Raw genomic sequence first — 60,948 nt, 5'->3', positions numbered from 1 at the left:
GCCGACGTATACTGTAAACGAGTTCGATAGCTCCCTCACATGAAAGAATCCAAAGTCCCTGTCGGGATTCGAACCCACATCGCTGAGGGGCAAGTGGTTCTATGACATATACAAATTTGTAAAAGTTTATAGAAATAATAATAATAAAATATTACCACAGCCGAACTTAATATGTAAAAATTGTAAGTACTGGAGTGATTAAGAAAGTATGTGAATGAAAACACCATAATCAAGCATCAATAAAGCTCAAATAAATGCATAAAATGCTGCTTACAGTAAAGAAGAAAGTTTTGAAGAAAACTAACTTTATTCCTTTTGAAGTTCATTATAGTTTGTGCTTCATTTGCGAGTCTTTATTATTATTATTATTATTAATTTATTACTATTATTTTGATAAGTCTTTAATCTAGATTCACCATTTTAAAAGCATCAAAAATAAAACAATTAGTAAGAAATGGAGACTTAAGTTGGTTTAGGATTTTACAGGAGACATTGAATAAATGTATTGTACGACTGACAAGTAAATATTGGCCTATATATCTGTTAAAATGAAACTTATCTTCCTGGTAAAAATGTAAGTACTGAATCAGTGCTTAAAAAAGTGCCAGAAATCAACAGAAAGCACTCATAAATTATAAAAAGAATGCATAAAATGCCTGTTTACAGTAAAGAAGAAAGTTTTGAAGAAAAACGCATTTGATACTTTTTGAAGTAGATATCCTAAATGACTTTTACTAGTACAACTAATTAAATGTTGCTTTTAAGCCGCACCTTGTAGTTAAACGCTTTACCCATATTGTGTAAGACATTTTTGGTTGTTTTAACATACAGGATCGTAAAGTAGATTAAAAAACGAGAGTTAAAATATATGCCGAGTGCAGAAGCAGTCTTTTCTTTTTATCATTATATTAACATTATTTTATAATTTAACTCATTCTATAGAAATTTACTGAAGCAGAACTGTGTTTGTTTTCAAATATGGTGTGCTAAAATGTAGGACTATCATGTAATTCCAAAATCAAACATCACGCAGTAATGAATCACATAGATCTATACAATTGTCGAAATCTACTTCTTAAACTTTCATGACTTCTTTAGAGGGTCAAATATTTATTTTCTTCACAAAGGAGGTCGATCTGAAATTTCCGATGGGCTAGGGCGTTGCCATCGTTGGAGGTAACCTGTATATAAGTGGTAAGGGAGAGTGTAAGCGGCACTTCATTGCAAGGAAAGCTGGAATAAAGGTAAAAACATTTTCATTAACATTTTATAATTACATGTATATTGTATTATTCGTAGTTTTTATACAATTTACTCAGTAATATTTAATACAGCATATCTTTGTTTGAAGAAAAGGAAATGATTAAATCAATAATCGCAAAAGCAATATTCTTATTTAATATAGATTGTTTTAAGATATTCTTAATGTAGAAATGCTATATTCTGAATTTTTTGTGTGTGCAGAATTCCGATATTCAATATTTTAATATTTTCAATTTTTACACTAATTTTGACTGTCATTTTTGTGGCAGAAAGGATTTTGCTAATCCAAATCAAATGCAAACGGAAAAATCTACATTTAGTGAATCTTGCAAAATTGATCAAATTAATACAATGTAGGTAACATTTGTTCAGCGAAATTCATACAATAAATTTGTCATCCAATTTAAGAAACTTCAGCTTTTTCTTTTCTTTTTTTTTTGTATGAATATTTTCATGAATGTTTGTGGTGGATGAGAATAAATCATCGCAATGATTGATAAAAAGAAAAAGAAAAAAAAATACAATTATTCATACAAAAGAATAAGCAGAAGTTCTTTATGGTTGATAAGCTAATTATAATTAATTAATTAACGTTTTATTTATATTTCGTATCATTCTTGGTTTCAATTATCCGTTTAATTTTTTTTGTGTCGACGAAAAGCTACTGGAATACTTGTTACATTTCCAGTTAACATTTTTTTCCATTGATATAACTGCGTAATTTGCAAATGCAATGTCATATTGTCATTATAAAAATAAAAAACTTTAAACTTCTTTAAAAAAAAAAAAAAAAAAAAAACAAAAAACTTTAGACAAAAGAGAACTTGATTAACCATGCATCTTTCTTCAAATCCTTCAAAAACGCTTTAATCGATCTAGAAAATATTCATTAACAAACTCTTTTCTTCTAAAAATATGCATTTGTGAATATTATGTCTTGTCTCATCTCTCGTTGCCAATGCTAATCTTCTGGAATGGACTGAGATTGGTTCCGATTATACTGTATTTGAGAATTTGATATTTTGTTTAAAAAATGGTTAAACAGAAATATGTTGCGAGATACAAAAAAAAATCAGAATAAAAAATGACATTTTTGGTGAAGAAGTTAAATAAGCATAACAAAGTGTTCCAACTTTTGCAAGGGTTTAAAAATAGGTACATGTACTACTATTTTTGAACTTTCCAATAGTCACGAACTTGTCCGAACGGGCTTCATGTTTGCTTTACTTTAGGCTTATTTGTATATGGGCTTAATATATGAATATTCTATTGGGTAGCTATAACTCAAAAGCAAACAGTATTAAAACTTTGAATAAACGGTATACTGGTAATTATCCATATTCAAATAGCATACCTTTTGACATTCATAAATTAACGTTAAAAAATACAGAAAATGAAATATTATAATAAACATAACAATATTATTTAGATTCATGCATCTTTGTTATTTAAGATGCATCGTATTATTATTGTTCTTTATATATTTATTAATAAGACTGTTGCAAGTTTGTTGGTTTTTTTGTTTTCATTTCTTCTTTAGAAAGATTAGACTTCCTGTGCGGTTTGTAATTGTTTGTTGCCATCAGCTGTTTAGTGACACTGCATTATAATCTCCCCCTCCCTAGCACCGGTAGAATCATTTGTCAAAGTTTCAAAGCTGGATAAAGGATAGTTTTGTATCATTTTAAAAGAACCATGAAATAAAATAAAACATTGAAATAAGTCGCCTTTACTGATTTTGTAAACTGTAAAAAAGGTTTATCCTTTTTCTCTCCAATTCCAGACAATACAAAATCAGAATGCTGACTGCTGCTGTTCTCGTTGGCCTGTTGGCCTATGTAAGCGCTCACGGTAATAACAACATGATGGGCAACATGGGCAACATGGGCAATATGATGAACGGCAATTTCGGATATGGCAATATGGGACAGATGGGCCAGATGGGACACATGGGCAATATGGGCAATATGGGACAAAACCAAATGAACAACAATGGAATGAATCAGCTGGTATATCATATAACTAATTATTCAAGTATCATTGCAATTGCTATAATTCATATATTTTGCTCTCCAAATTAATGTGTTAAAATATAAAGTGTTCTTATAGCAAAATAACCTAACTATCATTTAATGATATCAACTTACCAAATATTTTCTTCTTTCTCTCTATTTTACTTTATTTTTTCTGAAATTGTCCTATGTACACGTATTGACTTTACAGAGATTAATCTTCATTTTCAGTGGAACCTTATCTCTGGAAACATGGGTGGACACATGGGCGGAAACATGGGTGGACAAATGGGCGGAAACATGGGTGGAAACATGGGTATGGGTGGAAACATGGGCGGTAGAGGAGGTCAGCAACAAGGCATGATGGGTGGAATGATGCTTCTTCTTCTCCAGAATCTTCTGTAAGTACTAGTATAATATACATGCGAAGGGTATTGAAGTAGTCTTACTATAGTATGATTGTAAGTAAAAGTCATTTTCTTAAATTGTGTCTTTTAAAAAAGAAGCTTTATATGGCCCTTTAAAGCCTCATTTTGATATCTTTAACCATATAATCTTAGTTATGAAAAAGACATAGATCTACTGTAAACTTCACTTATATAACAACATCGCTTATAACGATGAAGATGCTTTTCTCGAATCTCTTTTGATCGAACAAAGAAAACAAGTTGTTCATTTTGTCTAACAGTGGAAACCAAGGTAACAGAGGCCGTCAAGGAGGAGACCATATGAATGAAGAAGAAATGGAAGCTGTTGAAGAGATGATGAAGAAAAAGATGATGATGGAGATGGCTGAGATGATGATGGTACACATGGAATACAAGGTGGGCTTAAATACCAACATTATGTACCTGTAGCATATACTCGTATAAACTATAATAAGTGAATTTATGATTCTGAAAAAAGTGGGTTGTTTTTTATTCCAGTAGGTACGCCGTGCCTTTCTTAGAGCTATAATAAAGACGACAAAACTCATAACCTTTGCGCCTGTAACTGCTTGTATATACATGTGAGTTAACTTAAACAAATGGGCGAGTTCAAAATTAAATCGAATATCTAGAAATTTAATACCTCTTTTTTGAATTCAAGTACATGTATGTATTTACTTAATGCATTGCTTAATCATTGCTTAATTATTTTCTATAGGAAAAGGAAAAGGAATTCGGTGAGGCCATGGAGGCTTTGTGTTTCATGGTGAATGCTACATACTATGGCTATAAAAAGAACGGAACAGAAATTTGGAAAGTAATGTTATTTCATAATATATAATTTTCCTTCTTTCTATTTTTGCCATTAACCGGTATTCTGGGCATAGTACAGCTCCTTGTAAGGGCTAGTGCTGGCTTTTTATCATTTCATATTCTATTCCAGTTCCATAATTTTGTTTAATTAAGTTAAATGACCAAAAAATGGGAAGAACATTTGTTCAACCGATGCATTGATGCCATTCATGGTTATAAGGGTATAAAATGTCATACATGATTTCAGAAGTATTGACAATGTAATAAAAACCATAACTACTTTCACGATATTTCTATTTCATTTCTGTACCACAAACTCCTTCTGTATTGAGAACGCGTACATATGACCTGATTCAATAATATATGATGCTACGCCATGATGTTTTTGACTTCTTGCAAGATCAATATATACTGATCTTCAAATAATACATTATACAAATATATCTAAACTTAAAATATGTTCAATCATATTCAGGAAACAACCGATGCTAGTATGATGGAGCTAGGTCAACAGTTAATGGGTATGGATGATAAAGAAAAAATGGACTTCGCCGTCGATATGATGATGAATAATGAGGACAAATATGCAGAAGTCTTCATGAGGTAAAACGCTTTGTTTTAAACTTAGTTGTGGCTTCTGAAACTTTTAATATTTTTGTTTTCCATCATTAAAACTTCATGTCATAACATTTTAACGGGTAAGCTGAAGACCTAGCTTAAGCCACATTTGTATTTTATACTAACCATATACAAGGTTTAATCCGTGATGTTGAGTACGAATGAGCCATTGCATGTAACCAGCTGTGAGTGATATAGCTTTGCAAATCTTTAAGTATCAATTTCCACGACTACATTTGTATTTAAATTTACATAAAATATAATAGTCAGGTTTTGTTTTTACGGCTTAGCTTCTATTTCTCGAGTCAAATAGTAACCCACTAAAATTGTAAACAAGAAAAATATTACATACATTCGTATGTAATATAGGTACGATTGCATACTACTTTTTGTTGTAATGTAAAATGAACAAACATGTCATGAGATATTTTATATCTTTTAACATTTTCAGGGAATGTAATTAATGTATCACCATATTAAAGTTGCATGCCTTCAGATGAGAAAAATGATTTCAAGGAAATCAAAATATGAAAAGAAAATTCACGGTCAATTGACTGCTTTGAAGCATAATCACAAAATAAAATTACAGGAAATTAAAAACCTTTTTAATACACTTAAACCATCACGTTACCAATACACATGTAGGTGTGAACTAATTTCGTGTTCATTAAAATTATTCCGTTAAAAGACAAATAACAATATTATTTACAAATGAATTGATAAAACAACAATCCCAGAAGCATTTAAGATAATAACAATCATTGGAAAAAAATAAATGCATATAAATTGTAAATTTGTGTATGACAACTCACCCCCTAAACAAAACATAATAGACTCAACCAAAACAAGCGCCTGCTTCTTCACCTACCTATGTAGTTGCATGACCATGATTAGCAATTTAGCGAACCAAATCTAAGAGATAAACCTATATTGTAAAAATAATACTATGACCACAGCAGATTTCGTACAGATTTTTTTTTTTATTTTTACTTCTTGATTAGATAGATTTACATTTGTATATCATATCTTTTTTTTGTAATATCTGAAAAAAAAGGGTTAAAAATGAATTATCTAGATGAATCCTCTCATATCTCGATGCTCGGGATAAAACATTTCTTACTTCTAAACTTGGAAGAAATAAATATTTTAGACGCTATTATTGCATGTACCAAAATTTTACATTGATATAGTATGTTAACATTTTCAAAAAAATAAAAAAGATATAAGTTGTTTATTTGGGAAAGTTATGAAGCATAGAATAGTTGAACATTAGGTAACACACGTCTCAACGAAAAAAATAAGATAACATTTATGTACTTCAATTGTTTTTTTTTTTCTCTTCAGATTTGCCACATGGGCTTGCATGACCGGTGATGCTTACGTTCAAGCCGCAAGAAAGATGGAGAAAATGGAAAAGGGTGATTCATGCGATCGTGATTAGACTTTTATTGAAATATCAGAAAATATTCTTTGAATATAAATGAAAATTACGTTTCATATTGTAAACAATATACTGAATTTAGAAAAGAACATGTTATTGAATATATATTATCAAGTCGGAAAAAAAACGTATTTAAGTACAAAATTAAATTTTAATTTTATGCATGTGTATAAATTTGTAAAACTTTGAAATAAACTAGAAACGTTAAATGTGTTATTTTATTACTTTTGTGACTGAAATGAAAATGTATGGACTTATTTTCAATTAAAATTCAATTCAAGAAACATTTGTTGAATACGGTATCTAGAAAATTACAATGAAGGTATTGCTTGTACAAACAAGGAACCGCATACATTTCTTCTATTATTCAATATATAATCAGTTCAATAAAAACAAACGCTTTTCTTAAGCTTTCGACGTTTAGTCAGAAATTTTTTTTTCTATTATTCAAATAATAAATGAATAAAATATAACATAATATTGAAAACTTATAAAAATGATATTATAATAATTTAGAAAATAAAACTTGCAAAAAATGTACTAAGACTTGAAGAATAGTAAAAGTATTAATCATTTAAGTGATAATTTGCACGTTTTGTACAATTAATGACTGATTATCACCACAGTTCTACTGTGTGACTAATGCTGTAAGGGTTATCTTTGCATATTTTAATCTGTTTTATGGTAATTCATTAAGTTATTTCTTGCATATTTAAAGTAACGTTAATTAGGAGCTGATTTTAATCAGATTGATTGCTTTCTTTACTTCCTTCAAGATATTTTACTTTTAAATGTGTTTTCAAGCAAATTAATTATTGTAAACTAGTATATGAATCTGGATCGAGGTTAAAAGGGCTTGCATTTTGAAAAGTCCCAACAACATACAAAACTTTCAGAAAGTATTTTGATATCGAATTTTCGTTTCAAAATTTTATCAAAGAATCATAATCTTGTCATAAACTTCAATTTTACAACAATTGCAAAACTATCCAGCTGTATCAAAGAAACAAATCACATATAGGGCTATAAGAAGGACATGTTGACTATTTGACAAATGTATAATCATGTATACATGTACAAATGTATTATCCTGCATGGAAGCAACTAATATGTCACGTTGTGATATCACAATGGTCTTGTCACAAAACATTAGTCATGTCATTTAGAATAATAGCCCTAAGATGAACTTTGTTCTTTGAATTAAGGTGTCCTAAAGATAAAACTTTAATTAAAGGACAACATCTTAACACCCTCTTAGTCAAGATATTTTGATAATCCAAAGCTAGATTCTAATTGTTGACCTCGGTCTAGGTAGAGAGGAGATATACATACAAAATAGCACAGTATCTCAACACGAACAACAATAAGTTGGATTATTTTAAATAGATCTATGCACATTTGACTGTAAAGATTCATTTTCCCCGCGTCTATCCGTTTTCAAATTGTTTGTCCGTCTGTACGTCCACTGGCCTCCACTACCCTTTTAATGACACCCCTCCTAAATCATTCACTCAATGTTGTCAAAACTTCACACGACACAGGAATGCTCCTTGTCGAAACTCTTATGTCAAAGTTTTTCACAAAAGTTCACTAGATAGAAGACATTTTCGAAATTTATACAGTAATGCAGTAGATCTAGCTATAGTACAGTACATGTACACTGTTAGATAGTCAATGTATGCGGGGGTGTCATAAAATGTAAGCTAGTTAATTCAACAGACCTATATGCAATATAAATCTCTGATTATTCTGCTATTTTTTGTAGGAATATAATATTGTAGGCCCCTATGATTAAAGTAATTTACAAGGACACTTCGCCATGCTTGCCGACAACGATATTCACAAATTATTATTCGTCTAATGTGTTCAGTTAGCGCCATATTTGACAAGCTCGGTTACAGTTTTTTTCAGAACTTTTATAACAGATTTTAGATAGCTTAGTGGTGTTGTATTACAAGACAAGGTATGCAAATAAAAAATCTTGACCAGATTGTAAAATATGCTTCATACGTTTAGCTTACCAAAATATACTAGATTTATAAAATGGTTATAAACAGATCAACACTGATGGTCTCGGCCCAGTGAATTTTCGTACTCTTTGTTCTATAGTAAATCAGTCACATTTGACAGTTTGAGGCTTAATTCTGGATTCCACTGTTCTTGTTGAATTAAATACTATCTTCACCTTTGAACATCAACACTATCTAAGTCAAATGATGGCCGAAATATAATGTGTTACCCATCTACTTCGAAGGGACCCGGCACAGTGTTGGGGATAGTGTAAAAAAGTAATTCTAGAAAAAAAAATATACTTTATATATAATATATAGACAAGGGGGTGAACTCGCCAAATCGGCCGAATGCCCCTAGTCCAGTATAAGTCAAAATTGCAGTCATTCTTGCGTAAATCATATAAAGCTATATATCAAATTGCAGCTAAATGACATCACTAGACGTTGACAATAACATTACTGTCCCCACTTAAACCGTTTTTGAACAACAAACCGATATTTTGGATGAAACATCGTATTTTTGCTAGGTCGGACACAACCGTGCAACCTGTCAACACTCGATTTTCTACGTGTAAAAACGCAATTCCAAACCATGACATTATACCAACCCGCAAAAAATCGATAATACAAAACAAAAGAAGCAACTTACCGCCGGAAATTGATTTTTAAAATGTTTTATAGCGTCTGTAAACAACTAATTCCTGAATGTTTGAACAGTTTGAACAGTTTATTGAAAATGCTTGGCCTCATAGAGGCATCAGTCACATATACAATAATATATACATATAGTATGACATATAAAGAGATATCCACGAAATATGCTGATGTATTACATGGCAAATATAAATAAAAAATGAAAGTGTTACATTATGAAAATAAGCTTAGTTATCAGTTACTTAAATGCTGAAATAATTTTTTTATAGAATACTGCAAGTTTTAACAATATACTCCTATCTGTGCTATTCATTACAGGGCCTTTTCACTAGTTTTGGGGAAGGCGCCCTAGCCCTTTTTGTGGGGAAAAATGCGTGATTTTCACACTTTTGGGGAAAATATCTTATTTTCACACATTTTAGAGGAATATCATAATTTATTTGCATATCTTCCTCCAATCACATGTAAGGTTTACTTTAGTACTAAGCTTTCTGTCCAACAGATGTAAAAGACATTTTTTACAGATCAATTTATTGCCCCTTTATATTAACTCATATTTCCTATTTATAGTATTTTACATTGGTCATGTGAGGGTTCTTGGTTTGATTCAGAGGGTACATTATTATCAGTTTACACTGTATTGCGTTATTGAATTATTAGCTTTCATTGGACAAAACAATTATCTATTTTTAAACAAGAAAGTTTGTTTACAAGTTTTATTCTTCAGTTAAAGGGGAAATATTTGCCAGAAGGGGAATTTTAGACTGTTTTTTGGGGAAAAAAGGTAGTAATTTGGCTTGGGGAAGTAGCCTGATACAGGCTACAGCAAAGATGGGTAAAAAGGCCCTGCATTAACATAGAAAACTTGATTGAATTAACATTAGTACTATACTCTCTAGTAATATATTTTTTTCTATCAGTATTAAAGAATTGACAATTAAATAAATAATGATATTCATCACCAAGTGAGCTATTATTGCATAAATTACACACTCTTAATTCTCTTGGTATATTACAAAATCTATGTGAAAATGAAAGTTGTAATCAGCATCCATTGGCTATCACGTGACCAATTTGAAACGGATTATTTCATTGGTAGATTAAAATACAAAGCATTGCTGGGTCACAGTATCGTCCAATCAAACGACGTCTTACAACCGTTGCCGAGTATGTATCATGGCTTCAAAAAAATATTTTAACGGAAGAGAAATAAAAAGAAATGAATGTTTGCTATAATTGATTGGTTTTGGAACAATTTCCAGCGGTAAGTTGTTTATTTTGTTTTGTTTTATCGATTTATTGCGGGTTGGTATAATGACATGGTTTGGAATTGCGTTTTTACACGTAGAAAATCGAGTGGGGACAGGTTGCACGGTTGTGTCCGACCTAGCAAAAATACGATGTTTCATCCGAAATATCGGTTTGTTGTTCAAAAACGGTTTAAGTGGGGACAGTAATGTTATTGTCAACGTCTAGTGATGTCATTTAGCTGCAATTTGATATATAGCTTTATATGATTTACGCAAGAATGACTTTGCAATTTTGACTTATACTGGACTGGGGGCATTCGGCCGATTTGGCGAGTTCAACCCCTTGTCTATATATTATATATACAGTTTATATTTTTTTTTAGAATTACTTTTTTACACTATCCCAACACTGTGCTGGGTCCCTGTGATCTACTTTTTTTCAGAAATCTTCATTCTGTTGTAACACTGTTTAAATTAACCACTTAAAAAACTCCTGACAAGTGGTGGGTAGTACATCTTTAATCCTTCCGCCAACAAATGAGGTCCTAGAGAATACACAAAAAAGACGACTTTAAAAGTCACCATATAACACAAAAAACTACACAGATGCAGTAAATACACTTTAATTATGACCAATCAAGCTAGATATTACTTAAATTGGACCACTTAAAATTTATAGGAACAACACTTTCTAGACTAAACAACGGGTCTCCAATGTCTAATTCCGTACCGGGTTGAGACCTGATAAAACAGGACTCGTGCTGTCGTATAAACAGGTATTGACTGATAGAAGCTGGAAAAAAGATTACATGTATATTTTAAAGATATACATGTATACTACAGATATACTAGTAGTGTTTTTCAGAAACAAAAATCTTAAACAAAACAATGCAGCCATAATAAATTGCACAGTGTTTTTTTATTTCACTTGGGGGAAGGGGTCGTGCCCACTTTGGAGGGGAAAATGAAATAGGAGTGGGAATTTTATTTGTTTATTTACTTTATATTGTTTTCTTTTCGGTAGAAAAGTGGAGCAACTCTTGCAACACAAGTATAAAATACGTCGCTTTTTCTTAATATACGGATATGAAATATAGAAGCTTTCTTCCATTAGCCATGTAAAGCGAGTAATTTATTGGGAACCAACTTTGTTTATGTTCCGTTTTCGATTGTCAAATGACAAGTTTCTTATCGTATTTTTAATGTTCATGCATCATATAGCATGAAAAACAAGTACACAGCACGTGTGTTTGTTTGGACCAACAATAAATAAGTCGCTTTCACTTTATAACTTTATTGACGGCATGTTCGTTGTTGTTGTTGTTGGTTACATACTACTAAATTTCTAAAGGTCAGACTCATCTATTTAGATATGAACACGACATTCCTCCCTACCTTGAATTAAAGTCATACCACATGAGGAACATCAACAATGATAATGTCTCTAGTATTCAACACAGTTATTCAATTATTGTCTATGGTGTTAAGCACATATTTATATCCATTGGTTAGTTATCAAACATATAAAATGGTTACAAAATGTCACTGAAATTACACATATCATTTTCTTACGTGAAATACTTCAAACACTACTGTCTTAAATGGTCATAAACTTACTTGCTGTTGAACCAATAATACAATGAAATCATAATATTTTAAATGTTACAAACAAACAGAATCAACTATCTAAAGATATTCAGTAATTCAGTAATATACCTAATAGAATATTCATTGTTTGACCTTAAAATAAGAAAAACATTAAAGGTTTATACTTGAAAGTTATATCCATCAGAATACTAAATTGGGAATATAACCACAGCTTTGTATTCAATAAACAATTAAGAGAACTTTACTTGAATAATCATGAAAAGAATTAACTATTATCAAAAATGAACTTTGATTAAATTTATGCAAATGTTACTTAATGATTAACATTAAGAGAAAACAACAATTTTAAAAATCTTGAAACTACTTAAAGGCTCATTTAGGTTTACTCATCACATAGTCTTTCATCTTCTGAGGCAAGACAGAACGAGTAGAGCGAGGAGGATTTCTCCTTGGAGTGACAGGTACAAGAGTTATATCAGGAGCAGAAGGGAGACTAGATTCAGGACTAGATACTAATTCAGGAGCAGCAGGGATACTAGATTCTGGACTAGAGGCTTGAGGGGCTTCATATTCCTCTTCATCCTCCAGCATCACTGCATTTTTGATTGGCCTAAAAAATGAAGAGTTTCGGGTTAAACAACGGCCATCCCGCTCTGCAGTTACCATACTACCCTTTTTCTCAATTACAGTGTAAGGATCTGGATCAAACGGTGGGGTAAGTTTATTTAGCTTTGGCTGTTTTGCCAGGACATGATTTCCAGGTTTGAGACTAGACTCCGACGTGTGTCGTCTTTGGTCAGCATAGGCCTTCATCTTGGTTTTACTCATAGCATCATTGTTTACTATGCTATCAGAGACTGGGGCTTGATCAGACTTGGGAATATCTGGGAGACCAAAACTCATTTTTCTACCGGTTAGAGCTTCAAACGGAGAAATTTTGGTTGATGAGTGGGGTGTTGCCCTATATTGCATAAGAAATTGATTAAGTTCAGACTTCCAATTTCTATTTCCTGACACGCAAACTCTAACAAACTTGTTCAAAGTGCCCATAAACCGTTCCACATTACCGTTCGCTTCCGGCCACAGCGGAGTGATACGGCGATGTTTGAAACCACAAGCATTGGCAAAGTCTGCGAACTCCTGACTTTGAAAAGGCGGACCATTATCAGATTTCAAGACTTTTGGGAACCCTTGACGTGCAAATATGCCTTGAAGTCTGGGAATTACAACCTTTGCCGATGTGGAATGTACAATCTCAACTTCGGGATATCTGCTATGTTCATCAACAACTACTAGGATGTACTGACCAGATGGATATGGACCAGAAAAAATCAACAGCCAATTCAGACCAAGGGCTAGAAGGCAGAACAGTGGGACATATAGGTTCTCTCTTGTTATGTCCAGGATATGATGCTTGACATGGAATACAGCTTTTCACAGCCTCCTCAACCATTTTGTCAATAGAAGGAAACCAGACTTTTTCCCGGAGGAGCTGCTTCGTCTTGACTATGCCTTGGTGGGCCTGATGAGCAATATCAACAACCCTGTCTTGTAATTGGGCTGGAATGACCAAACGATGATCTCTTAAAATAACACCATCATAGATTGAGAGCTCGTCTCGGAAGCGAACATACGGAATTAGAGTAGATCATTCCACCAATCGCCAGTCTGAATGGCAGACATCACATTCTGCAAAGTAGGACATTTGCGTGAAGCAGCACGGACTTCGTCAAAAGTCAGTGACTTAGGCACAGCGTTATGACTGATGTATGCAACATAAGCTTCAGCAGCGTTATCGCGCTTAGGCTTATCATGTGGATGTCGACTCATATAGTCGGCTGGATTCAACTCATCTCGGCCTGGTCGGTATTCGAGTTTGAACTGATATGGCATCAATCGAAGTCGCCAACGTTCCATTCTGGCAGAAGCAGGTTTCTTACTGTCAATTATACCAAGAAGCGGCTTGTGGTCCGAAACCACCTTGAACTCAGAAGCAAACAGGTATAAATGGAAGTGTTCAACTCCGTAAACAACAGCCAGCATTTCCCGATCAGTCTGGGAGTATCTCTGCTCCACGTCGGTCAATGCCCGACTAGCATAACTAACAACTTTCCCATCTTGGGTAAGAATTGCGGATACACCAACGGGGGAAGCATCAACTAGAACTTCAGTGGGTTTATCAGGATTAAAATACACCATGACTTCGGTACTTGCCAGACAAGCTTTCAGCTTGTTGAATGCTTCGTCTTCCCTTTCTGACCAGCACCACAGCACATCTTGACGTGTAAGGCGCCTGAGAGGTTCGGTCAGTGTTGCATAGCGGGGTATAAATCTAGAGAAATACTGGGTCATACCAAGAAATGATCTAATCTCAGCAACATTAGATGGTGGTGAGCGGCCTATTATGTCCTTGATTTTCTGAGGGTCTGCAGAAACACCAAGACTACTGAAAACATGGCCAAAGAAAGTGATTTTATTAACAGAAAAGACACATTTGTCTTTGTTCAATTTGGCCCCTGAACTGCGAAGTTTCTCTAATGTCTGCATGAGCGCACGGTCATGGTCTGTTTGCGTCTTACCATGTATGATAATATCATCTGACAAGTTTCTTGCACCTTGAATACCTGAAATCAAATCAGAAATAACTTTCTGAAAAATCTCTGAGGCAGCGTTTACCCCAAATAACAGACGTTTATAACGACGTAGACCAACATGGGTACTAAATGTTGTGATGTAACGAGAGGGCTCTGAAAGGACAAGCTGATGATAGCCATTAGAGAGGTCAAGTTTGCTAAAAACTGTAGAGGAATTGAGCTCAGTCATTAAGTCTTCAATGGTAGGCATGGGATGCTTTTCTCTAAGAATAGCCCGATTAGCCTGGCGCATATCAATGCAAACCCTAACTCCAGAAGACTTTTTAGGGACAACAACTACCTGACTGACCCACGGTGTAGGACCAGAAACTGGCTCAATCACATCAAGGTCCTCCAGACTCTTGAGCTCTTTCTCCACATCTTTACGTATGTGGAAAGGTATTCTACGGTGAGGTTGAGAAACTGGCTGCACCGTCTCATCAATGTGTAACTTGACTTCTACGCCTTTGATCCTCCCCATAGCACCATCAAACAGCTCTGGAAACTGACCTGCAATCTTACTAACAAAATTATTGCTGGGCATAGAGACAGAAGAAGCATATGTAAAGTGGATAATACCAAGACTTTGAGCAGTAGAAGAGCTTAGCAGACATTTAGAGTGCCTCGTTTCAATAAAGTCTACTACATAAATTTCAGTTTTTACAGTTTTATCTTTGAATTTAATTGTGCCAGTAAAGTATCCCAAGCAGGGTAGCGATACCTTTGAACCATACGGAAAAATGTTTGGAACAGGGTGACATAACACTGGTTTCTTGAAAAATTTGTTGTACACATCAAGATTAATAATGTTGCAAGTAGAACCAGTATCTACAAGAAAATTCACATCAATATTAAAAACCTTAGCATTAACACATGGTGAGCTAGCATTTGACATATTAACATTGAAAATGAAATTGTCATCATCATAATAATCATTATCTGAACTCTCATCGTTGTTTACATTATTCACACTAACACTGGGTTTGTCATTGTCTGTAAAATTCACATGTTGACCTTCTTTGGAAATTCGTAGACGACATTCCCTAGCAAAATGATTCGGTTTGTTACAGTATCTACAAGTCTTTCCTTTTGCAGGACAAATTTTGTGATTGGTAAGCGAATTGCCACAGTTTCCACATTTAGAATTTCCACTGCTAGAGTGTCCCCGAAGACGTGAGCGAGAACCCCTACGAGAAGTAAAGCCACGCCTAGATCCACGAGAGTGACCCCTACCACGGACTTGTCCCATGGACATTGCGTTAACTGCCGGTTTACCCTCCATTTCTGAAGCACGAACTTCACTGAGTTCCAACGCACGGGCCTCGTCAATTATTTTGTTTAAGTCATAGTTGTCCCGTAAGGCCCGCCTTCTGAGCCTGGATGATGTGCATCCTTGAACGATCTGGTTTAGGATTTCTGTATCCTTGTTATGAAAGTCACACAAACTTGCTTGTGTTCGTAACCGAGCGTAAAAATTGTCAATGGTCTCACCAGATTCCTGCCTGATTTGTCAAAACTTGTACACTTCAAATGTAACATTCTTCTTTGGAGTGTAATAATCAGTTAATGTTTTTTTCAGCGTTTCATATTCACATGACTCGGTGACCTCTGGATCTGCACTTACGACCCTTGTTGCACCAATCCCCTTTTGTGCGTCAGTGAAACTGTCATATATGTCATACGTTTCCTCACCACAATAATGCAAGAGCAGTGCCTTTTTGCGCTTATCGTCACTGATGTCCATAGCGCACATTAGATTTTCCAATTTTTGAAGCCATTTTCGAAATTTGACGGCAGCATCCGGTGCACATCCGGCCTGAAATTGCTCGAAATTTGGTAACGCAGTAGCCATTTTGAAGACAGTTTATTATCCTCGTCGCCAGATTTAATGTTCATGCATCATATAGCATGAAAAACAAGTACACAGCACGTGTGTTTGTTTGGATTCACAATAAAATAAGTCGCTTTCACTTTATAACTTTATTGACGGCATGTTCGTTGTTGTTGTTGTTGGTTACATACTACTAAATTTCTAAAGGTCAGACTCATCTATTTAGATATGAACACGACAGTATTAACCGTGAAAAATGATTTTAATGTACAGCAGGGAATAACAATAAAATAAATTATGACACAAGACTTGTATTGGATTTCCCTTTGTTTCCTTTATTTACCTTCAGCATTAAAGATAAGAAAAAAATCCATCAAAATTTGAAAAATTTATTTGGGCTAATAAAGTTGGTTTCGGGGGAGTAACTTCTCAAATGTTACTGGCCCAAATGGCCAGTAACTTCAAAATGTTAATTTTGAAGACTGCTATTATTTAATAATGGAAGGCATTGCATAACAAGTTGCGTAACACGTGACATTTTTTTCCTGAAACCATGTTGGAAGTGGTAAAGGATGTTATGGTTGGTGAAGTGTTTAACAATGGAAGAGGAAACTTTGTGTTCCATAGTGGTAAATGACCTGGTCACCGCAGTATATGAGAAAGAACAAGTAGATCTTTTTTCTTTTAGATTTCAGTAAGGCTTTTGACAAGGTCAGTCATGAGAAAGTACTGCTGATACATGACTATGGAATCAGAGGTCAAACTCTAAAATAGGTTAAAAGTTTTCAAGATAACAGGGAGCAGTCTGTTGTGCTAAATGGCAGCTGCTCTAACCCCATCCCAGTATCCTCTGGTGTCCCCCATAGCTCTGTTCTAGGACCCCTTCTGTTTTTTGCCTATATTAATGACCTCTCACAAAACGTAAATTCCCAGGTCCGCTTGTTTGCAGACGACAGTGCAATATAAATTTAGCGCGGAGGAAGGTAGTCTAGGACTGGTGTAACTCTCCAGGAACGATGGTTAGGAAACTACCCGCCTATATGACTGAAATACTGTTGGGAAAAGGCGTAAAATGAAACAAACAAACAATACACATTTCTCTGACATCTGCAAACCAATCAGTCACCCTCCAAACCCTCCAAAAGACCTAAATCAGTTAGAAAAGTTGGAATTGGAGCGGGATATGGAATTTAACCCCTCCAAGTGTCAAGTTATCCACGTCGCAAAAAGGAAACATCCTATCCCAACACAATACTACCTCCATCGAGTCTAATTAGAATAGGTTACCTCAGCTAAATACCTAGACGTGGATATATCAGAAAACCTCATGTGGGATGCCCATATAGACAGGACATCTAAGAAAGCAAACCAAGCCTTAGGATTCCTACAAAGAAACATAAAGGTTAAATCCCAATCCATTGAGTTCATTGCTTACCAGACATTAGTCAGACCCCAGCTTGAATATGGTTCCGAAGTATGGTTTCCCTACACCAAAACACAAATAGATCAGATCGAAAATGTCCAAAGAAGAGCAGCCCGTTGGATTAAGCTTGATTATCTATCTATCTTCTGTTAATGTCTAACCCTTCGCGGGGACGAAGACATGACTCTAGAATAGTCACTTATAGACAGCTATGAGATACAAGGGAAATCCGGGAACCAGGCCCTAGCTCTTATTGAATAGACCATTTGGTTCTTTTACATGCCCAGTGTATAGCACTGATACATGCGAGGATTACCTGGATTTCTTACCAGTACACCTCAAGTTAGGTAGGAAACACTGAGAGTGTCTCTGAAAAATCCCAAGGGTTTCTCAGGTTGGAACCCAGGACCTCATGAGTGACAGCCAGTGGTCTATCCAACTGAGCTATCGCGTCAATTATGGTCAGACCTATAGCGTCACTGACATGCTTCACTCCCTTAAGCTTAGAAAACTGGAACTGAGACGTGTAGATGCTAGGTTATCCCTTTTCTATAAGATTCACCATGGTCTGGTTGCTATCCCCACAGAAGAATATTTGACATCCCTCTCTCGAACATCATGCCATGGCCATCCCTTATATTATAGGTTATTCACAGCAACTCCAGACTGCTTTAAGTTTTCATTCTTTCCTAGGACGGTATCCCACTGGAACCCTGCAGTAGCCCTAGGCCCTACCCCAGAGCAGTTCAGTGCAGCCATAGTTTGCATCGAAAATGTCTCACCCTAGCATTCTGTAGCAATAGAATAAGGGTCCATGGCCCTCTATTATACTATTTAACAGAAGAAAATAACAAAAGAAATGGCCCCTTTGTCCATTTAAATGGAACGTCCATCCGTCTGTGCATCCACCGAACTGTAACTTTGTCATACATTGAGGGATTTAGAAATAACTTGGCAAAAATGTCTACCACATCAAGTCAATGTGTCGCGTTCAAGAACCTACCTCAAAGGTCTAGGTCACACTATCATTTTGAAGTTTAAAATTATCACAATTAGAGTTAATAGGTACACACATTCGATGATTCGTGTCCAGACAGTAATTTTGTCATGCATCAAATGCTTTTTAAATAATTAGGGATAAATGTCTACCACATCAAGACAATGTGTTGTGTCCAAGAATTACGTCCCTTCCTCAAAGGTCAAGGTCACACTAACATTTTGAAGTTTCATATTATCACAATTAAAATTAATAGGTACACACAATTATGTCCGGGGTGTAACTTTGTCATGCATGATGCATCGAAGGATTTTAGAATTACTTGGCATAAATGTCCACCACATAGAGACAATGTGTCGGGTTTAAAAGTCATGTCCCTTCATCAAAGGTCAAGGTCACACTAACATTTTGAAGTTTCACTTATCAAAATAAGAGTTTATAGGTACACACATTTGTGTCCGGACTGTAACTGTCATGCATGGAAGGATTTTAGAATAACTTGGCATAAGTGTCTACCACATCCAAACAATGTGTCACGTCCAATAATCATGTCCTTACCTCAAACGTCAAGGTCACACTACTATTTTGAAGTTTCACTTTATCACAATTAGAGTTTATAGGTACACACGTTTGTATCCGGATTGTAGCTTTGTCATGCATCAAAGGATTTTAAAATAACTAGGCAAAATATCTACCACATCAAGACGATGTGTCACGGCTTAGGCTCATGTCCGTCTGTCTGTCCCCACTTACACAACAATCATGTCCAGACTGTAACTTTGTCCTGCATTGAAATAACTATGAATAACATGACAATATTGTGTCGTGTCCAAGAAGTCCCTTTTCAAACTTACATTCTGAAGGTTCACGCTATCATATTCTGAAGGTTCACGCGATCACAATAAGAGATTATACATACACACATTTGTGTTCGGACAATAACTTTGTCATGCATCAAAGGATTTTGAAATAACTTGGCACAAATGTCTACCACATCAAGATGACGTGTTGTGTGTAAGACCCATGTTCCAACCAGGAAGGGTTTGTACAGTCTTAAAAGGTGCTTAAATTTGAGTCCCTTTCTTAAAAAGTGCTTCAAAATGTAAAAAGTGCTTAAAAGTCCTTGAATTTGATTACTCTTTTGAAAACTGCTTCAAAAGTGCTTAAATTTGCTAAAAATGTGCTTGAAAATGATTGAATGACATTGTAGATAAAAGTCAAAATCAAAAGAATAATCCAATTTAGCATCAAAATCAATGAAATTGTTTGCTCAATGTAATAGTAAGTGGACTAATTGCAGTTGTTTTGAACTAATTTGTTTTTGATGCGCCCTTTGTTATTCTTCTATAATAATCTTAAGATTGTGGCCAGAAAAATTCAACAAAAATGGCAAATAAACTATCCTTCTTAGGATGAAGATTGTGTTGATATATGTGCAACAAATGTACTTGAAAAATGGGAAAACATGCTGAAATAGTGCTGCAGAATTCCTTGAATTTTGGCATTAGATGTCTGTACGAATCCTGCAAGGACAAGGTCACACTAATAGTTTGAAGGTACTTATGCTCATAAGAAGATAGAAGGTACACATTAGTTTCCAAACTGTAACATTGTCATGCATTGAAGGATTTTAAAATAACTTGGCATAAATGTCTACCACATTATGATGTTGTGTCACATCCAAGACCCTTGTCCTAAAGTGTTAAGTTTGCTATAAATAGCACTTTATTTCACAAGAACAATATTAAGCAATTAGTTACTTTCATTCTCTTTTCTTTTCATAATACCTGCATGCTTAAGAAACCTTTTTGGGGGCATTTGTCACTTGTGTGACAGCTCTTGTCTGTATCTGTCAAGCCCTTTTGTTTCCTTTGAGAATCTAGTTTTAAAAAAGAAGCATTTGATAATTAATAAAACAAATATATTTGTCAAATCAAACCATTCAAATATTCAAGGTTACATTTTGTCAAGTCTGTGATTATGTTTGTATATTTTAGATCTCCAATAAAAGAGTTACAAGCAGCTAAAACCGGAGCATCTCTACCAGGACTTGGTGGTGAAGAGAAGGACTTACACAAGTATTTCAGCATCTGGCACAATCATTCTATCATCTATCATCTGGTATGTCTGAAATTATAAGTTTTTTTGTGCCCCCACTTTGGGGGGGGGGGCATTTAGATTTACCCTTGTTCGAAGTATTAAGGCTTCATAAATTAAATCAGTTGCAGAATAGAAGTTATGTTAAGTATGGATTTTATCACCTCATATTTAGTGGTAATTTTTTTATGGTGCATTAAATCGGGTTAAAGATTGTCTGCAGGCGGATTTAATTTATGCTGGCCAGTTGCTAATTACAATTTTTGACACCTTCGCTCAGGAAGCCACAGGGATAAACAATTAATCTTTTAATTGATCTAAATTATTGCCGATAATTGTTATAATACTGCACGTTTGTAACGTCGCTTTTCATTGGATAATCGTGACGTTTATATAGTTTTATATACACGGCTGTTGTCGATTCATAAAGAAATCTTACTTTCTCTAAAAAATGATGTTTGCTGTATTATAAATTCGTTATAAAGATTGTTGACAGGTTATATGGCCGTATATAAACAGCTGTTTGCAATATAACCCTCGCAAAGCAGCTCGTTATATTTACAAACAGCCGTTTATAACCTGTCAACAATCTTTATAACTAATAATATTTTGGACTTACCAAACAAGTTATTGGTTGTTAGGAATGATAACTTTTGTACTATTCTTACTATAGTTCTTACTATTTACTTCTTGAAATCATACAAATGGATTATAAATATTTCTAATTTATAGTTAAGTAAGTCCAAAGCTTAATTAATAATACCTTTATATAAATTTGATGCACACATTTAAATGCATCCAGATTTGGAGGACATAATGTATTCACTGTAGTCTGTATGTCAGTCTGTTGTTTTTAACAAAATTTTTAAATTGACCATAATAAAGAAGTCCTTTCACCTGCATTTCCGTCAATCATGTAGGTTGATGTCAGATATACTAGAGGTTGAAGGTAAAGGTCACCAAGGTCAAGGACCCACAAGGGGCATTGCTTTCATAAGAACATAACAGATTGTTGTTAGGAAGGGCTTTTAGAGGAAACTGATATGGTCATATAGTTTTTGGCCGGGTTGCACAGGTGCAAACCCAGGTTACTGGGATCCTACATATTACCGGACAAAATATGATGTTTTTTCGCTGTAACTTTTATTTTAAATAATAAAAAAGAATGAAATTTTACCCAAATAATTGTTGGTTCCTAATATAGGTAAACTTTCCTTTATCAAACATTAAACATTTGACTGTAGAAATGTGTCTTTAAAGAAGGGCATTAAAAGGGGAAAAAAATCGTGTAGACAACTCAATTTACTGGACATTGTGTTTCAAAATTTTTTGAAGTCTTAAATTGAAATTAAGCAAGGAAACTACAACTATTGAATGGCAATGTTAACATACTAGAAAACCCCAGTATGTCACTAAAACATGCTTGTTACGAAGAGGCCAATATAGGGGTGTAACTGAAATTAACACTTTTAACTCAATTAACATATTGATTCTTCATGATCCTTATACGTATGACACATTTTGATATTTAAATGGAATTCTGTTCTTTCTCATACAGTTTCCTTTTGGTCATAATGTAGCATGTTGCTAAAGCCATAAACTCTATTTTTGTGTCGCCTCTACGGAGAAGTGACGACATATAGGGATCACTTCTCCGTCGTCTATCTGTCCGTCCATCCATCACAAAACTTGTCCGGACTACTTCTCATAAACTACTGGTGCAATTTCATCCAAACTTTACAGGAATGATCAGTATCAAGTCTAGTTGTGCATATTCAGGGTTCGTACAGTCTTAAAAAGTGCTTAAATTTGAGTTTCTTTCTTAAAAAGTGCTTAAAAATGTAAAAAAGTGCTTAAAAGTCCTTGAATTTGATTACTCTCTTGAAAAGTGCTTAAAAAGTGCTTAAATTTGCTAAAAATGTGCTTGAAAATGTTTGAATCACAGAATGACATAGTTTTGATAAAAATCAACGGTTAACAAAATAAAAAAAAGATCCAATTTAGTATCAAAATCAATGAAATGTTTACTCAAGGTAACAGTAAGTGGACAAATTGCAGTTGTTTTGAACTAATCTGTACTTGATGCACCCTTAGTTGTTCTTCTATAATGTTAGAAAATGTGTATTTAACAAAAAATGGTGAACAAACTATCCATCATAGGTTGAAGATTGTGTCGGTATATGTGCAACAAATGTGCTTAAAAATGGGAAAACGTGCTTAAATAGTGCTTAAAAAGTCCTTGAATTTTGGCATTGGATGTCTGTACGAACCCTGAATTATTGTCAGCATTTTCCGGTTCAATGATTTTTGTCAGAGTTATGACCCTTTAATAATTTTTATTTTTAAAGTTTGTCTGGACTACTTCTCTTATACCACTAATGCAATTTCAATGAAACTTTACAGGATTGATCTGTAGCTCAAGTCCTTGCGCATATTTCACGGGTTTTCCGGTTGAATGATTTTTGGCCGAGTTATGGACCTTTGATAAATAAGTGTTTTTTTCTGTGTGTTGCCAGGTCCGGACTACTCCTTATAAACTACTGGTGCAATTTTATCCAAACTTTACAGGAATGATCAGTACCAAGTATAGGTGTGCACTGTCCGTCTGTCACAAAACTTTTCCCAACATGAAATTGGCCATCATGAGGCGACACATGTGATCACTGATCGCTCTTGTTTGTACATTTCATTTAGATTTTCCTACCATGGGCGTAACCCATTTCCTTATATGTTTTTTAATTTGCATTTCTTTGTAAAAGACAACAATTAGATATTGTTTGAACAAAATTTAAAATTACTTTTTATTATTAAAATATGTTACGATTGTCTCCTGAGGTAACGTTGAGAAGAATTAAAAGTAAAACCTATCTAAAATAACCCATTAAGGGCCTCAATATCTGGGAATGCGCAGAACAGATTATTTTGTCCGGTAAACTGATTGTCCGGTAAGCATGTAGGATCCCAGTATAGTATGGTGCATGTTGGGTGGGGAAAAAAATTTCGTAACAGTTTTCTCAGCAGCTACTTATCACAGCCTCTTGATATTTGGCATACAGCATAAACATGTTGTCCCATACAGTGGGATTCAATTTCAGGTCTGTCGCTTATCCACTTCCTGTTTGCTGACTTAGTTAAATTTTTGACATTAATGGTCAATGGTAGGAAATTTTCGTAACAGTTTTTTCAGCAACTACTTACCACAGCCTCTTGATATGTGGTTCACAGCATTGACATGTTGTCCCATATTGTTGGGTTCCATTTCAGGTCTGTTGCTCATATACTTACGGTTCACCGACAGTTAAATTTTCAACATCAATGGTCATTGGTAGAAAATTTAAGTAACATCACAGCCTCACGGTATTTTGTATACATATGCAACACGGCCTTTTCTGTCTTTGACCCATTTTTCCAATTTCAGATATTTTTAGAAGATGTCTAACCTAACATTCAAGATAGGGCCAGCTGCCAAACATTCACTGAGAAAAACAAGTCCTTACGCCATATTGTTATTGGAAATTTCATCTGGTCTGACATCTGAGGACTTGGCCAGCCTTAAACTTGCTATACAAGCTGATAAACTTGCCCCTAGACGTGAAGTTTGTCACCTTAAACATGGGGCTGATGTAATAGCATTGTTTGACAAGAGATCACTGATTTCAAGAACGTGCACAGATTTTCTAGAAAATCTTTTGATAAAAATCGGACGAAAAGATCTTCAGAAGAAGATAATAAAATATCATGAACACAGGATAAAAGATGTTTCTGATGGTATGTATGAATGTACCATTTTGTAAAAAAAAAGATATTGAATGAGTGTAAGTTTAATTCTGAATTTATTGAACAAGTTGAATAAATTAATATTATGAAAGCCTTTGGCGAGCATAATATTATTTTATTGAAAGAGTTAATTAATATTCTATTTATCTCATATCAAAAATAAAGACAGTTTGAAGTAAAAAGAACTATTTTTCATTGACACACCTATAATATAATGCTAACATTTAGCGAGTCTTGAGCCTATGTTTATAATAATGAAAATGACGTCACATCACAGTATATGCCAGGCTGTGTCATAAAAGCGGCACGTGTGTGTGATAAAGATACAAATGAATTAGTGGTTGAAGTTTATGCTTGTTTTGTAAATGATACATTAACTAGCTGTTAAGACACTACAATTACTACAGTTAAACTGGAAAGCACAAATCTATCTATTTTATCCCCATCCCATCGTGTGACTGTCCAATCCCATATCTCGTCTCATCCCATTCCTATTCTGTTCTATGTTATTCTCATCTGTCGTTCTGTAAAAAGACAGAGGTACTTGTGTGACAAGGAGAGCAATAGGTTACGGTACATTTTTTGTTGATCCTATTCATTTCGTTTTTCTTGTGTGTCCTTTGTGACTAAAAAAGACTTAAAAGATCAAAGAAAAATCACATAAGTACTGTATCATTTGGTAAGTCCACAGTTTGTCTGTCTGAACATATATTTGGATACTTGTGTGGATAGGAGGACAATACATAACTGTATATTCTATTCATACAGTCTCTTATGTGGCAATAATTTTCTTTTTAGTGGCTAAAAGAACAATGGAGAGAACAATAGCATGGCAGAACAATAGCATGGCCACATAAGTATCAATTTATTAGAACATCTCTCCATCCGTCAGTCGGTCTATCCATCAATCCATCCATCCATCCATTACAGTAACTTCAGTACTAACTAACAAACTATCCATCACACATTCTGTTGAGTATGAGTTTTGTACAGATAACATAAATGTCTTAAAATTGGCTCCCCCCCCAAAAAAAAACAAAGAAAAAACAACAAAAAACATTGTATTTTTTTCCCCATTAATGTGAAAGAGAAAAAATTTAGTTTGATATGTTAGGCTGTACTGTACTGTACATAAGGCTACAATACTTTCACTTATACTGTACATTAGGCTACAATACTTTCACTTATACTGTACATTAGGCTACAATACTTTCAGCTATACTGTACATTAGGTTACATTACTTTCAGTTATACTGTACATTAGGCTACAATACTTTCAGTTATACTGTACATTAGGTTACAATACTTTCAGTTATACTGTACTTTAGGCTACAATACTTTCAGTTATACTGTACATTAGGCTACAATACTTTCAGTTTAACTGTACATTAGGCTACAATACTTCCACTTATACTGTACATTAGGCTACAATACTTTCAGTTATACTGTACATTAGGCTACAATACTTTCACTTATACTGTACATAAGGCTACAATACTTTCAGTTAAACTGTACATTAGGTTACAATACTTTCAGTTATACTGTACATTAGGCTACAATACTTTCAGTTATACTGTACATTAGGCTACAATACTTTCACTTATACTGTACATTAGGCTACAATACTTTCAGTTATACTAACTGTACATTAGGTTACAATATTTTCAGTTATACTGTACATTAGGCTACAATACTTTCAGTTATACTGTACATTAGGCTACAATACTTTCACTTATACTGTATATTAGGCTACAATACTTTCAGTTATACTGTACATTAGGCTACAATACTTTCAGTTATACTGTACATAAGGCTACAATACTTTCAGTTTTACTGTACATAAGGTTACAATACTTTCAGTTATACTGTACATTAGACTACAATACTTTCACTTATACTGTACATTAGGCTACAATACTTTCACTTATACTGTACATAAGGCTACAATACTTTCAGTTATACTGTACATTAGGCTACAATACTTTCAGTTATACTGTACATTAGGCTACAATACTTTCAGTTATACTGTACATTAGGCTACAATACTTTTCAGTTATACTGTACATTAAGCTACAATACTTTCAGTTATACTGTACATTAGGCTACAATACTTTCAGTTATACTGTACATTAGGCTACAATACTTTCAGTTATACTGTACATTAGGCTACAATACTTTCAGTTATACTGTACATTAGGCTACAATACTTTCAGTTATACTGTACATAAGGCTACAATACTTTCAGTTTTACTGTACATTAGGCTACAATACTTTCACTTATACTGTACATAAGGCTACAATACTTTCAGTTTAACTGTACATTAGGCTACAATGCTTTCACTTATACTGTACATTAGGCTACAATACTTTCAGTTATACTGTACATTAGGCTACAATACTTTTGATAATTTGTATTTGATTAATGCAGAATCAATAAGAATAAGAATTTTTTAATTGGTTGCTTTAGGTTTAATTACTTTTCAAAACCTTTTGAAAAAAAAACAAAACGGATTTTACTATTATTAATATTTCTATATAATTTTGATTATTTTCCTCCAAATTAAAACCTTTAAAAACTTTGTCTGTTTTCTTTCCATCTTCTGACTTTCCTGTTGGTTGATGTTTATGTAGTGTATAATGACTGTTTATATACATATTTAACTTTATTTGGTTTCAAGAAATTTAATACAATCTTCACAAAACCACTTTTGTTTAGCGAAGAAATTAAACAGGTTTGTATAAAAAAATTTCTGTATGATATATAGATAAAGAAAATATCAATAAGAAGATAGGCACACAGTTTACTCAGTTGAAATCAACCAGTGACCAACTTCGAGAGGAAATGAAATACTTGTCAATTGAGACGTCTGTGAAAGAAGTCTTTGATCCATCAGCAAGGTAAGAAAGCCTTTAAACCCATTACCGCATGAGCATACTGTGAAAAATGGCTGTTAGTATTGAAAAGCCTCCTGTTACAAGTTCAAATTGCTATGAAACTTCAATACTGATGAAACTTGGCACAAATGTTGAATGGACCATAGCCCTGTTATGGCATGCTCAATCTTTAATTTCCTGTTACCATTGCAATGAGGGGATGTTTCAAAACTGCCAAAAATCACTAGTTTGCATTGATTTTTCCATCAAAACTGATTTCAAATTGCTGCAACAATTCATTGGATTGAGATAGAGTCATAGCCTTTCAGTGTCAGTTACATGTTAGGTTAAGATGGACCTGAGGCCATTTTTGGCCACTCACAAGTCCAAAATTTTCTTATGGATGAGGGAAGCTGCAGCACCCCTTCAAACCCCCCTATCAGAAGGGGGCACATCCCCCCTCTGGCACCCCCCTGATGTATTTTTAGCTCGACTATTCGATAAGAATAAGTAGAGCTATTGTAGTCACCCGAGCGTCGGCGTCAACGTAACCACTTATGTTACAGTTTTTTAATATTTTTAAAATTTTCAAGTCAATTAATATTTTAAATTTCCAAGGGGTTCACCATCATGCCCCCCAACCTGTGACGGGGGAGGTAAGTCTATCAAGCATTTTGACGAATTATGCCCTTTTCGACTTAAGATTTTAACGTTAAAAAAAGTTTAATTGGTTACTAGTTTAATATTTTCAAAGTCCTATTGACATATGGCTTTTGAATATTGCAATAACTTGTTCAAAAACCATCATGTCTCTCCACACTTCTGTAGATGTAGTGAAGACTGTTAATCTATTTAACATTTTGGTTCAGAATTAATCTCCCACCTTTTGTTACGAAAATTAAACGGTTTGTTAAAAATTTTGTAATATCAAATATTTTCAAAAGGTGCACACAGTTTACACATTTATCCCGGACCAACTTCGAAAATTGAAATACTTGTTCAACAGACGTCTTGACACAACATTGATAAAAAGGAGAAAGCCTTTAACCCTTACCGCATGCATATGTTGAAAAAGGGCCTTTTATTGAAAGTACGTTAAATTTAAATTGTAAAACCCTTCAAATATTTTAAAACTTGGACATAAGGCTTTTGAAGCATGTAATCTTTAATTCTCTTCCAAAAGGCGCTTTAAAAGTGCCAATATGGATTTGAAAAAAAATTTTTGCCATTCTTGGATTAGAAAATTTTACCTTTTAAATGCACAGGCTTTTTGGCTATCAAAGAATTTAAGAAAGCTCAGCCTTCCCCCTTGGGGCCTCCCCCGGCCCCCCTTCTTGTTAGCTAACCTGTCACAAAGGTGAGCTTTTGTGATCGCTCTTCGTCTGGCGTCCATCCGGCGTCCGTCAATAAACTTTTACTTTAAATGACATCATAAACCAATAAGCCTATTTCATCCAAACTTCACAGGAATAATCTTTTCGTGGTCACCTTTAATAATTGTTCAAAGAATTTAATTTCATGCAGAACTCTGGTTGCCATGGCAACCGAAAGAAAAAACTTTAAATATCTTCTTTTAAAAAACCCAAATAGCTAGAGCTTAGATATTTGGCATGAAACATCTTCTAGTGAGTGTCTACCAAGTTTGTTCAAATAAAATCCCTAGGGTCAAAATTGGCCACACCACAGGGAGTCATTGATTTTGCCTATATGCATATAGTAAATAACTTAAAATATCTTCTTTTAGAGAACCCAAAGAGCTAGAGCTAAGATATTTAGCATGAAACATCTTCCAATGAGTGTCTACCAAGTTTGTTCAAATAAAAGCCCTGTGGTCAAAATTGGCCTCGCCCCGGGAATCATTGATTTTCCTTTTATGTGTATAGCAAAAACTTAAAAAATCCACTTTGAAAAAACCCAATTAGCTAGAGTTTAGATATTAAGCATGAAACATCTTCTAGTGAGTGTCTACAACGTTTGTTCAAATAAAAGCCCTTGGGTTGAAATTGACCCTGCCGGGGGGGGGGGGGGGAAGGAGAAAGGTCATTGTTTTTCATTATATGTGTGTAGTGAAAAGTCTTCCAAGTTTGTTCAAATGAAAGCCGGGGTTTAAACTGGCCCCGCTTCGGGGGCCTTTATACAGGTGAGCGACCTTAGGGCCCTCTTGTTTTATTGGGGCGGTGCCGAAATTTAACAACATTTCTCAAAGGAAAACAAGTGTTTGAGGTCTTAATTGACCTTTACTAGCAGTGTAAATTGGGTGAGCAATCTAGGGCCATCATGGCTCTCTTGTTGTATTTTGTGAATTCATATTGTCTCTTCAATATTCAAAGTAAAGCAAATCAAATACACACATCCAGTATGGTTAATATATTAAATCTCTGTTCAATAATTAAATAGCTTTGGTCTGATGTTGAAATTGCCTATTTTGCTTGAAATATTAACTGATGGGTTTTTGACAGAAGTTAAAGAGAGGTAAAAAGTAATCTCAAAAAGTAAGCGTTCATGAATAGTCAATACTTTAGATATATTTGCATACTAGCATTGACCTATGTAAATATATAAAGCATAGAGTATTTGCTTCATATATATAACAATCAAATAATACAGCCTTGACCTAAATAGAAATATAAGTACCTTTTATATAACTTTAATTTATTTATATATAAAAAAAAATCGAGGGATGTAAATATATCACATTAAAACCCGTCATAATTTTTTTTCACATAAAGCTGAAGTATCAGTGATCACTTTGAGTGTATTTTTGTAATATAAAACAAACTAAGATCAAATGTTTATGGTGAATTGTACCTCATATCTAATTTAAGGTCAGGACCAGAGGGATCATCACATTGTTCAACGGTGTGTGAAACCAGTGATGCTCAGGCAATCCCGGAGGCCATAGAGTCGAGACAGGGGTTTAACTCCTCACCAATGTCTGTAGACAGTAGCCAGGGCAACTGCACAGATGAAGAAAAGATTGGTCACCTTGGTGATAAAGTATGGCTGTTTGAGAACGATGCTATAATGTCCTCACAATAAGTGTCTACCAGGCATTTTTGCCTGTTGTTCCGGGTCATTTTTCAGTTATTTGTTAAAGACGTTTTCTGAAGTTTTCATATATACATATAGGCAAAATCAAAACTGTTCTATAGAGTTTCTTTAAACTTGGCATTTTGTTAGAATATGATAACAGAAACATTTTAAGTGGGAAAAAAAATTGGGGGCACCGTTCTTGTTTTTGAGTTATCTGCCCCTGAATCAGAATTTTCTACTTATTTGAGGTCATTTAAAGGGCAGATAACTTATACATACGTAAATGAATTCTTGTTTTTATACCCCCCACAAAATGTGGGGATGGGGGGGGGGCTGTAATGGATTCGCTTTATCGCGTTGGTCGGTCGGTCCGTCTCCATTATCTTGTCAGCTCTAAAAATCCTATATACCAATTGAATGATTTTTTTTTTCAAACTTGGCTCAAATGTTCACCTCAACAAGGGGATGTGCAGAACCCATGTTGCCCATGTGTCAGATCAAGGTCAAGGTCACAATTGAAGGTCAAATATCAAACAATCAAATATTAGACAGTATGTCGTGTCAGCTCTGTAAGTCCTACACTAATTGAAAATTTTTCTTCAAACTTGTCTCAAATGTTCACCTCAACAAGGGGATGTGCAGAATCCATGTTGCCCATGTGTCTGCTCAAGGTCAAGGTCACAATTGAAGGTCAAATATCAAACAATCAAATATTACACAGTATGTCATGTCTGCTCTGTAAGTCCTACACTAATTAAGGTCAAGGTCACACTTGAATGTAAAAAATTGACTTAGAAAATATTCTTAAATTTTAACATGTATTTTAATGTTTCTGAAACTAGCACAGGTATTTGCTTGAAACTTAAAAGATATATGAGGTGTCACAAGTAAAACTTAAAAGATATATGAGGTGTCACAAGTAAGATATGCAGGTAAAGTTTCATGACAAAGTTTTGCCCCTTTTTAAGTCTTTAAATTTACATACAATCAATACTAGACAATATGTTGTGTCCGCTCTAAATTGTGCCAGCTTAAGGTCAAGGCCACACTTGAAGGTCAAAAATTGACTTAGAAAATGTTCTAAAATTTTAACATGTACTTGAATATTTTTCTTTTTATTGTTGAATACAATACATAATTACATGCAATTCCATTTATCGCTTCAGTTAATTTTTTTCAATGAAAATAAAGGTACTTTAAATTCATAAAAAATAAGCCAAATTTTCAAGAAAAAAATGCACAGGTTAAGAGAAGAAGTGGAAAAACCTATCCACTCTTAATTTGTTCTTGAAATTTTGCATATTGAACACGATGAAGGTAAGCTTCATGAAACTAGGAAGAAAAAAAATGTATTGTTTAGCTTCATTGTAAATTATCTGCCCTTGAATTTAACAAAAAAGTCCAATTCAAGGGCAGATAACTCAAAAAATGAGAACGGTGACCACAAATTTTTTCCGTTAAAATGTTTCTGTGAATGGTTTTAATTTTGCCTATATGTCTATATTAAAACTCCTGAAAATAATTGAATAAGTATTGATTGAAATATAGTGCCTATTTTCCTTGAAAGGAAAAAAATGTTGTTTATATAATGCATGTTTTGATTGGAGAGTTGAATAATTAGGAAATCACACAGTCCAATTGTTGTCACTACAAATTTAAAGTGGCCACTTTTGAGATAAAAGTATAATAGTTGTGTATGAGATTCAATGCAGCAGTATTAAGTAAAGTTATGATACATACTTTTTTGTTTCATCACACAGTTTATTTAAGTCTTATGTTCAAGTTTATTGGAATGATGAAAATTAAACAGTTACTGACAAAGGAATTGTGAACATAGCATGTTACTTATGTTTATTGATGACTTTTTCATGTATTTAATTACATCTTAAATGATCCAGTTTGAAAATAACTTTTGTGTTATAATACGCCTGAAATTTTTTGAGGTGTACATGTATTATGTTATGCTGTTCAGTTTTTTTATGTGAAACTACAAAGTTTAGAGCTTAGATATTTGGCATGTAGCATCAATTTGTAGATTTCTACAAAGGTTATATAAATAATCGTGACTCTCTGGTCAAAATTGGCCCTGCCCCGGGAGTCACTTGCCTCATGTAGACTTAGGTATAGGAAAACACATCATATCTTTTTAATGATAGAAATACTATGCTTCTTTATTAGGCATATAGCATTGAGTAGTAGAATTCTATTATTCTTTAATGAGACATGCACTTAGTCTCCATCTTGGAGGTCATATAGTATCATAAGGATATTTATGATAAAACATTTTTAGAAAAGTTTCCTGATAAGGTCTCTACCCTAATTGAAAGATTACTTCTTATTACTCTGACAAATTTACATTTGGGCATGTATTGCACTGCCTTTGCCGTGCATTTGTTGTTTTTTTTGCAGGCTATGGTGAACATTCTAAATATATTGTTTGTGCATAAGTCTGTATGTTGATGAAAATGTGTCACAAGTGGTGGTTGTATTTTAATGTTCACTGATAAAAAAAATGGGACAAACAGTTTTGGTTTGTCTTTCATTACACTTATAACAAATCTCATAGGGTCTTCATTTATTTATTCAGGTCAAGGTCATTTAGGCTAGAAATAGTTTTTTTTGTTTGTTTGTTTTTTGGTCATGTAATGATTATTATTTTAGATATTTACTATATAGTTGTGCATGAATATTTGCCATTTGGTGAATTTTGAAGTTAATTGTGTCAAGGTCTCACAGGCAAAATAATAAATACTTTCCTTAATTGTTAAGTATTGTCATATCAGTGTTAGAATGTCATCGGGGAGCAGTCACTGGTGTCAATTTTTTTTTTTTTTCACAAAGTGTTCAACCACAAAAGTGTTCAAAATCGCTTTAATATCAAAATGATCTCATCAGAATTTACATGGACATTGAGTATCATTATTTTGTATCACCCACCTGTGTTATTGTGGAAAAAAAAAAAGAAATTTATTTTTGTGAATTTGAAGGTAAGTGTACAGGCATGTGTAATTTTAATGATGCATTTAGAATGTTCAGATGGTTTTTGTTTCTTTATTGTCTTTTTCTTCTTCACAGTAGTGTCAATACAGAAAGGTGCCATAAATCATGTTCAAATATAATATGACAGCTTGGTGTGAAAGGGTCGTAACTCCTTCTTTATTACAGTATGAGTTACAACCCTTTCGCACCAAGCCCTTTTTATTATCATGTTCATGTATAAATTTCTTTTTCTTAAATGGACAAATAGACCATTTAACCCTGTTTGGAATTTTACCTAAAAATGAGAAAAAAGTACCAGAAAACTAGGGTCCTGACCATGTAATATTTTAGTTCTGTGTAAATGGTTGATCATCATTATTCATTTTAAACATTTTTATGCTCCCCGAAAAATTTCGGGGGAGCATATAGTCGTCGGGTTGTCCGTCCGTCAGTCCGTATGTACGTACCGAATTCGTGTCCGGCCCATAACTTTGTTATTTGAAGTTGGATTTTAAAATTATTTCACAGAAATGATCACCATATTGAGACGACGTGTCGCGCGCAACATTTGGGTCGCTACCTTGAAGGTCAAGGTCACAGCATGACCTTGCAGCAAAATCGTGTCCGGTCCATAACTTCATTATTTGAAGTCGGATTTTAAAAATATTTCACAGAAATGATCACCATATTGAGACGACGTGTCGCGCGCAACATTTGGGTCGCTACCTTGAAGGTCAAGGTCACAGCATGACATTGCAGCAAAATCGTGTCCGGTCCATAACTTTGTTATTTGAAGTCGGATTTAAAAAATATTCCACAGAAATTATCACCATATTGAGACGATGTGTCGCGCGCAACATGTGGGTCGCTTCCTTGAAGGTCAAGGTCACAGCAAAATCGTGTCCGGCCCATAACTTCGCTATTTGAAGTTGGATTTAAAAAGTATTTCACAGAAATGATCATCATATTAAGATGACGTGTCATGCACAACATTTAAGTCGCTACCTTGAAGGTCAAGGTCACAGCATGACCTTGCAGCAAAATCGTGTCCGGCCCATTACTTCCTTATTTGAAGTCAGATTTTTAAACTATTTCACAGAAATGATCACCATATTAAAATGGCGTGTCTTGCGCAACATTTGGCTCGCTACCTTGAAGGTCAAGGTCACAGCATGACCTTGCAGCAAAATTGTGTCCGGCACATAACTTCATTATTTAAAGTGGGATTTTACAATTATTTCAAAGAAATGATCACCACAATGAGACATTGTGTCGTGCGCAACATTTGGGTCGCTACCTTGAAGGTCAAGGTCACGGTATGACCTTGCAGCAAAATCGTGTCCGGCCCATAACTTTGTTACTGGAAGTCGGATTTAACAACTATTTCACAGAGATGATCACCATATTGAATCGACGTGTCGCATGCAACATTTGGGTCACTACCTTGAAGGTCAAGGTCACAGCATGACCTTGCAGCAAAATAATGTCAGGCGCATAACTTCGTTATTTGAAGTCGGATTTTACAACTATTTCACAAAAATGATCACCATATTGAGACAATGTGTCGTGCACAATATTTGGGTTGTTTTTACACTTTGAACTTTGTCTGTGACATAACTCTGACACAACAAGAGGTATACCTTCCTGTGTCCAAAACCTATTCGGGGAGCATCACCCGGTTCAACCGGCTCTTGTTTGATTAGTTAGAATTGTTGTGTATGATTATTTGATTCAGTTAAATACAATATTCCCTTTTTCTGTATTGTTGAATAGGAGATATTTTATTACCAAAGTTTGTTCAAATGTCTTGTCAGTATTGAAGGTTATGACATCCTGGCAATTTTTTTTGAATATTTTTTGTAAATATATGTATTTATTATTGTTATGCAATAGTTTCAATTGAGATTATAATTGAAATGTATTCCATTGTATTTAATTATGTGTGCTATTTTTTTCCAGTCATTTCCAGTATGTATAATTTTGGATATTAGTACTTAAACACTTGAATACTGGGCTATATCTTTTGTTCATCTGTGATTAGTTTTGCTTGAAAACCTTTAAGAATTTTGTTCATTTTAAAATTGCATTGTATAATTTAGATGTCAAATATCTTTTATCAAGGTGTAACTAGGAAATCAGTGTAGTTTTTTTGCCCCTATCATAGAAGAAGATTAAACATTTCTTTTACATGAAAAAGATTATAAAGAAATATTACACATGTACTAGGAATTAAATTGAAAATCAAAATTTAGTGCGGTTCTTAGCCCAGTCTGAGTTAAAAGTGTTTAAAGGCGTTAAAGTTTCAAGGTCATGTTGGAGAATGAAATATTTCTTGAAGAATTTATTGAGCAAAAGATCTGAAAATTTGCTCACAAGCTATTGGTATATAAATCTACATCAAATGGTATAAAAGTCTTAAAAATGTTTCCAATTGTGTCATGTCAAAAACAGTGGTGGATTAATGAAGTTACAAATACGTAATTGCATGTATGAAAAATGTTGATACATTTTCTTCTTTTTTTAACGAAAATGCTATGTCAAATAATTCAAATAAAAGCTTAAGAGCAAAATTGTTTTTATATTTCGCTGAAACATTTTGACAATTAATTCTGCTATAAGAATTAGTAGAATTAAAGATGGTGTCTCCATTGTTTAATTTTTTATAGACTATCATGACAGATTAATTTTTTTGTGTATAGATAAAACCTTTTTGTGCAAAGATTAAATCTTTTTGTGTGAAGATTATATCTTTTTGTGTAAAGATTATATCTATTTGTGTAAAGATTATATCTATTTGTGTAAAGATTAGATCTTTTTGTGTATAGATAAAACCTTTTTGTGCAAAGATTAAATCTTTTTGTGTAAAGATTATATCTATTTGTGTAAAGATTAGATCTTTTTGTGTATAGATAAAACCTTTTTGTGCAAAGATTAAATCTTTTTGTGTGAAGATTATATCTTTTTGTGTGAAGATTATATCTATTTGTGTAAAGATTATATCTATTTGTGTAAAGATTAGATCTTTTTGTGTAAAGATAAAACCTTTTTGTGCAAAGATTAAATCTTTTTGTGTGAAGATTATATCTTTTTGTGTAAAGATTATATCTATTTGTGTAAAGATTATATCTATTTGTGTAAAGATTAGATCTTTTTGTGTATAGATAAAACCTTTTTGTGCAAAGATTAAATCTTTTTGTGTAAAGATTATATCTATTTGTGTAAAGATTAGATCTTTTTGTGTATAGATAAAACCTTTTTGTGCAAAGATTAAATCTTTTTGTGCAAAGATTAAATCTTTTTGTGTGAAGATTATATCTTTTTGTGTAAAGATTAAATCTTTTTGTGTATAGATTATATCTTTTTGTGTTCTATATATTTCATATACTTAGTTTGATATGTATTATTTTGCTTGCTTTTGTCGATATTTCCAAGATGTTGTAAGAACAACAGTAAATTTATTTCTGTATTATTTAATATATATTTAATTTTCCTTATTGATTATGTAAATCACTCTTGTAAAGAGTTAATTTGAGCCGCGTCACGACAAAACCAACATAATGGGTTTAGGACCAGCATGGATCCAGACCAGCCTGCGCATCCGCGCAGTCTGATCAGGATCCATGCTGTTCGCTATCAGTTTCACTACTTGTAATAGAGTTGGTAAGTGAACAGCATGGATCCTGATCAGACTGCACGGATGCACAGGCTGGTCTGGATCCATGCTGGTCGCAAACCCACTATGTTGGTTTTGTCATGACGCAGTTCATTTATATTTCGAAATGTTAATTCATTTCAGAGATTGTGTCTTCCCTTAATGTAGTAGTATGTATTTAATACAAGTAGTTTTATTTTTTTGATAAAAAAGTAGAGGTTGAAAACCATAGATAATTGTTTGCCATGCAAATTTTCATTTCATTCCATCTGAATATGTGTAGACAGTATTATATCACTCATTTTGTGTTGTATGCATTTGATACAGTTATTTTTCTTTTGACGATAGTTTTAGGTTGAAATCCATAAGAAAAATAACAATTCATGTTTCGATGATATTTTCAAAATTTCATTCCATTGAAAAATATTGCCAGTATTCCCCCTTTTACATGTGTATTTATTTTTTTTTTGATACAATTAATTTTTGTTTTAATACAATTAATAGAAGTTGAAAAACATTAGAAAATTAAAACATTCATTCATTCACATTTATTCATTCATTCATTGGCAGTTTTACATATCAAGTTAAAGTTATAGAATTGTTACACCAGTAATTTTACACCATTTCTGGTCATTTAATAGCACATTCAATGTGTTATGTACTTTAACGCTACAGTTGTATTATGGTATGCAAATATAATAATAGCAAGTGATGCATATTTTGTCATGTGTCACCTGACTCATAGCTATTTATGTCTGATAAATGTTAATAGAATTTCTTGAATTATGCATTAAATGAAAAGAAATTGACTGATTGTTCTTTGTGGAAGTGCAATTCTGATCACGAGCATTGTCAGGCCAGCCAAAACTTTTGAGCCTGAACAGGCCACTCTAAGTTAAGGCTTTTCTACCTGTCTCAAGGTCAGACTATGACAAATTCACATGAATAACAGGGAACAAAATCCATCTTAATGTGTGCAGGCGTCTGTACTCTAGGAGCCTGAAGGGGTGACTGGATCATCCATCATTTAGCATAAATTACCCCAACTGGCATTATCATTATCATTCATGGGGCACTTAGTTTAATGGTTTTCGTGGAATACGTCAATCCACAAATTAATGGTGTTTGTGGAATACGCCAATCAACAAATTTAAGATTTCAACAAAATTTCTTTTTCATCTGGGTAAAGATTATTTGGCATTTTATTATCTTTGTTTTACTTTTTTTTTTGCACAAATACATTCCACAAAATTTATAACCAATGAAAAATGCTCCTTGTGACAGATTCATGAACTCGTGTTCACAAAATTATGTAAATTCACCTTATTATTTCAAAATTCACGTATATGAAATGTTTGTATGCATTTTCTGTGAACTAATTTATAAACTTTATTATATCAACTTGGGGTCTAAATTTGGAACATTGGTATATTTTGATATACAGCATTATGATTTTCAATAGTTCAATGCAATTAGAAATCCAGTCAAATGTTTATTTTTAGGCTTTGAATTTCAACTTGATTAACAAGAGTTAGTGTTATTTTTTTAAGTAATTCAAACACTTGTGTAGTTAAATATTTATTTACAAGATCATTTACCAGTTGAAAATGGTAGATATTTCATTGACCCGTGTACACACAATTGTACTTTTCAGAATAAACTGTTGTTCAAACAAGATGTTAATTTTGTTAAGAAAATACTGTTTATTTAAATATTTTAGCATTAATTTCATACTATGAAAGGTTAATTTTTGATATTTATATATTATATACTACCACTATATAATGCACTTTTAAGATGATTATGAAACCGATATGTCCATGTTTAGTGTGACAGATCCTTAATTGAATGACTGTTCAAAATTATTTCAATCATGTGCAAACCTTTCAGTCCATATGGAGATCTGTTTGTAAAATGCATGTACTTTTGTATATTGCGGAAATTAGAAACATTTCCAAACTTTTGGCAAAAAAGTGGTGTACTAGAATTTCTTTTCAATCATGCCATTCATACCAAGTTTGAATATTTTGTTCTTTTTGTTCTTGAAGTATTGAAATTTAAAGCAATAAAGGGCCATTTTGTTCATGTTTTCTGCTTGATTTTGTTTAAAATTGTTTTTTGTTTTTTTATGAAATAAATATTACTATATGAATTTAAGGTTTATTGTGTTTTTGTTTTACTTTTAATATATTCCATTGCATTTTGTGCCAAGTAAGGCTGGCTATTTAAAGCAGCATGTGTCCAGATTCATGCAAGTGTTTGATAATGTATTTAAAAGCATAATATTGTAAAGTTACCAAAAGGAAGCAATTTACACATTACCAATGGCACTTTACACCCAAGGTCATTTACAAAAAAAAAAAGAGTCAAAGTATGCAAAAATAGCCAGAAAAATAGTTATAATTAATAAATCAGTCATTAATTATGCATAACATGTAAATTACTACATGTACTTTAATCTTGAATCATTGTACTTTTCCTAATTTTCTCAAGTTTGATTTTATTGAAGTAGTTTGGCTCATCTGAAGGCATGCAGTTTTAATACAGTGAGCTGCTAAGATGCCCAGCTTTGAACATGAACATAAATGCCTAATGCTCCAATCATAGTTGGAATCCTGGCAGTGAAGTTGAATTTTTTCAGGAGGTAAACCAGCTTTATCCAAACTCATTGGAAGTTGATGGCTATGTTTATGACAATTTATGCCAAAACAATGTACAGGTTTCCATGGAAACAAGTCATCCGAAGTACATGAGAGTGCTGGTGTGATTTTTAAACCCAACAAATGAAATACATGTACTTCATTTAACTGAAAATGACAGGGCCTTCATGAACATTATGTTTGACTATTATCAACAGTCTGTTTAAAATTGAAGAGAATTAAAGTAGAAACACATTCAATATTGATGTACCTTTGAAGTCCCCAAAAACCAGGGAATAACAGGGATGTTATGTATTCCTTAAAATTTTATTAAAATGATGCATAATTGTTTTCATAAAGTTAACGTCATGCGAGCTCAGGTCTACTATGGTATTGTTGGTGTGGACTTAACAAAACAAAGAACTTAAAAGGGTTATTGTCGAATTTAGATTACTTCACTGTTAATTCTTTTCAACAGCAGTTTTGTTCATGTGTACCATACTGAAACCATTAGCACTAAGTACATAATTATAGGAGCCTTTTCCACCAGTATAGAGCACAACCATCCTGCATATCTGTTCAGTCAAACTATGCTCTGAATTGTTTTGATCAGTTTTACAAATGTTCATCTTGAATTTACTGCAATGGGCAGTTCCAACAATGGAAGCTTCACATTTCAGCAGTTTATAAATGGATAAAAGTTTTACTTCCATGTATTTCCATAAATCTTCCTTCCTATGTATGGTTGCAGACAATGATAATGCATAGAGTGATTTATCTTCTTTCAGACCACTTAAGTGCAGCCACTGTTAAACCCTGCATGATTGTAAGAGGTGACTTATTTGATTCAAATTACTAGAGTTTATGCAACTCTTAGCATCAGCAGGTGACCTGAATTTGACCCCTGATGTTGCTTAGGGTTTGTAGCACACATGTTTGCCAAAATCATTTTTCATGTTTTGACACCATAGGACCTTAATTGTAGACCATAAAACCAAATAAACTAGCCAACAAACAGACCACATCTGTTTAAAATGACATATTGAAGTCAAAGGGAGATAACAACTTTAATCATGTTTTGTCTTCAGTAGAAATAAATTTCAAATTTATTAAAACAACAAATAAAATTTTAAAAAACCATGTGTAAAATTTCTTGAAATCAATGCTTAGGTGTCCAGTTTTTAGACTAATCATTTGTAACATACATGTATTTATACATTTCTACCACTTCCCCTCTTTTTTTTGTACAGGAAGTGTGTGTGCATTATTTCAGGCACATTAGAGTTGTGCCTCAGGCTACAATAAGCAAGACTGATAACATCCTCACTTGAAAGACTCAAAGCTCAGTGTAGAAATGCAAACTCACAGCAGTAAGAGACAAGTGATTTAAGTCACATCATAAATGGACAACAAACTTTGCAAAAATGCAAGATGGTGACCTGGAATCTTTGGAAGAGGATAAAGACCTTTCTCATAATTATTATATTACAGGTAGCGGTCAGCAAGTTGGTGGAACAGCCTGTCTTCTAGCTGTAATTTAAAAAGTATTCTCACATAACAAAATTAAACAGCCTCGAGTCAAAACCTAGTGTAGACAGGCTTTTTCCCCCCAGCCTTTTTAAAGAAAAAAACAGTGATATAGAAATAGGCTCCATCTGTCTGTCCATCTGGTACATTTCCTGTCTGACCAATAACTCAGCAGGTCAAAGTTACACTTAGATAGTCATCTATACCTCAAACTTGTCAAATAACACAACTGCCTTTAAGTGGAGGATGTTGGTTACTTTGTAACAAATCTTAAACACCACACCCCACTTCATTTGCCTTTCACAATTTATGCATTTACATACCTAACTGTCAGATAGATAAGTTTTACAAAACTATGATGAAAGAAACTCAAATTAATTTATTGATTAGATAAGGATATGCAGTGCAACTCTGAACTGTGACCTTGACCTAATGATCTAAAAAATCAGTAAATCTTCAACTAACCTTGGTAATTGTCCCAGCAAATTTAACAACCTCTTATTTCTTCTTAAGTTAATGATCAGACAAGGATTTACACAAAATGTCACTGTGACCTTGATCTTTTTCCCTAAAGATATATTGGTGTTCTCCTCTAGCTATGGACAATGTCCCTATCAACTTAAACAAGGTGACATATTCTATCTTTAGATTGGACAAGGATTTAACACTAGGTGTCACTGTGACCTTGACCTTTGACCTCAAACTCATCTACTGGCCATGGGTAATGTCCCTAACAAGTTACATGAACCACAGCTTATTCCTTGACAAGGAAAACTGGACATCTGTACAGGAACCAACCCAATCACTTTTGAAGTGAATGCATATAAAAATCGCAGGAGCTTATACTACATATACATGTAGTATATTTACATGGAGACAAAATTAAACAAATAAAATGTTGGTATGTGCATTTAAAATTTTAATAACTTCATCATAATCAATAACATAATATATGCTGCATAATTTTGGTCTATTGAATGTTGCCTTTTCATGCTCCTTTTCTAAAAACTGCCAGTATCTTTCCATCTTTGAAAAAAAAAACATGTAATATTCTTGTTCAATCATTTTGTTCACCAGTGAAAATGAGAATTGCTTATGTCTTCTTTTTACTTTAAGTGCTTTCATCAATCGATTTATAATAATAAACATCAGTATTCACACTTGCAGGGCCATCATTTAAGTCTATATTCATTAATGATACAAAGATCAGTTCTAAACACTTGTCATAATAAACCCTTTTGCTTTACATTAAGTCACTTTTTCTTACTCTTCTTATTCTTTTTAAACATGCTTGTATATTTGTTTGTGTCAAAATCATCATCTAAGTCCTCTTTAATTTCAGTTTTCTTTGGTGGGTTAAATTTCAGATTCCTGGCTTCTTTTTCTTTCTCTGTTAATTTGGAAACATCTACAGGTAACTGCAAGAAAAAAAGACCAAAATTAATTTAAGGGAACTCCACTGAGGTCAAAAAACCTAAAAACATGAAATTTGAATTTCTTTCATAAATCAGCTTGGGCAATTAAAACAGAAAGATATGCAAAAGATTAATAAGAAAAATCATAACTTTGAAAATCATATTTTTGTGCTACACTTAGCCCAATTTGAGTGAAAGTCTTTGCAACTCGTTTCAATTTCGAGTCGTCTTTCACAGTAAGTTATTGTTCTGGAAAAATGGAGTTAGAGATTGATTTGAAATTTCGCACGCAAGTTATTTGTCTCGACCTATATCAAATGGAACTTTAATCTCGAAACATTATTTTCAGTACCATCATGTCAAAAACCTCAGTGGAGTCCCTTTAAGGGTTGCATGAAAAGGAAACAGATTACAATCTATTTATTCGACAGATTCAGTAATTATTTATTTATTTGACATATTCAGTTATAATTCAGTATTACTGATTGCTGGCATATATAATTTTTATATATGTTTGTTTACTTCCAATCATGTTTACTTTAATTATGTTAATTATAATTGTATATTGTTTAATTATGTCTGAAAATATTGAGAAATGGGTCACCCATTGCCATATTCAACAAACCTCATTAAACTGTTATTTTCATAATAAGGCAGAATTAAATTATGGCCTTTCACTCAAAATAAAGCTTCTTTTAGTCAATTTAGAAATCCAATATCAGACTGAGACAGAATGTGGTTTCTTGGTTTCTTTATTAACTGCTTCTATCTTTTTCTTTTTTATTTCAAGAGAATACATTGTATGTAAAAAGAATATAATGAGAGTACTTTTATATGTTGTGTATCTTAAAATGCCAAAAATTCTAATTCATTTCCCAATTCCCCCAATTTCAGAGTTGGTATTTTTCCAAAAATAAATGACAATAAGCCTGATAATAGTTTTGATTATTCATATACATATACTTGTAATACTTATCATTATGAGGCAATGGATATTTCAGACTTCCAGCAAAATAAAAGAGAAGATTACATTTTCAATCTGCTTTTTTTTATCAATTTACAGTATATTCCTACTTAAAAACTTACTACTATAATATTTCTAGGTTTTTCATATCTGATATTAACACTTGATCCATCTGGGAAAACTAACAATGCTGGATATGTTCTGAGATAGCCATGCTTTTTTTCTCTGCATATTGAGGCCCTGTTGCAGTTGTAACGTTCATTGCGAATACTGGATAACTTGGGGCAAACACAGCATGTTGTCTGTCTTAATGGTCTGAAATTCATTAAAAAACAGCTAATTTTATTTAAAGCTTATACACAGAAGAATATAAAATTTCAAATAACCACCTGTATTTTACAGAATTAGTTACAGTATTTTTTTTATGTCTGTACTTCTAGAGAATCCTTACAAAATGTGAAAATGTTGTTTCAAAATTATCTCAAACACAAGACCTGAAATATGTCATATGAAGTTGCATGTATTCTGTACACTTACAAACTCGCTTGCATGAGTTCAGTCGGCCATATTCCCTAGCCACGATTGATAACTCATGTTTCCCTGTTTAAAATTCTGCCAAATTATTCCCCTTTTAAATGAACTCAAAGAAGGGACCTTGTCTAAAGACTTTGTATTTATTAATTTGATTTTTTGATAAGAAACTGACCTTTTTTTCAATAACATTATATAATTCATTTTCTATCTATATATGGTAGCGTTGGTAAACATCTGAGTTTTGATGGTAAACAAAGGAATTTTCTTGACCGGAAGTAATATAACATAGAGTTCGCCTGCTAACTAGCAGTAGCTGTCACCACATGTAAACAATATATTAAACAGAAAAGAATATTGAGATGTTTGTTTGACGATCAGTTGAAAATGCAAATTATTAATATGGAAAACAACTATTTGTAGTTTATGTGTGTTGATTTAATTTGTTTGACTGATATATTAGTTGTAAAAGCCATGTATTCTAAGTCCTTAAGTGTAGTAGCAGCCAAACACATGACGCTTCGTAGCAACCACGTTGAAAACATGAACGGTAACTGAACGACACATGACAAAGCCCATGCTTACGCACCGACTTCCGCTCTATCTAAATACTGCATATACATATAGCGAAAGTTTGCAAGTGTCGTATCAACCAGATGTTTAGCAGTAAAACATACATATCTTAATGACTAAATTAATTATTTCGAACAGTTTTAAATCCTACAGTTCTTGGAGCAAATAGTTGAAGAAATGGTAAAAACTCGAGATTAGTTTACACAGCCCTTGATATTCAGTTTATTTTCTGACTTCCATGTTCCATACTGGGCTTTGCCTACTTTCATATCAAGGAATTGACAGTGAGAGATGTTGTCATTTTCATGTAATGCAGGGTAGTCAAAGGGCTTTTGCTTGCTCAGCAATAGACTACGCATGTATATTTCAAAGGAATTCAAATTAAAAAAAATTCAGATTTCTGTACCTATTAGTAGCGAGCTCGACGAGCTGGCCCAAAGGGCCTGCTCACAAAGCGAGCTTTACGGTAACGCGAGTACCTGCTAAGTGATGGTTTTGAAAACTTTCGTCCGAAGTACCGAATAGGACACATCGCAACTTTTCGAATTTAAAGATAACGATAAAAACTGAGGAATTCTGACTGAAAACGGATGTGTAGACTGGTCACCCGCGCACGTCTATGGGAACCATAATTGGACAGGGAACCAGAATTACGGAAGCTGTGTATAAAATATCGAATGACAGTTTTAAAACGGAAAATGAAAAATGAAGGCGCCATTTTGTTTGAAAAATCTGATAAATAGAAACATTTTTTTTGTCGAATTTTGTTGTGAAAACTATCTAGAATGAAAGAAAATGGTCTAACTAAGAAAATGAATCCGCACACCAATATCTTTTATTCAGTCGTTAACGCTGTACAGACGTTTAAAGTATTGTTTACGTGACGTCACAATGTAGCGCAAAACTACACGTGCAAAACAATCAAATCAAGTACGCTTTTTTAATGTCGCAAACGTTTAAAGTTTTACATTTATTTCACTTGTAATAATCTTTATTTCGCTTGAAAAATTATACGGGGAAGTCAAAGACCGGGCCCACGAAGCGGGTCCGGGCTTTGGCTTGCCCGGCTATAGACTACACGTGTATATTTCAAAGAAAATGAAATAAAAAAACAATTAAAATATATATAAAATTCTATACCTATCAATGAAATTTTCAGTGTCAGTTCTAGTCGGGCGCCGCCATTTACAATGTAACTCATTGATAATAGGCGGGGTATTCCGATAACGGAACAAATCTCAACTTTTCGGATTAATAATAATCGCCGAGTGTTCCGAGTGAAAAAGGAAGCGATGTATTAAATAACGAATGACACCTTTAAAACGGAAAAAATGAAAATAATTTTTTTAACGACTGTTCATAGGCTTTGCCTAATTTCATATTAGAGTGAAATAAAATAAACAAACAAAATTTTATCAACGTTTTCAAAACTCATTATTCATTTAACGACAGGGGCGGAGCCATATTTAACACAGTACGTGTGACGTCACACGCACTCGTCACTGCATTTGAAATAAAAATGAGCGATTATTTCATACTATTTCACGTTAAAAGTACATCGAGCTCGCTTTGAGGCTTTGCCTTTTTCATATTAAAATTTTCAATGTCAATTGAGGTTAGGTGCCTTGAAGTTTAAGGTAACACAATGGTAATTGCAGTTTTAGAATTTAGAAGAACCTGTATAAATTTCTGTCAAATAGATAAATCATAAACATCGCGAAATCATATTTCATTTGGACGTTAAGGTTAAATTATGTATTCAAAGATCAAACTTGGAAGTGAAAGCCAAATATTTAACTTTTTATTTTCTCAACATCTCATTTTATGTAATAAAAATGTAAAAGGAATGCTATAAACCTCCTAAATAGTTTTCTCACCTTGAAAATTTGACCAAGGCAGCCATCTTTAATTGCTTATATCATATACAATATATAAAATCAAACAAAACATATCTTTTAGGATTTTTTTTATCAAATTCATAGTAAACAATTTAATTTGAAATATGCTTTGTAGTGTACATATATAAATTTTTATTTAAGATGAACTTTTATACAGTAAACCTTTATTTTCAATGATATAAATGTAACTGAAGCCCCATGTGATTGATCATGTGACATATAATGTGTAGTTGAGAAATTATTGTAAACAAAAGACATTTTTATTTAGAACAGAAATCATGCTTTTTAAGCAGCTTATTTTTGTGTGTTTATGCTTTAAAGCAGGTAAGTGATTAAACGTGGCCTCATATATTATGTGTATGTTTACTAATTAAATTGATTAATTTATGACTTTTTTATTTGTTACTCACTAAATCAGTTATGATTTGTACTGTTGTGTTTCAATTTTTTGTTAAAGAGAGAAGGGATGTGTAGCTTGGCAAACTGTGTGTGATATAGTTTTGTTTACCTTTAATGCTTACTTAATATTTAAAATAACTTTGCTTCAGTCTATGGGATTCAATTTTATGATGTCCAACATGTAATTGTACGACTATAATTGTATGTGATGTGATATATTGTGGTATTCTGTGTATGGGCACTATCTTCCATCTAGCGAGATTCTGACCCAAAATAAAAATATCTCAGAATCTAGCTTTGGCACATCAATTTATTTTGACTACATTATCATATACTATGAAACTTTATTTACTGAGTATATATATTCAATTATTAATTGTCGGTTATAGATATGGCTATCTCTTTGAAAATGACTCATAAATGTTCTAGATTCTTGCTTTGAACTTGAGCACTTTCATAGGCCTACTTGACGTAACCAGAGGCTCTAGTGGCGAATGTAAGTGTGATGTCTACACAATTAATTTTAGATCTTTATGTTTCTTTAAGCATCCTGTATAAGATTGGAATTCTCTGAAAGTGACTTACAGATTGTTGTTGGTCAGACAGCATCTATTAAACTTAAATCAAAGTATGTATTTTTTTTTCTTATTATTTTTGATCAATATTGTGTGTTGTGGAAATGAAATTTATCAGTAATCATCAATAGTAAAACTTTTACTTGAAAAACAAACAAAAGGTGATGTACATGTATTTGTCATATGACTACAAATTTCTCTGTCACAGTTGTGATTGCTAGGCACTTCAAAAGGCCATTAATATTCAAAACATCTTTTTATACACAATGTAGCATCAAAAAAGAGTAGCGCTAAATTTAACTGTCTATTATAAGATACCAGTTGTTATTAGCTTAATCAGTTAATGGTAATATAAATGTATAAATTGATATACACTCAGTAAGAGAGTAATGTCTCAAGCTTTAGACATACATTAATCTTATTTACTTTTCAGTGGCAGTGTTGTGAATGACACTACAATACAGTTTACATATCAGATTGGAAATGGAGGAGCTGAATTTACTCAGGGCTCAGATGATTATGTGAAACCTTTGCCAAATTTAACTGTGACAGCAAACACTAGCATTGACAAAACAATAGATATAACTTGTAATAATCCTGGTCATTTAATCATAGGACTAAGCTCAAATTCATCAGAATTTCAGGGGTATGTAATAACTTATAAGTATAGTTTAATTTATTCTTTCTTTTGTACATTTTCTGATGCCCTATGTATTTTGTTTGATATTCTCTGTAGATTTATTAGTAGGTTGGAATGATTGATTAGATACAATGTACTTAAAGATTGACACTTGTCTTAAATAGATATTTACCTTAAGATATTTATATTTAATTCAATTTGAAGTTTCCTCTTTTTCACATTTTCTTAATGTTAAAGGCCATGATAACTTTGGTAAATTCCTGTAGCCTGATATTTCTTTTTTTTGTTTTGTTATGAATTTTACATGGTAAATGAAAAATTCATTACTGTTTAAGGGTTTGTGTATTGTAAACAACAATTATTACAGTGTGTTTCATTAAGAAGTGACATAATTTCCTATAATATGTCCTGAAACTAACACATAACTACTTACCACAAAGCATCTGTATTAAATTATTTAGATATAAATTTCTGCAATTTGTTCTAGATCAATCTTTTATAAATTTACAGGTTTATCTTGGTATATATTTTATCACACACCCGTGCCGATTTTGCGACTCCATAAATATGGTATTGCACGGCCGTGCATATATTTTGACGTGATGTCATTAGCGTTATACAAACATAGTGTAAAGACGCGCTAAATGTAAGCGTTATACTATAGGCGCGTCAATTAAAACTGACTCTTATTTCACTTTAAATGGTCCTTATTTTGGGTATGTGATAAATAGAATATAATATTCGTGTAAGTTCATTACTGAATTTATTGCACTCGTTGAATAAAATAATATTATGCTTGCCAGAGGCTCGCATAATATAATTTTATTCAACTCGTGCAATAAATTCAGTATTGAACTTACACTCATTCAATATCCTCTATATATGTTTTGTAAAGAAAGTGATTTCAACAGTGCTTAGCAAAGTGAGTCTAATTTCAGAGACAAGCTTTCAAGAGAAACTATTTTCTATAAGTGGAGATTATTTCCTAAGTTCTGAAGTTTAAGTTTTCAATAGATACTTATTTCTAATGATAAGGTTTAAGGGGAGACTTCTTTCTAATTACAAGCTTTTAAAGAGATATCTTAGTCTATATTATTGCAATTGCTTTGAAGGGGGACTAAAATGTAATTTATAATAACCTTTATATGGTACGGTACCTGTCATTACCAACAAAATTTGACCTGATATGGTTTGATAGAAAGAATTATGTTATTTAATTTTTATTTCAGCTTGAAAGATGTGTTTGTTAGGATAGACTTGGTCAACAGTAAAATTCTTATTACAATCAATGCCATTATTGGCTGGGTGTATTTTGTTGCATGGTCGATATCTTTCTATCCACAAGTATATGAAAACTTCAGGAGAAAAAGGTTGGTAAAATATATTTCTTAAACATCAGTTTTTGATAAAGGATGGTATTTTGAATTTTTGTATGATTGTATTTACATTTACTTTCAATTAATGATGTATCAGCAAGTAGGTCTGTTGACCATGAGTCTTGGACAGGTGAAGTAGTTCTTTAAGATAATTTGATTATACATGTATACTATTTGTCAAATAACATTCAGCCTCTAGCCAATTAAATGGATTTATTTGATAATATATTTGATGACACTAACTTAACGATGGACAGGCTAGTACTTGTTGAAGACCACTTTCTTGAATAACAGCAAGCTACTAGTGAAATACCTGTTTCCTCCTAATTGATACAATGTATTTTATTGTGTATCATGTACATTAAATACCGGTATATAAATGTCAGTGTTTTTTATCATGCCATTACTATGACAACTGCCTGATAAAGCCTGTCTGAGAACAGCAACCTTTCTCAGTCAGTGACTTGAGAACACTTTTCCATGCTTAAACCTATGGAAAAGTCAGAGTACATCAGATTTTTCAAGCACCTCCCACTTTTTGCCGGACTACTTTCACAATGTAAACAGCTTAAAGCATTGCAAAAAATAACAAGATAAAACAGCATAAATAAAACATATTTATTGAAAAAAAAATGTTACATCAAATAAAAAATGATTTTTAAATAATTAAATTGTAATTAAAGGTATATTTACACAATTTCTTATTAAGATGCTTACATCTTTAAAAAAAACATCTTCTGCTCTTAGACATCTAAAACAACAACAACAACAAAATTAATAATATTAAATAATTAAGAAAAAGATGAATTCCTAGTGACAAAATCAGAGTAAGGACAGGAAAAAAAACATTAATAATATTTACATCATTCTCAAGTTTCACAAAAATAATTATTATTAATAATAGAATCTACAACAAATAAGCACTTTTAGATCTTAATTTTGCAATCCTTCAACTTGATGGCAACGTTCAATGTGCATTGGGATGATTTGTTGGAAGTTCAAATGATGAATATTGAAGAAATTTATGACAAGAATGAATTTGAAGTCAACACTGGTATTGATCCATCAATCTTTGATGAGGAAATTTGATGAAGAAAAACAATACAATGTGACAAAGTTATTGACTGATTCTCAGCTGTCAGAGTATTCGAAGACTCCTGTTTCAACTGAATATCTTCAAATTCCTGAAACTGCTGCTCAATGTTCTCAAGCAGCATCTGCTCAATATCCTCAAATTGATGAAAATCACAGTGCTGTACCTGTCCTTACTGATGTTGCCTCTGAAAAATATTAACAAAGGCTTTATGATGGTTGATATGGACTCGGTAAAGGCATTTAACGAGTCGGAAAAAAATCAGAACACAAAACGTAAAACTAACCAACATATAAACAGGCTAAAAACTTTTCTAAAACTGAAAAACGAAACACGAGATTTCCATACCATCCCAATGATGGAGCTGGATGAACTTCTTGCCATGTTCCTTCTCTCCATTAAGAAAGAAGATGGAACAGACTACGAGCCGAGTAGTTTACGAGGCTACATTTCTACTTTTGACAGAGTTCTCCAGGAAAATGGATACCAATTTACCATAGCCAAAAGTTCAAGACAAGGATTTCCCCTAACAAATCAGACTAAATCGGTAATTACAATTTATTACGTCTATTTAATAATCTTTTTGAAATTAATTAAATCCAGCAAAAAACTGACGCATCAAGATACATGTATTTCATCATTATAAACTAGACGTTTAATCCCCCCCACCCTGACTTGTTTCGCTTATAATTAAAAAAAATTTTTCCTGTAATAAATTTTTGTTTATAAATGAGCCGCGTCATGACAAAACCAACATAATCCGCACAGTCTGATACGGATGCTGTTCGCTAACCAACTTTATTAACGAGTAGAAAAACTGATAGCGAACAGCATGGATCCTGATCAGAAAATGCGCGGATGCGCAGGCTGGTGTTCCCCGCGCATTCTGGTGTAGATCCAAACGCACTATGTTAGTTTTGTCGTGACACGGCTCAAATGATCTTTTAATTTTTCTACAAATAATAATTTAATAATGATATAAATCAGCTATTTTTTAAACAATAAAATGATTAGCATGTAAATTTCAGGCAAAAACAAAAAATCTGAAAAATCAGGTAAAGGCAACAAAGAAAATGCTGCCCAAAACCAATAACAGACGAAGAGATTGACAGGCTTTATGATAGCGGCCAACTAGGTCTTTTCTTCACCACAGTCTATCATCAACACTTTGTGGTTAACATTCACCATACATTTCGGCATTTGAGAAGTGTAGAAGAACACTATCACTTATGGTAAATTAAAATGTCATCTCTATTAATTAAAAGACAGTTAATTCAGTCAGATTATTAAACCTAAAAATTTAAATGTATAAAAAACATTTTTATTTCAAAATCACTTATCTCAAAATCTTCTAGTAACGTTTATCTGGAATGTAGACATTAAAGGCTGTTCAGAATGCCATTCAAAATAAAATTTCATGTGGCCGAGCTTCACAACCTGAAATTGGAATAAAATTTAAATTTTAGTTGCATACTTAAAACTAAAAAAAAACAACAAAAAAAACCCATAAATTAACATGTAAATATTTATCAATAAAAATTGTACAAATAAAAACATTGTTTTCAGTTGGGGCGACATACAAGTAAAGATTGATGCGGAGGGCACCGAGTTTCTGGAACTTACAGAGCGCCAGACTAAAACACGCACTGGAGACAGTGGTGGATCTAGGAAGGTTCCTCCACGTATGTGGTCTAGTGGAGATGAGCGGGATCCAGTATCTGCCTACAGATACTATGCGGCCAAGCGTCCACATGGATTCAGTCGGGATTCGGACCCATTTTATTTGGCACCAAGAACAACCCCACCTACAGAATTTGACCAATGGTTTTTTAAACCAACGTGTTGGAATTAAAAAATTGGCACACTAATGAAAACAATGACTGTAAAATCAGGCATTACACGGCACCTTACTAACCATTCTGCCCAGAAAACACACAATACAAAAGCTCAGGGATTCGGACCAGGCACCTACTGATATCATGCAGATCACTGGGCATGAATGTGTACAAAGCATAATCAATTACAGCAATATGTCTTTGAAAAAAGCAAAAAACTTGCTCTAATATCTTAAGCAAATCTGCCACTTCAGTGAGATCAATTAATACAAATAAATCTGCAACATGTACAAATGCTTCTTACCTTGAAAATTGCACTTCTGTTCCAATGCAGTCTCCGCTGTCATCTACACAAATCGAACCTCCAGTCTCTGCTCCAAACACTCAGTCTCAGGTAGTCAATGTTCCAACTGTTAATTACCCCACCCATTTCACTCAGGCTGGAAATGCTCCAGGTTATATGCAGTCAATGTTTTTTGGTGCTACTGTCCATATACAGAATTTTAATATGTATAGCATGCCTCCAAGGAACGATCAAGACAATAGCAGTCGTAATTGAACAGTTTTGAAATATTTCCGATGAACAGCTGATGTGAACATGTGACCGAGACTCCTTCGTCCAAATCCGTTATGTTAGTTGTTAAACCGTTAATATTTGGCTCACAGTTTGTAAAACATTGTTCTTTTTGTGTTAATCTCCTAAATAGCTTTAAAAATCGCACTTGTTATCCTGGTTAAAGCACAATTAAATTCTCCAGTTGATGTCTGTTTCAGCCGGCGGCCATTTGCTAAATTTGTTTGAAATGGTAATATGTTCCTACGCCAGATCATCACTGATGATGTTTATTGTTGGTATTATTTAATTAACTTTGCTGAATATTGATGTTGATACACAGTAAATAAATTGTTAAAGCAAATTGTACAAAAAATTGTGTTGTGTTATTAAATTATTGGTAAAAACCCTCGGACTACTTTTTTGGCGTATAACCCTCTTGTACAAAGTGGTTACCGTACTTTCAGAAATTAGCGCCCCGAATTAAAAAAATAAGATGCAAAATCATAATAGTGGCATGATAAAAAGAATAACAGGTTACTGTCTTTTGAGAAAGGGATTTCTCAGACTCGGCTAGATATGGTCCGGAAGGGGCTCGGCAAGCCTCGCCCCTTCCAGGACCATATCTAACCTCGTCTGAGAAACCCTTTCTCAAAAGACAGTAACCTGTTATTCTCTATTTCTCAATTAATTGGGAAGAGGCAATAGCCTCTTGACTTTGGGAAAAGTTGTGGCTAAAATTGCTTATTTGGGATGTAAAAAAGCTGGTGTAAGTTCAGATGTTTGGGAAAAGTGCATGATTTTAAAGAAAATTTTGATTGGGAAGGAAGAGGCATTTTATAGGCCTCTGTTGAAAAATTACTGATAATGTATATTGATACCTTTTGTAAAGTTGTTCTAATAGAATTTATTAGAATTTATTGGTTGCTTTATTTTCAGTGTAATTGGATTGAATTTTGATTTTCTGCTGTACAACATCACAGGATTTCTGGCATATGGATTCTTCAATGTAGGAATGTTCTGGGTGTCTATTGTAAAGGTAATGCTGGAATTTATAGATCTTTATAATATTATAGAGCTGTGCTTAAAAGATAAAACACTGTAATGATCTAGTCATTGAGTTTTGATATTGTTTCATGGTACACTAATAGAACATTGATGATGATTAATATATTTTAATGCTAATTTGATTAATTCTATTAATGTTAGCATTTGATCCAACTAATTTTAGTACATGTCTGCCATAGGCTTTACAAGGTCATCTTAATTGGGAGTTTATTAGATCTAAGTAAATCTGGTGATAACCCAGGGCTCTTATCCAGAACTGTATATAACACTCATTTACCAAGACTTAAATGTTGATCTTGAATTAGTGTTTTAATTTTATTTTCATTGTTTTCAGGATGAGTACCATTCTAATCACCCGAAAGGAATAAACCCGGTACAACTGAATGATGTAATATTTACATTACATGCAATATTTGTGACAATTATAACCATTATACAATGCTTCATATATGAGGTAAGTAACTGATTTTGTTAGATTGTATTACTTTCTACGTTTGAGCTGCGTCACGACAAAACCAACATAGTGGGTTTGCGACCAGCATGGATCCAGACCAGCGCAGCGCAGTCTGATCAGGATCCATGCTGTTCACTGTCAGTTTCTCCACTTGTAATAGAGTTGATAAGCAAACAGCATGAATCCTGATCAGACTGCGCGGATGCGCAGGCTGGTCTGGATCCATGCTGGTCGCAAACCCTCTATGTTGGTTTTGTCGTGACGCGGCTCATTTCATTAGCTAGTGTTACTTACTGCTATCGCCAGTAAAAGATCAGTCCTGTCTGCACAGCTTTGCTTACTTAATAGTCTGTTTATCATTAACTGTTATATTTCAGAAATGATTCCTCTAGATTGAGTGAGACCACACTAAATATAGCCATATTCCGGTATATACTGAACAAGGTGCTTGAAGGATTAAAATGCTAAAATCTTGCCTTCTCACTTGTTGAAATGCACTTTAGGTCATCTAATTCATCTGTTCATATTGATTTATATAAGAACTTTAATAAAATTAGAAAAAAAGTGATATTTGTCTATTTTGTGATCATGATTTCTGCAAGTGTCTAGAGGTACTGCACCAACACTGTATTGAATTTAATCCCTCTAGATTAATATTTTATAAGAGATCTACAATGTATTTGATTTAGATACTCAAATAATAATGTACAAAATATGTGTACCTTGTGTGAAGTTTTAAGCATTTTATGCAATTATATTAAATAAATGATGTTTTTTTTATATTATTTTAGAGAGGAGGTCAGAAGATATCCAAAGTCAGTTTAGTTCTTGTGATAGGGGCGTGGTTGTTTGCTGGTATTTCATTGGTTGTTACACTTTTTCACAAGATAACCTGGTTAACGTATCTCTACTACTTCTCATATATAAAACTTGGTGTAACGCTCATCAAATATATGCCACAGGTAAATATATTGTATATGTTTACTTATCCATAATATATTTACCATAATCCTTTTGTTATGGTTTAGTTCACGCCTACATTCATAACTATTAGTACAATCTGATGACTAAGTTGGTGAATTGATTCTTTGGCTCAGGTGTCCGGAACGTTGTTACTTTTGTTAGTAAACAGCGGTTGTAATTTGAATCTTAGCCACAACTGGATCTTCTCTGACGCATTTGCATCTTTCTGTAATGAACTGAAAATTTTATGCAGCCATGCAAAAGTTTTATGGTAAATAGTGCAGTGTATTGTTGGAATATAAATTATGGCATTATCTTTATTATAAAAGGTAAAATTAAGTATGTTGTCACATGCAGAAATACTTCCATACTGCTGAGCCCATTTAATAAATTATATTGCATTAAAGTTACTTAATTTTTCCCATGCAATGTGTAAATGGTTATAAGTGCTATATTTAGTAGAGTAGGTCATAGGTCAATAATACATTTAGTAAGTGCACTTAATACACTTGCAAAAAATATTTGTTAACCGCAAAAAAAGTTGTTGTTTTTTATGTGCATATGCTGTATATCTCACGATGAAGTAAGAAAATATTCACATTTTCACTTATGCTAAAGTGCTAAAGAAAATATTGCAATCTCCTCACTTCTGCATGTAATATAGCATATTTATTCAAAACAAACAAATACCCTCTATTTATTGTATATGTGCAGTTGGTGAGCAAAAATATTCTATTGATGTACAAATATATATTTAGATGTTTCTGTTTTTAGGCCTACATGAATTTTAAGCGTAAGAGCACGGATGGATGGAGTATAGGAAATGTGTTGTTGGATTTTACTGGTGGATCTCTTAGTCTTCTACAAATGTTTTTACTGTCATACAACAGTGGTAAGTGATTGATTTATTATGCTCCCCGAAAAAATTTCGGGGGAGCATATAGTCGCCGCCTTGTCCGTCCGTCCGTCCTTCCGTCCGTCCGTCTTTCCGTCCGTCCGTCCGTCCGTCCGTCCCCTTTTCTTGTCCGGGACATAACTTTGAAACAACAAGAGGTATCAACATGAAACTTTGTAGGTAGATAGATCTTATTGAGTAGGTGTGCAGTGCACAAGAACCGTAACTCTGCCTTGCCTAATTTTTGAATTACCCCCCTTTGTTTATTTTACACTTTGAAATTTGTCCGGGACATAACTCTAAAAGTATAAGAGGTATCAACATGAAACTTTGTAGGTAGATAGATCTCATTGAGTAGGTGTGCAGTGCACAAGAACCGTAACTCTGCCTTGCCTAATTTGTGAATTATCCCCCTTTGTTTATTTTACACTTTGAACTTTGTCCGGGACATTACTCTAAAAGTATAAGAGGTATCAACATGAAACTTTGTAGGTAGATAGATCTCATTGAGTAGGTGTGCAGTGCACAAGAACCGTAACTCTGCCTTGCCTAATTTTTTAATTATCTCCCTTTGTTTATTTTACACTTTGAACTTTGTCCTGGACATAACTCTAAAAGCATAAGAGGTATCAACATGAAACTTTGTAGGTAGATAAATCTCATTGAGTAGGTGTGCAGTGCACAAGAACCGTAACTCTGCCTTGCCTGATTTTTGAATTATCCCCCTTTGTTTATTTTACACTTTGAACTTTGTCCGGGACATAACTCTAAAGGTATAAGAGGTATTAACATGAAACTTTGTAGGTAGATAGATCTCATTGAGTAGGTGTGCAGTGCACAAGAACCGTAACTCTGCCTTGTCTTATTTTTGAATTATCCCCCTTTGTTTATTTTACACTTTGAACTTTGTCCGGGACATAACTCTAAAAGTAAAAGAGGTATCAACATGAAACTTTGTAGGTAGATAGATCTCATTGAGTAGGTGGGCAGTGAACAAGAACCTTAACTCTGCCTTGCCTAATTTTTGAATTATCCCCCTTTGTTTATTTTTACACTTTGAACTTGTTCCAGGACATAACTCTTAATGTATAAGAGATATCAACATGAAACTTTGTAGGTAGATAGATCTCATTGAGTAAGTTTGCAGTGCACAAGAACTGTAACACTGTCTTGCCTACTTTTGGAGTTATTGCCCTTTGTTCATTTTGAAACTTTGAACTTTGTCTGGGACATTACTCTAAAATTATAAGAGATATCAACATGAATCTTTGTAGATAGATAGGTCTCATTGGGTGAAAGTGCAGTGCTTAAGAATCATTACTCTGCCTTGCCTTATTTTGAAGTAATTGCCCTTTGTTTATTTTTACTTTTTGACTTTTGACCTGGACATTACTTTAAAACTATTAGAGATATCAACATGAAACTTTGTAGGTAGCTAGATATATATTTTGATAGAACTGCAATGCTTAAAGAACCTAAACAAAGCCTGGTCTAATTTTGGAGTTATTGCCCTTTGTTCATTTTTACACTTTGACTTTTACCCTGGACATAACTCTGATATCATCAGGAAACTTTTTAGATAGATAGATCTCATTGAATAGAAGTGCAGTGCAAAAAAACATAACTCTGCTTTGCCTAAATTTTGAGTTTTTGCCCTTTGTTCATTTTTTTTATACTTTCCTGTGTCCAGAACCTTCTCGGGGAGCATCACCCGGTTCAACCGGTTCTTGTTAATTTTATTTCCAATTTGGTTAAACTGCTATTTATTGAAATTACCACTCTTAATATTTGTTATGGAATTTTCCTATTAAGAACTATCAACTAGACGTTGAATAAATTTCAGTATCAAGATATTAAAATCAGTCAGTCGGTCTGTCCGTTAGTCGAGACTGCACTTATGACTACTTTTGAAGGTCGATTGTTCTGTTTATTTTGTATCAAGATAACACACAGAAGAGCAAATTATTGCACAGAATGGCAAATTATTGCACAGAATGGCAAATTATTGCACAGAATGGCAAATTATTGCCCTGAAAGAGCAACTTATTGCACAGAAGAGCAAATTATTGCACAGAAGGGCAAATTATTGCACAGAATGGCAAATTCAATCTTTCCACACTAGGAGGAAAGACATATTCCTTATTATATAAATAAACTTTAAGATAATTTTATTTCTATCTAAAGATATTTTATTTCTGACTTTAACATTTTTTCTTTTAATTTCAGATGACTGGGGCTCAATATTTGGTGATCCAACAAAGTTTGGCCTCGGATTTTTCTCCATATTGTTTGACATATTGTTTATAGTACAGCATTACTGCCTGTATCGACACAATGAACCATATGGGTCTCTTGTGGACCATGAATATGAAGAAAAAGAAATCCTTGTTAATGATGATGAGCCAACATATAAATCATATAATGGAATAGGTTAGGTGTGCACATTTTTCCTCAGATATGCTATAATCAATATTCCAGTAAAGTAGTATGTATTAGTTATCGCATAATGGCGAGCAGCAACCAAGTATTTACCTCTAAATAATCTATGAATAGACACATATTCATATATATAACTCCTTTGCACCATGGTGACCCAATTTTGTAATATCTTAATATATGTAATTTAAACAGAGAAGTTTTGAAGATCCAATCTACAATTTACCAGTTGTAAGTCATAGTAATGTAGTTTCAAACCTACCATCAGACAAAAAAGGAAAGAAAAGTACGAGGATGTGAAACAAAATTGCATTTTTAAGTTATTACATGTATGTAAGAAGACAGTATACATAGTACTTTTATAACAGTTTAACCATAAGAGTGCTAGCAGTGATCATGACTTGTGACTTACTAAGTCCAGCCAGCCTACACACCTGTGAAATCCGAATAGACTGTGTAAATTAACTTTAACTTTCTTATATTAAAACCCCTTAGACATTTTACATTGTACCTGCCTTATATGATAATGGACTGTTCCAACTGCAGTGAGGGCAAGTCCATTACACAAGTTCATCAGTGATTAGATAAAATGATACCTTTTATTAAAATGTTCTATGTGTCACTGATTTTATGATAAACAACCATGTTTTATTTTAAGTTCTGTTTGACATATTTCATATTTATATTTTAGATGACTTAAAAAATTGAAAATTACAAAACATTTTTGTTTTTGGAAACAGTGTGTTATTATCACTGAAATATTTCTTTATTTTTATATTTCAGATTCCAATGGTTCAATACAATAAATGGAGGAACTATAAAAGCAGACGTGTTCTTACGCATATTTAGAAATGGTCTTTTGCATTTTTTGGCAGTGAAAACTTCAGTCCCACTTTTCCTCTTCATCGCTAAGTCATCTGCTCTTAAACAGTATCACAGACAAAAGCATGTGTTCTTTTAAGTGAACTATGTGAACTAGTGACTATAACTATCCCAGTGTAGCAATTAGATAGTCAATTCCCTAATTTGCATAAAACTGTAAACACTGAAAAGTCTGTTGGCATTTTACATTTAAAAAGTTGAAGACCTGCTATGTTGACATCTTCCCTATTTTATGTCTGAGAGAAGCATTATGCTAATTTATAGACAAGTTTTAGGGTTGTATAAAGTTTGGAGATATTCCTTGAACATTTTTTACATGTTTCTTAAAATTGTTTATCTTAGGTGCAAAATAATACACAATAATTCATTCTGCAGTCTTTAATAATCATGCTTTCTGTAATAATTTTATACAGGGTTCATACATTAGACGTTTTACATTGTTTACAGCTTATAATGTGTCTTGAAGTAACGTTTATGAATCAAGGTTTCTATAATGTTATGTTCCATGTAACAACTTTATGCATTGTCCATACCATAGATATATAGACTATATAATTTGAAGGTGTTTCAAATGTATTAAAGAGGAGAGTATTGCCCTTATAGTAAAGATGTCTGCTTTCTCGTTAGTGTTAAGGTCATAATTCGGTTATCCCATATGGTATTAGTTCTGGCTGAAAGTGATAATAAATCTGTTAAGAAAATGAAAAAAAATCCACATGTAAGCTTCTATTAATATGTTATAAAGATCATGTAGTTTATTATTGTCAAATCCACTCTAGCATGGATATGTTGCTTATGCTACCAATATTATTCTCATTTGGTTGTAGCTTGTTTATG

General features: G+C 33.3%; 5 protein-coding genes across 7 annotated transcripts in view; 3 read left to right on the top strand and 2 right to left on the bottom strand.

The window, feature by feature from the left end:
* Positions 1–1,093: 1,093 nt before the first annotated feature.
* Positions 1,094–6,784, top strand: LOC132746011 (N66 matrix protein-like). The gene is made up of 7 exons (XM_060735055.1): positions 1,094–1,244; positions 3,047–3,272; positions 3,507–3,676; positions 3,964–4,099; positions 4,422–4,520; positions 4,992–5,119; positions 6,479–6,784. The coding sequence occupies exons 2-7, from the start codon at positions 3,063–3,065 to the stop codon at positions 6,573–6,575; spliced, it is 840 nt and encodes a 279-aa protein (XP_060591038.1). The 5' UTR covers positions 1,094–1,244; positions 3,047–3,062; the 3' UTR covers positions 6,576–6,784.
* Positions 6,785–8,437: 1,653 nt separating this feature from the next.
* Positions 8,438–31,721, top strand: LOC132746010 (uncharacterized). The gene is made up of 6 exons (XM_060735054.1): positions 8,438–8,538; positions 20,981–21,104; positions 24,499–24,848; positions 27,623–27,755; positions 30,557–31,642; positions 31,675–31,721. The coding sequence occupies exons 3-5, from the start codon at positions 24,512–24,514 to the stop codon at positions 30,768–30,770; spliced, it is 684 nt and encodes a 227-aa protein (XP_060591037.1). The 5' UTR covers positions 8,438–8,538; positions 20,981–21,104; positions 24,499–24,511; the 3' UTR covers positions 30,771–31,642; positions 31,675–31,721.
* Positions 12,472–13,552, bottom strand: LOC132745999 (uncharacterized). The gene is made up of 2 exons (XM_060735031.1): positions 13,528–13,552; positions 12,472–13,454 (listed from the first exon to the last, which is right to left on the bottom strand). Exons 1-2 carry the CDS (start codon positions 13,550–13,552, stop codon positions 12,472–12,474), a joined length of 1,008 nt encoding a protein of 335 aa, XP_060591014.1.
* Positions 31,722–42,465: 10,744 nt separating the features above from the next.
* On the bottom strand, positions 42,466–47,068 carry LOC132746009 (large ribosomal subunit protein mL55-like). 2 transcript variants are annotated; one of them, XM_060735051.1, is made up of 3 exons: positions 46,922–47,068; positions 44,063–44,255; positions 42,466–42,979 (listed from the first exon to the last, which is right to left on the bottom strand). In XM_060735051.1, exons 1-3 carry the CDS (start codon positions 46,945–46,947, stop codon positions 42,815–42,817), a joined length of 384 nt encoding a protein of 127 aa, XP_060591034.1. In that variant the 5' UTR covers positions 46,948–47,068; the 3' UTR covers positions 42,466–42,814. The 2 variants fall into 2 exon arrangements, with proteins under 2 accessions (XP_060591034.1, XP_060591036.1); XM_060735053.1 differs by lacking the exon at positions 46,922–47,068 and adding an exon at positions 44,478–44,554.
* Positions 47,069–47,121: 53 nt separating this feature from the next.
* Positions 47,122–60,948, top strand: part of LOC132746008 (cystinosin-like) — a 16,125-nt gene continuing 2,298 nt past the window's right edge. The window contains exons 1-10 of one of the 2 annotated variants that reach the window (XM_060735049.1): positions 47,122–47,266; positions 47,888–47,969; positions 48,350–48,562; positions 49,786–49,926; positions 54,353–54,452; positions 54,816–54,935; positions 55,727–55,897; positions 56,673–56,790; positions 59,020–59,223; positions 60,013–60,948. The exon at positions 60,013–60,948 is cut by the window's right edge and continues 2,298 nt beyond it. In XM_060735049.1, coding sequence (XP_060591032.1) covers positions 47,221–47,266; positions 47,888–47,969; positions 48,350–48,562; positions 49,786–49,926; positions 54,353–54,452; positions 54,816–54,935; positions 55,727–55,897; positions 56,673–56,790; positions 59,020–59,223; positions 60,013–60,035 — 1,218 coding nt within the window. In that variant the 5' untranslated portion in view covers positions 47,122–47,220 and the 3' untranslated portion in view covers positions 60,036–60,948. Of the gene's footprint in view, positions 47,267–47,887; positions 47,970–48,349; positions 48,563–49,785; positions 49,927–54,352; positions 54,453–54,815; positions 54,936–55,726; positions 55,898–56,672; positions 56,791–59,019; positions 59,229–60,012 lie in introns of both variants that reach the window. The other variant, XM_060735050.1, reaches the window with a different exon arrangement.

The sequence above is a fragment of the Ruditapes philippinarum genome, unplaced genomic scaffold, assembly GCF_026571515.1.
Source record: "Ruditapes philippinarum isolate M1 unplaced genomic scaffold, ASM2657151v2 ctg2125_1_1_1_1, whole genome shotgun sequence".
In the NCBI taxonomy this organism is placed as follows: Eukaryota; Metazoa; Mollusca; class Bivalvia; order Venerida; family Veneridae; genus Ruditapes; species Ruditapes philippinarum.
The sequence above is the reverse complement of the archived record's forward strand: the minus strand, read 5'-3'. Positions and strand labels throughout refer to the sequence as shown.

What these genes read in the sequence shown, in the direction of transcription:
- LOC132746011 (XM_060735055.1), top strand. Translation starts at nt 3,063, where the DNA reads ATGCTGACTGCTGCTGTTCTCGTTGGCCTGTTGGCCTATGTAAGCGCT. An exon ending in CTTCTTCTCCAGAATCTTCT is followed by an intron (nt 3,677 to 3,963) that starts GTAAGTACTAGT and finishes TTTGTCTAACAG; the next exon opens with TGGAAACCAAGGTAACAGAG. An exon ending in TATGCAGAAGTCTTCATGAG is followed by an intron (nt 5,120 to 6,478) that starts GTAAAACGCTTT and finishes TTTTCTCTTCAG; the next exon opens with ATTTGCCACATGGGCTTGCA.
- LOC132745999 (XM_060735031.1), bottom strand. Translation starts at nt 13,552, where the DNA reads ATGGTTGAGGAGGCTGTGAAAAGCT. An exon ending in TGAGGAGGCTGTGAAAAGCT is followed by an intron (nt 13,455 to 13,527) that starts GTATTCCATGTC and finishes TCTGCCTTCTAG; the next exon opens with CCCTTGGTCTGAATTGGCTG.
- LOC132746010 (XM_060735054.1), top strand. Translation starts at nt 24,512, where the DNA reads ATGTCTAACCTAACATTCAAGATAGGGCCAGCTGCCAAACATTCACTG. An exon ending in GATAAAAGATGTTTCTGATG is followed by an intron (nt 24,849 to 27,622) that starts GTATGTATGAAT and finishes TATGATATATAG; the next exon opens with ATAAAGAAAATATCAATAAG. An exon ending in GTCTTTGATCCATCAGCAAG is followed by an intron (nt 27,756 to 30,556) that starts GTAAGAAAGCCT and finishes ATCTAATTTAAG; the next exon opens with GTCAGGACCAGAGGGATCAT.
- LOC132746009 (XM_060735051.1), bottom strand. Translation starts at nt 46,947, where the DNA reads ATGGCTGCCTTGGTCAAATTTTCAAG. An exon ending in GCCTTGGTCAAATTTTCAAG is followed by an intron (nt 44,256 to 46,921) that starts GTGAGAAAACTA and finishes AATGAATTTCAG; the next exon opens with ACCATTAAGACAGACAACAT. An exon ending in AACCTAGAAATATTATAGTA is followed by an intron (nt 42,980 to 44,062) that starts GTAAGTTTTTAA and finishes TTTTTCTTGCAG; the next exon opens with TTACCTGTAGATGTTTCCAA.